Source organism: Aplysia californica, unplaced genomic scaffold (assembly GCF_000002075.1).
Source record: "Aplysia californica isolate F4 #8 unplaced genomic scaffold, AplCal3.0 scaffold00210, whole genome shotgun sequence".
Classification (NCBI taxonomy): Eukaryota; Metazoa; Mollusca; class Gastropoda; order Aplysiida; family Aplysiidae; genus Aplysia; species Aplysia californica.
The window spans coordinates 512,512-571,839 of record NW_004797480.1 but is presented as its reverse complement, the minus strand read 5'-3'; the positions used below and the strand labels follow the sequence as shown (position 1 = coordinate 571,839).

Below are 59,328 nucleotides of genomic sequence, written 5' to 3'. Positions count from 1 at the left end.
CTCTCTCTCTCTCTCTCTCTCTCTCTCTCTCTCTCTTTGTGTGTGTATGTGCGTTTGTGCGTGTGTGAGTCTTTCTGGAAAAAGAGCAGAAATATCTGTATATGTGTGTGTGTATGGGGGCGGGTGGAATAGTGGAAAGGACACGAAACGGGTGTGTCAACGAAAAAAAAAGGATTGGAGGAGTAAAACACAAATATACGTGGGAGTGTGCCTGACAAAGACGTGACGTGCCGACGTGAGAAAGAGGCGTGAGCAGAAACGGCACGTAGTCCTTTGGGCTTTTACGTAATAACGTATGGCTCTAGTGTTCGTTTTAGTTTCAGAAAGAGTTTTACGGCATTTGCAACGCAATAAGGTCATATACAAGTGCCCTTGATTAGAAGTGTTACAAGCGAGTAACAAACGCAAAACGAAGGAGGAGAGATAAGGACTATAGATGTTTGATAGGAAAGAAGGAGAAAACAACACTAGAGTACCTGCCAACCACCCAAGCTCTAGTGTTCCTTGTCTCATTGAGGGCACACTTTTGTGGTTATTCTACAACTACTACGCCTAAAGACGAACGGTTTTCAGGTACCTTATAAAAATGAAAAAGAAGTGTATTTTCAAATATGATTTCATTCCCTTAAACATAGTAAGGCAGGCAACAAAATTCATACCATGATACATGCAAAGCGCTTAACAGCTACCAATATGGGGAATACTTACACGCCAAAGGTTAGAAATGTTAAATAACAACAATAAACAGCATTTGTATAGCGCATATGCCCTCTTGGTAGCAAGCTCTATGCGCTTTACACATTACATTTTAGTACCCCAGCAGACCATAGAACACCCAGAAACATTCTCAGCTTTCCGGGAAGCATACAGCGCAAGCAGCTGTAAACGCTCAAAAACTAACAGCCTGGATACCCATTCCCATCTGAGTGAAGTGAGGAAAATTCGTGTAAACTGCCTTTCCCAAAACACAACATCGCGCCCCTGACGGGATTCGAACCCACGACCTTACGATTGTGAGTCTGAGAGCTTATTCACTAAGCCACCGACACGGTACAAGATATTAACTTTCAAAGAAAAGGGGGAGAGATAAGGATGATAGAGTGTATGATAGCATAGAAGAAGCAAACCACACGAGAGCACGCACCAATCCCCCACATCCTACTAATTGAAAAAAAAACCCGAGCTCTACAATCTATCCACCAAGCTGGGAAAGAAACGGCAGACTTCTCTTGATCAAGATTATACTATAAATAACTTGAAGGATGATAAATGACTTTGTTTTATTCAAGCCATGTAAACGCACCTCTTTTACTCTTGAGTTATAAATACATTCGAAGGAGCGTGCAAGAAAATCTTATCATAATGTCTTTTACGAATAAACATAATATATACATAATATATAAAATATATACCGTGTTGCAAAAGTTCTGTCTTACCTTTAAAGTACAATAAGTCATTTACTATTCAACATACCCAAGAGAAATTTGCTGCTCGAGATCTTTATGAATTCATTTTCTGCCAACATGACATGAAAAGTATTCTCAGATGTCATTCCTTATTCGGGGGGGGGTGGAGCGGGGGGGGGGGGGAGGAGATAATTTTATTCACATTGCAAAATCAAATTTGCTCAGTATTGCGTGTGGCCTCTTCTAGCTTGAATTACTGATACAATACATCTATTCATTGACTAAAATTATGTCCTTAAGGTTGTCTGAAGAATCCCCTTCCATCCCTTGTGAAGTGCAGTCTTCAGTTCCTGACGAGTTTATATGGATTGCTGCTTGTTTCTAATCCTCCAGTCAAGGTTATCTTAAAGATGTTCTGTAGGGCTGAGGCTTGTTGATCTTGCAGGCCAGTCCACATAAACGATTTGATGAGTTTGGAAGGAGTTTTCACTGATCGTAGCCATTTGTGGTCGGGTGTTGGCTTGTTAGCATATTCCATCATCCGTGCCATGTAGGGCAGTCGCCGTAACGAAGAATTTCGTCACAACACCGTCGTCCTTTGAGGTTTCTTTGAAAAGTAACCAAATGTGTACGGTAAAGAGCAGGAGATTCCACCCCATACCATCATATTTCAGCGACCGATTCGGGCCTCTTGGGGGACGTTGGATTTGTGAAATCTCTATCCTCTTATTTTAAACATCAATGCAACGAATTAAAAACCTTAACCATTGCTTAAAAGAACACTTTACCAACGTCTTTGATTTCATCGCCAATAAATTTATATTTTTATATTAAAAGGACAGACATGGAATTCAAAGGCCTTTTCGATTCGCCACAAGTTATGCCACAGTAAGAAAGAGGACCAAAAACACACCAAAATACAAAGACTTAGACAAAATAATCCAACTAAAATGTAAAAAGGCTAAGGAAGCTTGGATTGATAGAAAATTTCCAAAAATAAATATTAGGAAATAAGTCAGACAACCCAAGAAAGATACATGACAACATTAAGGAACTCATCGGAAGAAAGCACAACAAGAGGTCGTCAGTAGGTGTTGAAGAAAAGAAAGGAAGAATGTTATTTGAGATAAAAGAAGTCATAGGGTGATGGGCAGAATATGTAGGAGAATTATTTGAAGATAAAAGACCACCCCTAACACAACCAAACAACAACAATGGTCCCAAAACATTCTAAAATTAGAGGTAGAGCTCACAATTAAAAACACCCCAGAAGGAAAAGCCCACGGTGAAGATGGCATAAACACGGAAATGGTGAAGCAATTAGATCAGTTTGGCATTGCCACTATGACAGGACTTTTCAACGATATCTATGACTCAGGACTTATGCCAAAGGAGCTACTCCAATCGGTTTGTATTATCATCCCTAAACAAAAAGCAACAAAATGAGAGGACATCAGGACCATCAGTCCAAAGCCAAATATCATGAACATATTTTTGAAAGTCATTTTTGGGAGAATCAAGGACAAAATTAACAAAGAAAATGGAGAAAAACAGTTCGGCTTCAGGTCTGGAAGTCGCACCAGAGGAGGAATCTTCTGCAGGAACACAATAGCACAAAAACATACTCAAGTCTAAAAAGAACTGTTTGTCTGCTTTATTGACTTCTCCAAAAGCTTTTGCCAGAGTCCATCACATCAGGCTGATTGAGTCTTTGGAAAAGATAGGTATTGATGGCAAAGATAAAAGAATCGTAGGAAATCTTTACTGGCAGCAGAAGGCAGCAATTGAACTGTGAATTGAAATATCAGATTATTAAAATCCATAGAGGAGAGAGAAGGTTGTGTCCTCTCCCCTATCTTTTCAACATCTGTACAGAGCTTATTTTTAGAGAATTTCAAAACATGCAGAGAGTCACTATTGGGGGCCGCAACATCAATAATAGATACGCAGATGATACAGTTCTGCCTGCAAACACAAATGAATATCTTTTTAAAATTGTGAAAGTAGTGAAATAGAACAGCAGCAAGGCAGCCCTCAACATGAGCACGAAGGAAACAAAACAATGGTTTTATCAAAATCTTTCGGAAAAACAACAGACATAACCATAGATGGGGATAGAATCGAACAAGTGCACCAATTCAAAAATCTGGTGGCAAAAATCACAAATGATGGAAGAAGTGAACAAGAAATACACATAAGAACAGCAGCTGCAAAATCAAGATTCAGCCAAATGTACAAACTATTTAGATCGAGGCAACTATCTCTCACTTTAAGAAAGAAAATGCTGGAATGCTGCATCTTCCCCATATTCCTATTTGGCGCAGAGACCTTGACTTTGACAAGAAAAGAAGAAAACAAAATAAATGCGTTTGAGATGTGGTGCTACCGTAGAATGGCCCAAAAAAGTTGGAAAACAAAAAGGACAAACAAAGAGGTGTGTCAGATTCTACCCTCAAGACAGACCCTGGGGAGCAAAATAAGATGTAGAAAAATACAATACTGTGACCATTTAATTAAAGAGGAGCTTGAGAGAAAGATGTGAGTTAGGAGAGCCAGAGGAAGGCTAAGAATAACATGGATGGACAACATAAAAACATGGACTGGACTGGATATGGCAGAATGTGCAAAGGCAGATCGTGAAAGATGGAGGGTAATTACACGTCAACCTCTGAGTCAGAGATGACACCTCCAGGTACCTGGTACAGATTACTTGGTTACTTGGTTGGAGAATAGGCATAATTGCAGGCTGCACAATGTCATAGCAGCTCCTCTCTCCCCAGGATCCATGAAAGGGTCTGCCTGCTGATCGCGTCAGTTAACAGCTGTTTGGATATTCTTCCGGCTTTTCCACGCAGGTTACTGTCTCTCCCAGACCCTATAGAGACACTTGCTACCCTTAGTTTATCCACTGTGTGTCAAGTGGTGCCTTCATCTTCTCTGTGGTCGTTGAACCATGCTATCAATGCTGTCATGACTGTTGGTGGATCTAATTGTGTAGTGCCGTCAAATTCAGCCTGGCTGGCTAACGTATCAGCAAGTTCATTGTCTTGAACTCCTGCATGACCAGGGCTAAAGATCCATACAATAGGTACAGGTTATGCACTACATGTAGTAATCTATCACATTATGTTTTACTGTAACGTGCCGTTAGCTCAAAGTAAACAGCACAACGCGCTACCTCAGAATTACAAAGTTCTATCTGACATCTTCGGCCGTTTTGAGTTACTAAAACAGACCATGAGGTCAGAAACCAAATGTTCTAGATCTATCCGCTCTACCAAAACCGTAAGATAATTCAGGGTGGTTATCAAGATGTTCAAAAGAATTTCTTTCGGAAAAGCTTGACATGTTGTGAAACATCAAGATTTTTTAAAACTATAAATTTCTCAAAACTGGGTACTGAGCAGATAGAACTTAGTAATTCTAGGGCAGCAAACGCTTACCTTTAGCTTGGTCACTCTCCTATAACTGTTTTTAAAAAATCTAGTTTATTTCTTTATTCACCGATGCGACCGTAACTTTACTTAGTACTTCTGTGGGACAGCGACAAAAGAGTGGCATCGTGGTGAAATCAGCTTGTCAAAATAATGAAATCGAAGAAAACGACATTTTTTCGTCTGTTGAGCAGTTTTTCTTCTTTTTTTTTGGCTTAACACCGTTTGCGCCCAATCAAATACAATTTCTTCGTGGATTTGAGTGAAATACGTTGGTGAAAGGTACACGAAGTGTAAACTTGCACTCAAGCTTTGAAAGTCATCAAACTTTGGGGGCAATATTCCAGTTAGTTTTACCCCGGCCACCAAACAACCTCAACCTTCATCAATTGCAAGACAAATGAAAAACCTGTAATATGGTACTAAAAATTCTATATGCCCAAAAATTGACGAGCGCCTGATTCAAGCACGTCTTGACACAAATATAAATTTTCTTAAAATCTTGATCCAATTATAACCCTCCCCCAATTTTTAAAAAAATAAAAAAATAAAAAGATAAAAAATTATAATATAAATTAAAACATCAGTTTCTTTGTTTAGGCCCTGTTTTAAACACAGCAAAATCACCACAATAATAAATGACTTACACTAACTTTGCCTACAAATTGTTCATTTTTAGACAGCGACAACACGCTGCCCTCACTTTTCATTGTAAGCTTGTACATTCCGAACCTAGACCGTCTAGATATCTGAATCTCAACTTAAGTCTCAAATAACTGAGGTATTTGCTTAAGACCCCCACAAGAAATTAAAAGCACTTTCCGCGGCTCACGGCAACTGAAACTAAATGGTGCATGCAATTCGAAAGAGATTGAACACTGTATTTTTAGTTTAGTTTAAGTAGAGGTTTTACGGCGTTCGCAACTGCATAAGGTAATATGAGCGCCAGAAGATTAGAGGGTGTTACAAGAGAGCAAACATAAAAAAGAAGAAGGGGAGATAAGGACGATAGATGTTTGATAGGAAAGAAGAAGCAAACCACACCAGAGCACCCGCCAACCACCCAGGAGGGAGAGATAAGGACGATAGATGTTTGATAGGACAGAAGAAGCAAACCACACCAGAGCACCCGCCAACCACCCAGGAGGGAGAGATAAGGACGATAGATGTTTGATAGGAAAGAAGAAGCAAACCACACCAGAGCACCCGCCAACCACCCACTAGATATAGATTTCTATGTTCTATGTCTCCATCGACACAGTTTCGATAATTTATTTAGGAGGTTGGCAACTTTGACCCTGCCTGACCAGGGCTATTTCGGGCTGAGAGGGACACAACATCCCAGCAGAAAGACGGAGAGACATGTACAGGTGGTAGGTGTACTTAGTAACAATTGTCCCCACACGGGAATCGAGCCCGCGTCTTTTGCGCGTAACGGTGAAGCGTCTACATAACAAGTGCATGTATAAATGACGATTTAAAAACAAACAAAAAACAACAACAAAAGCAAACAAATGAAACAAAAAGAGCAGACACATGGCAAGTGCAGTAAAACGTTTACTTTTAAACAAAAACTGACATGCGCAAGAGGGTTGAGTGATCCATTCCAAGAATGGCCGCTCAAAATGTACATGTATGAAGATAATGATATATTCCGAAAGAGATAAAGATAAAAAGTATGGAAAAACTCTCCGACCCGCCACAAACACAACGTTGAGATCATCACCCAGCACTGGGCCAACCCCCCCCCCCAAAAAAAAAAAAAAACCCACCAAAAAAACCAAACAAAACAAAAACCAAAAAAAGCAGTTGGGCACGTCATGTAGACCTATTAACAGTAAGAGATATGGCACAAATTTTACGCTGCCCATGTTATATTGGCATAGGAGAAGTTCTAATTGCTCTTGGGTTGCTTGTTGTTTGAGGAGGCTTGAAGCTTCCTCTCCTACATAATATTGTCTTGTATACAAGTATTATATATCATAATATAAATCATTATCTATCTATCTCTGTATACATATTACACAATAATATAGTAGGCCTATATAATACTCCCCCCCCCCCTTGGATTTTTAAGTAATGGAATGAAGACAACTGTGTAAGAAGACCAACTGCCTAAGACGGCAACTTTTCTCCCAGACAATGAGTGTGTGTGTATTTGTGTGTGTGTGTGTGTGTGTGTGGGGGGGGGGGGGGGGGGGGGGGGGTAATAATCCTCTATTACGGAGCACACGTGTGTATTTAGTATTTAGCAATGAACACACACGTTATCAAAATGAAGGGAAATAACTTTTCCTCTAAACATTAACAGTAGCGATTACTTCCCTTGTTTACTTGTTCCCTGAGGAGGGAGTAATGAGTACATATAATGCCATCTTCGTTTCGTAAGCGTTTTACGGCACTTGCAACACAATAAGGTCATATAAGAGCCAAAGAATCGATGTATTACAAGAGAGTTACATACACAAAAAAGGAGAGATAAGGACGATAGATGTTTGATTGGAAAGATGGAGCAAACCACAGCAGAGCACACGCCAACCACCCACAATGCGATCTTCTCACATGTTCTGTGCCTAGTCCACTAGATCATATCCCTGGAATCTTCTAGTTTTAATAACAGTCTTACGGCACTTTCAATACTAATACTAATAGGTCATCTAAGTGCCGAAAATTGAGTTGTCACCTCTTGAGAGTAGTAACGTTACTTACATCGATTTCGGATGAGTTGATGTTTGTCGTCGGGGGAATGAAAAAATTATCAAACTCCTCCAAAGTTCAACTTAACTGTTGGAAACAGGGAAGATAAAGAGATGCTGGGATGCGACAAAAATATCAACCTAACCGAAGATCAACTCAAGGGAGTTCAACACAAGGGGAGTTGACTAGTTAGTTTTAGTAGTGTGTGTAGAGGTTTTACGGCGCTCGCAACTGCATAAGGTCATATGAGCCCCAGAAGATTAAAGGTGTTAGAAGAGAGTAACAAGCATAAAAAAGGACAGGAGATAAGGACGATAGGAGTTCGATAGGAAAGAAGAAGTAAAACCAGACCAGTGCACCCGCCAACCACCCACGGAGTTGACTGTACTGGTACAAATAAAGAAATGAAGGAAAAGAGATTAAGTACGGCGACAGATGCTTGACTGAAAAGAAGGAACAGACACACCACAGCATCCACCAACTACCCACTCCCAGGAACTATTTTCAAGCTTTAAAACCAGTGCACTTACATCATTTATTTCAATTTTTAATAAAGTGCAATAGTAAAAAAGAGATGCCAACTGGCTGCAAACAAATTTCTTTAACTTTTTGTTTTGGACCTGATTGCACTCGAAATTTCTGGATCATGATATTGTTTTAATAAGGGTAGATCTTGTATTTTTAGTCTACTTTTAGTTGGTAGCTGACGTCAGGTAAAAGACTGAAAATTCCCAAAATCCGGATTTCTAGATTTCTTAAAAAAAGAAGCAAAAAACACAAAAACAATGATGTCAGGTGAGATAAATTTTATTGATCCTCCAATAAAAGTAACAGAATCTTTGCACTTTCACAGGCTTCTGAAACACACTATATGATGGGTATGTGGCCTTCAGCAAACTTAATTACGCTTGAGGACACAATCAGGGATGCCACTGGAATTTTGTGAAAATAACGGAAAATTTATGAAGTTGTATATGTGAACAAAAAGACACCCAGACAGTTAACTGCCATAGCTAAATAGAAAAAAAAGACCCAAAAAAAAACTGTTTTGAAAACAAATTTCAGTGAAAAACAGAACATAACAGAAAAAAACAGCATCCCAGTCACTTTTTTCTTCTCTTTAAAACTCTTGCTCACTTTTCTGTCCCCGTGGTTTTATGCACCCGGCATAATTTAGCAAAATTTGATCATTTTTTGCATAATTTCTGATTATTTTCCTTTATCATTCTTTGTTAAAATTAACAGAATTGCATAATTTCACAGTTTTGGGCTCAGTTTGCATAATTTCAGAATTTTTCTTGCATAAAACGACGGGGACAGACTTTTATTGTCAGCCATGGCACAAAGTAAACACTGACACACACAGAGCACAGCTAAGGAAGAAAATGACCAAAGATACTTTGTACCGCCATATATGCAAAAATAATTTTTTATGAAGAAGATTCCTCCGCGTTACAACCAAAGAAAATAACATCCCCATTTTTAATTCTTTTATTTGAATTAGAGAAACACCCTTAACTAGGAAACCTGGTTAATCCGAAAAGAATCCTGCGGTCCCCCAGATTTCTGTTTCAGTGGGCTCCACTGCAGTGCTAGCTCTGATTAAAATATCTCCCAAGACAGTAAACACGACATTTCCTTTAAAATCAATTTCACATATCGGTAAGCAGGAACAGATTGTGATAACAGCAACAATAAAAAAACCCTAGAAAGACAGACCACACCAATCACTGCCGACCCACACAAATGATGTTAGCACAATTAAAAAAGCAGCCACATGTATTAATAGTATTATATCTGTGTTGTCTCCAATATCTCTGCCTTCTTGTCTTCTTGTTCCAATGTAACATATTGTCATGTGATTATGTAGCTTTTTCCTCGCAAAGTCAAACTCAAAATAACATTTGACTCACAAATAAAACAAAGACGCATTGTAAAGATGATGTTAAAGAGTGAGAAACCATTTTGTATATTAAACAATAAAGTGAACAATCGAAACTTACACCGGTAAAAATTTACAAACTTTAAGTAACATAATAATAACAAATGTGTGGTGTGCTGACAAAATGAGCTACTTCTCGGATTTGAGCCCTGTGGTTTAATAGATACATCACGGTTATGGGTGAAGTTTATACAATTTGTAAGTAGGAAATAATAAAAGGCATGTTATACTTATTAAAGAATCTGGCATCAACAGAAAATCGACAAATTTGACCCTAGTGTTGATTTTTGGCCAATAACTCCATTTGTGGATTGCGAGAAGTAACTCATTTTGTCAGCACGCCTCACAAATTGTTAGCCAGCTGTTCAGATGTACTACGCCCAAATTTGTAAAATATTACAAAAATTACAGTTTCTTAACTCTAATCTCCGGCAAGCCACTCCCAGTGGCTCGCGGTCGGAACTACTGTGCAGGTGAGTTGCTGGAGCAGCACAGAAACATTCCTTTATGATGACTTCGATATCAAATTACTTTTCGGCAATTGCCTAAAACAGCCTGTCTCTTTTATCAGGATTTCATTTGTTAGATGAAGAACAATCAAAACAGGTTTAATTACCAATTTAGGGACGTTTTCGTCATTTTTACATTTAGTACAAAAAAATATAAAGATAAAGAGTTAATCTGAAGTATCCGTAGCATGAGCTCGAGAAACATTTTGTTGAAATTCTAATTTTAAATGTTGAAAAAATTGCAAGAAAAGATACATAATGTAGGTACAATTATAAAAGAATGAAACACTTTTCTCTCTCTGTGTGAAAAAGTTGGCTTTCTTGGCTAAGAACAGTTGAACAGCTTGCCCACAAAATAAAACGAGCAGAAACGTAAGTTTCCTGTATGACAACAAAGAAATCTGTATAGGAGCAGTTCACGATAAAAAGATGTCAAAATTCTCAAACAGCCCTTACAGTAAGACAGAAACAAGGCCGTCAGAGCAGCATTTAGAAAACATTCTTTAACAACATCAACAGATGTAAGTAACTGGGTGACTAATGGCAGCAAATACAACAATGTATCTTTAAAAAGTAACAGCAACTCATAGAAAAAATTGTTTCTTTAAAAATAAACCCCAGGAAGGAACAATTTTTTTTTTTGGACCCAAAAATTCCCCCCCCCAAAATAATACATGTTCACACACTCTTACTACAAAAATAGACATCCACATTACAAAATAATTTTCATATACACATGCATTCAAGTTTTTGTTTAAAGCACTCTCAACCTCACCTTAAAGCTACATACAAGATTAAATATCAATTAAATAATATTATCTTTTAAAAGTATAAACTTCTAATGTCACAGACCGTCTGTTCTTCAAAAATCTAAAATATATTTCAGTTACTTTTAAACTGTGAGAAACAGTTCCTAGCGAGAAATAGAAAGATATGCTTTTCCTTTTGTTTCATGATGACCAACATCAGTTTTTATTTTGGACAGGGGAAATTATCAAAAGGAAAAAATAATAGAGGTACAGTCAAACCTCGTGATACCACCACCCTTGGGCCGAGCATAAAACTGACGAAACAGCGGGGCTTGCGGTTCAATGAGGCTCTTGTTATAATAAATAGATCTGACTGCCAAACGTCAAGGAACATGACTCTGCTGTGCGATCTGTGCTTGAAAAGTTTTGGTGATATAGGCCTACATGTATATATGTACATGTATTCAGAGCAGAGAGTCTTTCCCTCTCTCTAATATCTCTAGGCTATATTTTTCTCGTGGGAGGAAGATTATCAAGCAGCCAACCAATGGGTGCTGTACGCCACGTGCAGTGTGTACCTCTGGTGGTCAATTCGCTGACGGTACAGCAGGGAGAATTTACTTTGTTTTTTGTTTTCGTAGAGGTTTTACGGCGCTTTTAGTTTTAGTAAGTGTTCTACGGCACTTGCAACACAATAACGTCATTTAAGTGCCGAAGACTAGAGGTGTTACAAGAGAGTAACAAACGCAAAAAAGAAGGAGGGGATATAAAGACGATAGACGTTTGACAGGAAAGAAGAAGCAAACCCCACCAGACCACCCACCAACCACCCATTTTACGGCGCTCGCAAATGTATAAGGCCATATGAGCGTCAAGGGGTGGATGTCAACAGAGAAGTCCTTGCAGGGAATCAGACTTACTCTGCTCACCTCTCTAGCTTCAACAGCACAAAATCTGCTTCGACTATCAAGGCACCACGGAAATAGCAGGTCACAAGAGTGTGACAAACATACAAAGAAAGTAGAGGAAAAATGACGATAGTAAGCATTAGGAAAGAAAAAGCAGCAGTTCCCTGTTGCAGTTCAGGCACAGTTATGAGCATGACATTGATGAATCAGCCAATTTACAATTACAATTCTACAGTGGTTAAGAACATGGTCAATGTCCCCCCGCTGGGAATGGCCTAAAGACACTTCAGTCAGAAGAACCACCGGGGGGGGGGGGGGGGTTTGAGAATTTACTTTGGTAAGATAAGGACGGTACAACTCAGACAGTTGGCAGATGGAGGTGTAACGGCATAAATGCAGTGTTTATACAGGTGTTCCTTTTCGAACATTGGCAAAACCTGGCGGTACAATGAGGTTTGACTGTGTATTACATTCATTTGCAATCATCATAAAAATTAACACATAGCACACACACTTTTAATAGTGTAAAATAAGACAGGTTTAAGGCATCAACTAAAGATGGTGACTACTTGACTCTAGAAAGAAAAAAAATATCTTAGCTCTACCTTTCAGTCAGGGTACCGGTACTTATTATCATAATGAAAAGTAATTCGGTTTAGCGCAGACATGACAAGCATTAAAATAGTTCCAGTATCCTTTAAATGGACAGCTCCGTGTTAGATTCCATCTCACAACACGATATCATTTAAAATGGTGAATAATAATGGACATTTTGAAAAAACTTGCAATCACTGAGCCATCTAACTACAAACAAACAAATTATGCCAGTCCTGGTGTTTCAAACGACAAAGCGATTTAAACATATCATTGTAGGTGTCATAACCAAGCCACTGAAGTCCGTTTGAGTACTTTTAAAAATGTCAGAGACAAAAAAACCCCTAGGTTTTGTTGTTTTGTTTCTATCAGGAATCATGAAAAACATGAAAATTATAAGTTTTGACCTCAGCATTAAAGTATATTTTGTTGATGTTGAAAGGTGTTTCTTTGATACAGCTTTGAGAGGGTGTAAAAAATTGAAAATTCTCAAAATTTGGACAAAAGTGGACTGCTTACGACAACGACGATTTAAAGTCTAAACATCCCAAAACGGGCAGGCGTTAATGGGGAAAAATGTTCTCCATGATTCATAAACTCTCATCCTCTCTCTCTTTTCATTCAACTCATTGTCATAGAACAGAGGACACAACTTATATCAATGTGCTTTTGCCATTCATAACAGAACACTTGTAGTCAGATATCAATAAACATAGCTATTCTGGAAGTGATACTACCGGAATAAATTAAGCTGAAAAATAGTCAAAATCTTTCTGAACAGAGGGGAATATTCTGATAAGACTGGGTAAAGAAAAACTTTAGATGATTCTTGAAGAAACAACCACAAAACTATAAGACCCATTCCATGAAAAATGAAACTAGAAGCGATAGAGCCATTCTTTTTTTTTCTTCTTTCCAGGAGGGGTGAGGGTGAGGGGGGTGGTGTTGCTGTTCAAAAGCAACCTAACAAAATCAAAACAAACTCCCCTCTCAACCACAACTTAGAATTATTTTTTTTTCAGTAGGCCATCATACCCATATTACATGTGTCACTGCAGTTTCATTTTCATGGAATGGCCTATAACCTATCTTACTTGAGCTGTGTCTGCACAGCCAAATATCAAGATAAGAACTGCAAGTATCACAAGGACACGCAGGATGTCAAGGGAAATGAAACAGCAGATAGGCTAGCAGGCTCCCCAAACATAGAGGGAGTGCTTACCCTTGATCCTTCTACTGTAATAGACCTTGTCAGAGATCACACTGCCAGCAGGCGTGAAGAGGACTCCTTCACGAAGGAGATTGTGATTGAGAAAGGAGAGTACAACCTGGTGAAGGCAGGAGGAGCAGGCTGGGTGACCCCATCAGACGCTACAACAACCAGCTGATGATGGAGACAATCAGCCTGCCCACACAGAAATGGACCCTTATGAAGAGGGGCGAGGAAGCATGGAGCACCCCGTCTTCTTAAGACTCCAGTTCTACATTCGAGTATTCAAGTATCACAGGGTAAAGCCAAGCTGTTATACCTATAAACAGCTCACTAGTAGGACATTAACTCCCTAGTGGTAAACCAGAAAGTCATGCCATTGTTTCTGGCCGCATGAGACAATTTATCTACAATACAGGGTTGCCAGCAGCCTTGACAAAAATGCCTGAAAGTTTTTTGGTATAAAATTCTATGTGCGGCCCGCAGCATTTCATTAAAAACAGATAAGATTTTAACATGTGCCAAAATATTTAATGCATAGGCCTAGGCCTATTAGAAAAACCTAAATTTAATATTAAAAAAATAGAACTCACCAATAACTGCACATTGATGTGTGTAATGGATTGGGGAAAGTCTTAATGTAAAGAAATTACTTCCCGGCTCCGCTGATCTCGGCTGGAAAAGCCTCGAGATTTAAAAAACCTAGATTTTTGCCTTTAGCCGGAAAACGGGCAACCCTGAAAATATGTCACGACATGATGGAATCAGGCATTCATCAATTTTTGGGCACGTGGAGTTATCTGTATCATCTTAAAGCTTGTTCATTTGTTTCGCTTTAAAGGAAAAAGATCCATTTTGAATAGAAATAAAAATATTTGCGATTGAATGAGGTGGGGGTCGCCTGGTTTCAGAGATGAAATTAGTGAGAAAATGGCTGCCAAAGCTAGCCCGAGGCTCCTTGGTAACTGAAAACTTACAATTTTTGTGCTTTTAATTAACCTTTTTCCGTAAGATTCCTACAGAAATGTGTTTTAAAGGGACGAAAAAGGCTTCGAGCCAAAAAACCAAAAATTTGATAAAAATTTTCATACCAGCGGGAAAATGACAGTTTCTTCTATTTCATTATTTTGACGAGGGCCTGATTTCACCATGATGCCTTAAAAATGTATTCCAGCTGTTTCGCCTCGCAAAAGCTTATCATCACAGGTTTACAAACAAAAGTAACAGTACGGGTTAGGAAACGAGGAGCAGCACAGCGTGGTCTCTCTTATACACCCCCACTGTTTTTCCAAGGAAATGTTTATAATAAAACAAAACTGACCATTTTTTCCCCATAAAAATTACCGATCTTAATGGAACTATAAAATACCATGGAATAATTGACAGAACAATTGAAAGCTTAGAGCTAGGCAGAAGGTATGAGATTTGCTATTTCGCTAGTGCAGTGACAATAAATTAATGTCATATGAAGGGGGCGAGGTATTCCATTAGTGTTACGGATTTTTAACAAAAGTGGCTTGAAAGAAAATTCTTGTTCTTTTATTGCCAGTCTGTGCTTTATAGCTTGAAAAAAAAATGAGTAAAAGAAATTTATGGGAAATTCACATTTTTGATTGAGACTTTAACAAGATTAAACCATCAATCTTTACATCTTGATAAATGTGATCACATATTGAGCTTATATAATACCTAACTAATTACAATCTCGTTTTAATTTTTACTACACTTTTTTTGCAAACTTTCATCAATTTCGTCCAGCTTCTTGATCAGCTCTTGGCCTTCATCTACGCCTATACTCATCTGAGAAAAAAATCCAAAAGAAACCAGTTGATTATTTTGTACAACCAAACAGTTCAAGCGTAGACATAAATTCAAACTGATCAAACGGCAGTGACAGAAGCAATGAGAACCGATACAATCACAAAGTATTCACTTCCAAAAGAGATAGGGCATAATGCCAGTAGTGCTGTTGGCATAATTCCCACATGAACACAATTCTTTTCGTGACATTGTTAAAAAAACCCTGTATTGAACATGAGACCAAGAAAAGTTGATAATGCAAATAGTTCAAAAATCTGTAGCCTTTTGCGTCTTCAAAGATGATCTCAATGCAATTCCATGATACTGCTTTGTCTGGGCAGTAGGCATATAGAAATAGTACTGCCCAAGTACTACTTCCATCCTTTCAAATCTTCACTTCCTTGATATGCTTCTATAGAGAAACATGGTCAATATATTTGAAATCAAGGAAGGCGCAAGGGTACGTTTACTATTTCACAGGTGTGAAGCGGATATTTTTATGAGAGGGAATTTTTAAAATTCTAAATTTTGCCAGAGTGGTTGTCTAACGGCCTACTCTTCTATGATTTTCAACCACCAAGGGAACTTTAATGTGCACAACATGCACACCGGATCTCTGAGATTATTCGTCCCTATCCAAGAAGAGTAGGTGCTTATCTAATCTTACCTACCTTAAAATCAGGGAGGTGGAGGAAGAATGAGATTGAGTGCATGATTGAACGAAAGAAGGTTTTTATTTTAACCGAGAAGGAGAGAAAATTAAATGAAGAAGAGGAAGAGGAAGCAGAATCAGGAGAAGAAGAAGAAGAGAAAATTGGACATGCCGGCATGGACTGCATTAGAACACAGTACTTTTGACATGAGAGGTGAGCACCATACCTCTGTGCTACATTTTCCCAAGAAACCAGTACATCGTTTTAGTTTTAATTTTAGTAGAAGCTTTAGGGCGCTCGCAACTGCATAAGGTCATATGAGCACCAGAAGATTAGATATGTTACAAGAGAGTAACAAATACAAAAAAGAAGGAGGGGAGATAAAGACGATAGATGTTTGATTGGAAAGAAGAAGTAAACCACACTAGAGCACCCGCCAACCACCCACAGTCACATCGTTAAAACAGGAAGAACACTATGGAAAAGCAGAAGAAGTGCACCTTCCTTACTCACCTTCTCTTGGTTCACATAGGAATGACCAGTCACCCCGCAGAAGCTTTGGTATTTGACCTGTGGGTCAAGGCTTACCGGATCCTGAGTCGACAACCACACCTGAAATAGACAGACAGACAGACAGACAGGCAGCTTGAATGAGCTCGTTTGAGTACAGAGAAGTACATCAACACAACAATGTTCATTAAAAAAATTTTTTTTTTAATGATGTTTTATTGATCCCTGTAGAGAAGTTTGAGTTACAAAGGCAAAAATACATACATAAACACATAATTAGAAACACTTATATTCATAAAGACATAACTATATACATAAATACACAACATTACACCAGTACAGAAGTTTCACAAACATGCCATGGCTCGTTGCCACTGTGCAGGGCCCCATTTTTTTAGTTTAGTTTTTGTAGAGGTTTTACGGCACTCGCAACTGTATAAGGTCATATGAGCGCCAGAAGATTAGAGGTGTTACAAGAGAGTAACAAACATAACAAAGAAGAAGGGGAGATAAGGACGATAGATGTTTGATAGGAAAGAAGGAGCAAACCACACCAGAGCGCCCGCCAACCACCCACCCCTATTTTTTGTCTTTGAGGGAAAAAGAGAAACAGACAGACAAGACACTGGATGAGAGCAACACTAGAAAGACACAACAGAGGCAAGGTAAATAAGTGGTGACCCACACAGCTTGAATGAAACATTTTTTTGCGTTAGTAAATGTTTTACGGCACTTGCAACATAATAAGGTCATATAAGGGCCGAAGATTAGAGGAGTTGCAAAAGAGTAACAAACACGAAAAAGAAGGAGGAGAGATAAAAACGGTAGATGTTAGATAGGAAAGAAGAAGCAAACCACACCACAGCACCTGCCAACCACTCACTTGAATGAAACAAATCTCTCATACTCTTATTGGGCTGTCCCGCAAATTCCAGCACAAAACCATCACATTTCCCTTAGAAGAAACTAGGACGATAACAGTAAACAGAAAGAGAAGAAACAGACCACTCACAAAATATACCAACCATTGGAGTGTTCAATTATAGGAAGAGCTTTACAGCACTTGCAACACAATAAGGTCATATAAGTGCCGAAGGTTAGGGGTGTTACAAGAAAGTAACAAACACAAAAAAAGGAGAAGAGATCAGGATGACAGGTCAGATGTTTGATGGGAAAGAAGGAGCAAACCACACCAGAGTACCTGCCAACCACCCATCCACTGGAGTGTAGCAGGAACGGGACTGCGTCGTTGAATCTTGAATATGAGTGAGGTGTGTTTTCGTGTCTGTGTGCCAGTTTCATGAGTTTCTCCCACTTTCTTTGCTTAAAAAAGACTTAAAGCCTCTTATATTCACGAAAACTTGCAGCAAGTTTCTTCACACATACATGATAACTTATGACGAAGACATGCTGCTACTTTATCTTAACTCTTAGTGTAAAGCGTGCCCATCTTCGAAACCCCAGCAGATCCACCTTATCTATTTATAATCAAGCTGTAGGTTTATTGGAATGCAGCATTCATTACTACTCAGAGTTTGGTGTTTATTTTATTTTATGCACAAAAGTTTAATAGGTGTGGAGTTATAGATAGGGAAGTTTGTGATAATGAAAAATTTGATGACAAAATTTGACTGCACATTAATTTTCACTATGAGTTCGACAGCACTCACAACACAATATTATTAGGTCATACATATAAGTGCCAAAGTTTAGAGGTGTTGCTACATACTAGCATACAACTAAAAAAGGAGGAGAGGTACGTAAGATAGCTGTTTGATAGAAAAGAAGGAGAAAACCATACCAGAGGACAGGCCAAGAAGGAGATTAAGTGCAGTTAGCTGAAATGGCTTTAGTTTTGTAAGAGTTTTATTGCATTTGCAACACAATAAGGTCATATAAGTGCCAAAGATTAGAGGTGTTACAAGAGAAGAACAAAAAAACAAAACAAAATCAAAACAAAAAAACAACCAAAAAAAAAAAAAAAAAAAAGGGAAGGAAAAATAAAGATGAAAGATGTTTGATAGGAAAAAAAAAGCAAACTACATCAGAGCTCCTGTCAACCACCCACAAGATGAAAAGAAAGAGAAGAGATAAAAATGATAGATATTTGATAGAAGAGAAGAAGCAAACCACACCAATCACCCACTGAGAAGGTCTGCAGTATATTGTGTGGTAACTTGAAAGCAAGACTCAGAACTGAGAACCTCAGGCAAAACAACTTAGGGATGTCAATAGGGGATGTGCTTAGCAGCCTGAAGCCACAAGTATCAAAGTGACAAAGTGAAAGTGTTAGCACTATCAGACCGATCCAGATTGTTCTTATCGAACCAGGGCCCTATCAGAGGGATGATAAAGTTTACAGGAAATGTGTTTCATAAAGGTCAGGTCAGCAGGTCAATGGGTTTAGGTTACCGGGTTGATAAAGGCACAACAGTCTCCACGACACTCTAAAGTCATTGATATCGACACATCGAGAGGAAATATCCATGCAAAGACGGGAATAATTTTTCAAAACTCAAAAGTGAAATAAAAAGAATAAACACATTTGAAGAAGGCACGTCGTCTTAAAAGGCCATGATGACTTACACATAATTTAAATTTAAATTGACTTGGGATTCCTGTGCACTATTGTTGAAAGGTGTTTGTTGGATGGTGCACCCGTATCCCTGTAACACAGGAAGGCATTGAACAGCAAGACGAACGCCTAGGTGTTGTTGGATCCATAACAAGAACAAGAACAAGAACCACAAGAACAACAACAACAACATGTCAGTACAACATGCGTGTGCCCCAACGCTCAACTTATCAAAGCTTTTTAAAAAAAAGTTTTAGTAAGAGTTTTAGATAAAGATAAGATAAGATAAGAGTTTTATTATCCCTGAGATAAATTTTCCATGGCTGTACAGGACCATAAAAACACATGCAGGTATACAAAAGAAAATAATTATATATTACTCTCATTAAAATTCAATATGAAAAGAGAAGTAAAGCTGACAAAATGTACATTTACATCAAATGCATCATTCAACCACATGCAGGAATTTAAATACTAGACCTTTGGAGATATATATAGATACATACTCTAAGTGAAACACACATCTATGCTCATTCTGACTAAAGCCTTATGCCAGATGGTAAAAATATGTACCTGCCGCAGCGTGATCTTACAATTTGTGTGGAAAAGGCACTTGCAACACAATAAAATCATAAAAGTGCCAAAGATTAGAGGTGTTACAAGGAAAGAAGGAGGGGAGATAAAGACGATAGATGTTTGTTAGGAAGGAAAAAGCAAACCACACTAGAGCACCCGCCAACCACCCACAGAACATGCAAGTGCCCCAAAGCTCAACTTATCAAAGCTTGTTGAGACAGAGACTTATAACACCAAATTTAAAAAAAAAATATAATGTAAGTGTTTTTACGCCCCTTTCACAACAATTTCCATCACTTAGGGGACGGACTTCCCAAACTGCCTGTTAGGGCCAAACCTGGTTGAGAGGAACACGTCCCAGCAGAAAGATTGAGATACTTGAGATAAATTTTCTCCCCAATAGGAAATTGAGCTTGCAACTCATATGTGTGACAGTGAAACACTTAACACTTTGCCGCCTCATCTCGCCGATCGGCGATGAATACCACCGAGTTACTTTGGATTTTCCCCAATATGCTTTTGCCTTTGATGGCAAGGGTTTTTACTATGTGAGCCTAGTGATGGCAAAGTGTTAACCGCTACACCAAAGAAGCCAGTTTATAACACCAAATAAAAACTCACTCACCAGAGCCTCAGCGCCATTGGGGGCACTATATGTCATTCCAGGCACAAAAATACGAAGCTGGAAAAAAAAAAGCATAAATTAAAATAAATAGGACAGCATAAATTAATGACTAATATCTCTGTGACAATAATTTTAAAGGGTGAAAGTAGGCTGTCCACTTGTGGTTATTTTAGTGGACAAAGGTCAAGACGACAGTCGTCTCATTGTGTGAAGAGAGGAGGAGAGGATTAAGATAAGAGTATAAGAGTAATATTAGAGAAGAGTTGTTGTAGTTGATGTCTTGAGTTGTGTATGAAATTGATAATAGAGAGGGAAAGTTGGGTGAAATGTCAGCATCACTCTCTCATCCTGGCCCATCTGAAGAGAAGAAGACAAAGAGCTGAGCACGTGAAAGCATCCACCAAACACTCATTTCAAATGAAGTGTACTTGAATTATCTTATCTAAAACTCATACACAGGATAGCATGTTCGGCGAATGAGTGCTTCTTAGATCGAAATCTACCAAATAGACCTTCACATACTTTTACCGATAGAGAAATGTGGGTGAGAGAACCTCTTGTATTTAGTTGGAGAAACCCTTGATACTACCATTGCATCTTTTAGATACAAATTCTCAATCAATGCTGGGAAATATGCAGGAAGATTCTATGCTTTTTACTGTTTCATAAAAGAAAATGAATACTCTGAGATGTCATGACTGCTAAATTAGCAGAGTATTTATCCTTAGTAGGAGAACATATGGCCAGGGAAAGTAGAGGCATTCGGCTCAACATTCTCTTCTCTTCATTGTTTCAGGAAGAAAGATCTCTGCATTCCGGACATGTCCATTGATGCTCCGTTGCTCTCTCCAAAATGTCGAAGAGGGTCTTTCCACTGATTGTGCCAGTGCATGTCTGGTTGAACGTTCTTCTGTTCTTTCCTGCAGTGATGCTAGATTTTCCACTTCCTTATTGTATTAACAAAAGCATCATCCTCTCCACAGCAGTATTGGTCTCTGCCTACCTATCTTCCTCCTCAATCAGCTGGTGAGAGACATTTCAGGATCTCGACCCTGTCTGGTTGAACCGTGCTGTCAACTGAGGTGGCCTCACAAGCCAGTCTGTCTGATTTTTCATTTCCCTTAACGCCTGCATGGCCAGGGCAGAAAACCCATGTGAGCGATCTTATAGGTGTTGCTTCAATCAATATGTGGGAAGTGCACATAATCATATTATTATCACCAGCCAGCTATTTAATGAAGTAAGTCCGTACTTTTTTTCTTTCAGCAGTTTTTAAATCCAGTCTCAGTGGAAAATTTTCTCTGCCAGATTTGGTCTCATCAGCCACAGCAGAAGCCACACGTCACCTTAATCTTTAATTCTTCAAATTCTTCTGAAATATTCTCCTCTCTGGTCATCGTCATACACTGACGGGCTAGTCATTATTCTAAACGGTACCGGCGGCATGGGCTCAAGAAATATTTGGTCAAAATTCAGATTATAAATGTTGAAAAAAGCAAGAAAAATTACATCAAAATGAAGGCATAATTGTTAAAAGAATTAAAGTTTTTCTCTCTCTCAAGTAACATTTTACTCTCTGAACTTAGTACATTTTAACACTTTCCACCCACTCAGTGCCCAGAGCGCGCAACACTTATCCCCACTGACCAGGATACAGGTGCCATACACGCTATATCACAGCGTCGCCCATCGGCCTCCCATGAGAGGAAAAGTGTTAATGGTTTGATGACGATGTATGTTGGCAGTAGGATTATGTCAACAACAAAAATCAATCGAACAGATTTGGCCCACATGGGAGAAAATGTAACATTTCTGTATAAGAATAAAACAAAGACGGAAAAAAAAAAATTACAAGAAAGGAGTCTCATTTGTCCACAAGGGCCACCTATAGGAGAAAAGTGGTTGTCTTAGACAGGTGAACGTCTTGGACAGTGTGATTATTTATAATATAAATAATACACATGATGGGAAGCATAAAGCGATTAGTCTTAGCAAATGTTTTACGGCACTTGCATTACAATAAGGTCGTATAAGTGCCGAAGATTAGAAATATTACAAGAAAGTAACAAAAAAGGTTTGTTCTAGTAAGTGTTTTACGGCACTTGCAACACAATAAGGTCATATAAGTGCCGAAGATTAGAGGCGTTACAAGAGAGAAACAAACACAAAAAAGAAGGAGGGGAGATAAAGACAATACATGTTTGATAGGAAAGAAGGAGCAAAACCAAACCAGAGCACCCGCCAACCACCCACGCATAAAGTGAGAAGTGGTCATTTGTACAGGTGAATGTCTCGGACAAGAGCCTATAAAAAACAGGTTTGATTGTATTCTATTGACTCACCAGACAAATAAAGGGCATGATAAGGGTCCAAAACCAAGCTGGAAGTATGCCGTAGGTGAGGTTGGTCATAACAAGACCTGGACACACTACGTGGGAGTAGACATTCTGAGGAAAATTATGTTTGCTGTTCTAGTTTGTTTTTTAAAATGTGTACATCTGAGTTTTACAGCATTTGCAACATAAATAGGTCACATTAGTACCAAAGATTAGAGGTGTTACTAAAGAGTAACAAACAAAAAATAGGAGGAGAGATAAGGATATAGTTGTTTGTATGGAACAAAGGAGCACACCACACCAGAACACCCTCCAACCACTCATGATATTTTTCAGTTTGAGTAAGAGTTTTACGGCACTTGCAACACAATAAGGTCATATAAGTGCCGAAGATTAGGGATATTACAAGAGAGTAAAAAACACAAAATAAAAGGAGGAGAGATAAGGACGATAGATGTTTAATAGGACAGAAGGAGCAAACCACACCAGAGCACCCGCCAACCACCCACTCTCATGATGTTTGTTGAGATAAATCACAAGACTATGAAACAAGATAGCCCCCCCCCCCCCCCCCCTCCTGCCCAACTATTTGAGAAGTATTCCACAACATGACATAAAGAGTACGGCACTTGAGAGGCACTTTCTGGCTTATGTCAGCAGTCTCATTTACCCCTTTTCCTGATTTTCTTTTTTAGTAGAGGTTTTACGGCGCTCGCAACTGCATTAGGTCATATGAGCACCAGAAGATTAGAGGTGTTACAAGAGAGTAACAAACATTAAAAAAGAAGAAGGGGAGATAAGGACGATAGATGTTTGATAGGAAAGAAGAAGCAAACCACACCAGAGCACCCGCCAACCACCCACCCTGATTTTCTGTACCTTACTTTAGTCATAGACACCAGAAAGAGAGGTAGGGTGCAGTGTATTGTAGCCTTTTAGTTTTTTTAGTTTAGTAGAGGTTTTACGGCTCTCGCAACTGCATAAGGTCATATGAGCGCCAAGGGGTAGGTGTCAACAGAGAAGTCCTTAAAGGGAATCAGACTTACTTTGCCCCACCTCTCTAGCTTCAACAGCACAAAGTCTGTTTCGACTATCAAATCACCCCGGAAAGAGTCCGTCACAAGAGTGTGACAAACATACAAAAGAAGTAGAGGAAAAATTACAATAGTAAGGATTAGGAAAGAAAAAGCAGCAGTTCCCTGTTGTAGATCAGGCACAGGTATGAGCGTGACATTGATGAATCAGCCCATTTACAATTCTACTGTGCATGAATGAGAAATGTCCCCCCTTTGGGAAAGGTCTAAAGACACTTCAGCCAGTGGCACCACCCCGGGTATAGTAGCCTTGTGAACACAGAATATCACGATTCAGGGAGAGCCAATATTTGATAGAAGAATGAAACCATGAAACTGAATTGCTATTATTTTATTATTAATAGAAAAGCACAACAAATACAGAACACCCCGCAAAAGCTTTGGTATGTTACACATTTTATTTTATCTAAACACAAAAACAACCCACAAAACATTTTCTAACTGAAGTTCAGAAGAAAAACTCTGTTGTCCTTGAAAATAACACTCATAACATTTGACAGGAAAAAACCCCCCAAACTTCATTTCCCATACTTTCCCTATTTAAGCTGATGACACTATTATCAATACACTCCCTCTTTCTCTCTCACACACACACATACACACACTCACATAAACACACACACACACTCACAAACACACACACATACACACAATCATTCATATAACACAACAACATCTGATCTGTTGCACCATCTGTGGAGCAAAGACTTACCCTTTTATTCATTGAATCATTCAGACCAACACTCAAAATGTCCATAGCAAACTTGGAAGAGCTGTAGGGATCTTTGCTAGAGAAAAACAAACAAAAAAAACAACATTGAGCCCAGTTGATAAAAGGTGATAAAAACTTTGCATACGGTATGGGTATTCCCCAAAATAATGAATATACATGCATATATAGGACTCTTAAAATATATCATTGCTCCTTTATACATTTATTTCAGAATGAGTGATTTCTAAAAGATGGGTTTTTTTGGCTGTTTATTAAAAACTAGATTCTTGACAACTACTGCTGAAAGATCTGAGGTGAAAGTACAAAATAAAGATTAACAAGCCCTTAAACTGATGTTTCCTGTAATAGTAAATACTCTAAATAAAACAGTTAACAATGATATGGTTCAAAAGGATTTGCTTCATCCTAAGATCATGATTTCCATGCAACATAAACAAAAGAGTTGTGACCTGCACAGGTCAGAAAAGATGGATGATAAGACAAGACAAGACAAGACAAGACAAGACAAGACAAGGAATGATAAAGATGGATGATATGATAAGACAAGACAAGACAAGACAAGATAAGGAACAATAAATATTAATGACAAGATAAGACAAGACAAGGCAAGATAGATAAGACAAGACATAATAAGATAAGGAACGAGAAAGATGGATGACATGATAAGACAAGACAAGGACAAGACAAGACAAGAAAAGACAAGACAAGATAAGATAAGGAACGATAAAGATGGAAGACAAGACAAGACTATACAAGGCAAGACAAGACAGGATAGGACAAGACAAGATAAGATGCGGAACGATGAAGATGGATGACAAGACAAGACAAGACAAAACAAGACAGACAAGACAAGATAAGGAACAATAAAGATGGATGACAAGACAAGATGAGATGAGATAAGAGAGACAAGATAAGATAAGACAAGACAAGAAAAGATAAAAAATGATAAAGATGGATGACAAGACAAGACAAGATATGATATGATAAGACAAGGCAGACAAGACAAGACAAGAAAAGAAAAATACAAGACAAGATAAGATAAGAAAAAATAAAGATGGACGACAAGACAAGACGAGATAAGACAAGACAAGACAAGACAGGACAGACAGAACAAGACAAGACAAGATAGGACAGACAGGACAAGACAAGACAAGATAAGATAAGGAACGATTAAGATGGACGACAAGACAAAACAAGACAAGACAAAATAAGGAACGATAAAATAAAATAACTTTCTGCTGGTACTTAAGTAGCGAAACTAAAACCATTTTCAGGGCATCATCTCTTCCGTTCCATACCCATGTTCATGTTGCAGGTCCTCCATGCTGAAGTTTTTCCTGGTTGCGTTACTGGAGGAGGTCCAGATGAGCTGGGATCTGTTGTATCTGTCGGACGCCGACGAGCCCAATCTGTCTTCTAACTCTTTCACCTGATCAGAAAAAAAAAGACTTGTTTGTGATAGTAGAGGTTTTACGGCTCACGCAACTGAATAAGGTCATATGAGGGCCAGAAGACTAGAGGTGTTACAAGATATAAGAGAGTAACGAACATAAAAAAGAAGAAGGAAAGATAATGACGATAGCTAGATGTTTGATAGGAAAGAAGAAGGAAAAAAAATCCAACAAACATGACGGGAATCTCAAAAAAGAAAAAACAAAAGTTTGATTAAAAAAACGAATAAAAAAAAAATACAAGTCTGTAATCTCAACTAAGTACACATAAACAAATTAAAGGAACTCAAAAAAAGGAAAGCAAACCATCTGAGCGATCTTCAAAATATGCAACCTATTCGCTGTGTTTAGATATCCCAAAGTCATGGACCCTTAAGCTATTAACTCTTTAAACCGGGAGCTTTTTCCACCATTTCCCGGAGTTTTTTTCACAGTCATCTAAACCTAGTGCACTAAGTTTCATTACAACCCCAAAAGCTTGCCTCCAACTTTTAAATTGTGGAAACAAAGTCTTAGTCATTACTAAAAAACTTGGATCAGGAAAAGTTCTGAAAAACAAGCAAAAACTAGCACCAAATGAAATGAAACAGTTGTCACTAATATGATATTTTTAAAAAGTATCAGACGTTTGCGTCCGATTGAGAACAGGGTTATCACCACCGGACGCTCTCAGTGTTCGAAGGGGTTTAAAGAGCTAATGGTGCGACTAGTGAATATTGAATAGTAGTGAATTTTTTTTAAGGAATCAAGAAAGCTATACTATAAATGTGCGTCTTACTAATTCACAGGAGTGATAGGGATATTTTTTACAGTAGGAAATTTAGAATTTGGAATTTAGCCAGGGTGACAATGCCATTATTTTTTAAAGTCCAGTATATGCAGTTTTAACAATTTTACAGGAGAGCCAAAATGCTGAATGCTGTAGTCTTTCCCAAGAAATCACTCTTTGTAAACATCCCCAATCAATATTTTTAAGGAAACAATTTCGACAATAACTTCCCTATTATCTTTAAGGTATATGTTGTTTTCTTGATAACAAAATTTAGTTTTTTTTGCTTTCCTTTAAAATTGTAAAAACAGCATTTACTGTACTTTTGAAAATGACGACCTAACAGCCTTCTCTCGTACTGACCAGCACATAGTGTCCGAACAGGTTGGTCTCAAAGACGCCCTGAAGTCCGTCGTCCGTGACCTCATCCTCATGTACCAGTAGTCCTTCCCCTGTTGCAAACATGTAGAACACTCGGCTGTGGGGTGAGGGGGCAGAAAAAGAGATTGGATATTATATTTTAAAGCTGTTCTTTGTTAAGAGATTTTGTTCTCTTCTTTCAGATTTAAAAGCTGTTCTTTTTTCTTGGAGATTCAAAAGCTGTTCTTCTTCTTTGAGATTTTAAAAAGCTGTTCTTCTTCTTTGAGATTTAAAAAAAATGTTCTTTTTCTTCGAGATTTAAAAGTTATTCTCTTCTTCAAGATTTAAAAACTGTTCTTTTCCTACGTGACTTAAAAGCTGTTCTTTTTCATTGAGATTTAAAAGCTGTTCTCTTTGATACTAAAAAAACCTCTTGTCTTTCTTTGAGATTAAAAAGCTGTTCTTCTTCTTTGAGATTTAATAGCTGTTCTTTTTCTTTGAGATTTGAAATTTATTCTCTTCTTCAAAATTCAAAAACTGTTCTTTTCCTTTGAGATATTTAAAAACTTTTGTTTTTCTTTAAGATTGAAAAGCTGTTCTTCTTCTTTGAGATTTAATAGCTGTTCTTTTTCTTTGAGATTTAAAAGTTATTTTTTTTGTTTGATATTTAAAAGTTGTTCTTTTTTTAAAATTTAAAAGCTGTTCTTTTTCTTTGAGATTCAAAAGTTGCTCTTCTTCTTGGAAATTTAATGGCTGTTCTTTTTCTTTGATATTTAAATATTATTCTCTTCTTCAAGATTTAAAAACTGTTCTTTTCCTACGAGACTTAAAAGCTGTTCTTTTTCTTTGAGATTTAAAAGCTGTGCTCTTTGATTAAAAAAAACTCTAGTTTTTCTTTGAGATTTAAAAGCTGTTCCTTTTCTTTGATATCTAAAAGTTATTTTTTTCTTTTCTTCTTTGAGATTAAAAACCTGTTCTTTTCTTTTTTAAAGCTGTTTTTTTCCCCTCAGAACTATACTAAAACTCGTATTATGAGAATAAAAATATTGTTTTAGTTGTGAAACATTGCGAGTTAATCCAAAATCAATTTTATGGTAAATGGTAACTCCATAGTCATCACATGTTGAAAAAACGTTTTGAATATGCCTCTACTACATGGCTAGATCAGTGGTTTTTAACCTTGTTGGAGGTACTGAACCCCACAAATACATTTCGTGAATTCACCAAAACCTTCGAGTTGGTGAATAGAAAGGGAAGCTCACAAAAACAGCGTTTTTGTTTTGACTTCCACCAAACCCCTGGGGTCCAATAATTGATCCCCGATTAAGAACTACGGGGCTACATCGAGTTTAAATTGTGGTTGCTATTGAATTATAAGTGACAATTAGAAGCTTAATGAAGGACAGTCACATCTCAACAAGAAGTGATTCACAAAACTGTGTTACCAAAAAATAGAAACAATAGAGGTCTGCAGTGGAGTCCTCCTAAACCCAAGTTTGCTGCACCACTGGATTTTCTACAATTTAGTTGTGTTTTTGGTTTAGACAGAATGCTCAAATAGCATGGTAAAAAAAAGGGGATTCTACTTTTTCTTAGGTTTACTGACGGTCTTAGGTTTACCGATGGTCTCAGATTGACCGCTCTTGGTTTCAGCGGTATCCATTGTATATATCATTTTTTTCTTATAGTAGTAAGCATTCAACTGCACTTGCAATACAATTAAGTCATACAAGTGCCGAAGTTTAGGGGTGATGCAAGAGAGTATCAAACATAAAAATAAAGGAGGAGAGATAAGGACGATATATGTTTGATAGGAAAGAAGAAGCAAACCACAGCTGAATATCTGCCAACCACCCACGTATAATATTTGAGGAGGAAAGAGGAAAGACAAGACATTATATATATAGAGGAAGTTCAAATTTAAAAGTAGTGAATTGAAAACAAAACTATCACCTGGCATATAGAGACCATACCTTGAAAAGAGACCACGCCAGAAATATCCCCAATCCACACCTGTTACCTTCATCATCCCAGCATTCAGATACAGATAATCAATATGATCATACCTGGGGAGGTAGAGTGGTAAAAAAATCATAAATGTAAAACTGAAACTTTAAACATTTGAATTTCTATACACGTATGTAACCCAAGACTGTTCTAAAAGGCAGACTCCCACCAGTGTGATGTCAGTGGCCTAGTGGTTAGGCTCTTGAACTTTCAACTGTCAGGTCGTTGGTTCGAATCCTGTCATATGCCTCACATTATGTCTATGGGAAAGGCATTTTACACAAACTTTCCTCACTTTGCCCAGGTGGGAATCGGCACTCAGCTATGGGCAAGAGAAAGATCTTGTCAGTTTGTCGTTGTTTGAACGTGTGCAATCGGCAGCTCACATTGCATGCTGCCCAGAAGCTGGTAACATTTCTGAGTGATATAGTTACTAATTGTACCAAGCATAGGTAGGGCATGCTGTAGAGCATGGATTCATTATTATTACTGTAAACCTCTCAGGTAGGGCAGAAGCAACCCATCCCCAACTAGCTCTAAATAGGAATGATGTAAATAACAATCAAAAAAATGTTAAACTTCAATTTCACCACAAGTATTAGGCCGAAAAGCTTGCTGTCAACTGTAGACTGACCGTGGGCTGAGGAGATGCTTACTCTTTCCTATGTTGGCAATGAATGATTGGTTCCAACATTTGATTGTCACCTGAACAATTAAATTCATGAAGAAAGAGCATTGCTTTTCAAAGAGAGTGAGAGAGAGAGAGAGAGAGAGAGAAAGAGAGAGAGAGAGAGAGAGAGAGAGAGAGAGAGAGAGAGAGAGAGAGAGAAGGAAAGAGAGAGAAAGAGAGAGAGAGAGAAAGAGAGGGGGAGAGGAAGAGGGAGAGAGAGAGAGTAAAGGGGAGGGAAAGAGAGGAGAAGAGAAAGAACGGGGGAGAGGGAGAGGGTGAGGGAGGGAGAGAGAGAGAGAGAGAGAGAGAGAGAGAGAGAGAGAGAGAGAGACAGAGAGAGAGAGAGACAGAGAGAGAGAGAGACAGAGAGACAGAGAGACAGAAGTGGGGTGGGGGGGCTGAATGGTAAAATTTTTATTTTTTATTTGGAAAGTAATTATATGCTGAGGGCTCCAGGGGTAAGGCAGAGCAGATTGTATAAAATTGTAGCTTGTTTCAATCAATGCAACACACAATGTAATGATTTCACAAAGTACGCTTCAGAGATTTTAAAAAAAATGACATTATCAAAACATTACATCCATATAGTACCATTTTGACAACACAAGCAATAATTACATGCTTAGTTAGTACCCTGAAAGAGTTGTAAAGTGGTTTTTCTTTTAAATAATAAAACTGAACAAAAAGAAATAAAACATACAGTATAAAGAATAAACTCACAAATAAACCCAGAACACGAGCAGTGCTCTGTCAACAATAAAAAGACACAAAAAAACCTCACCGATTTCTCAACTCAGCTGCTGCTCGATGTACTGAAGCCACGCTAGAAGTGTCCAAAAGCACAATGTCAACGTCAGCATCGGGGAACTTCTGTTTCAGTTTGTCTGCTGCCTCCTCTGCCCGAGCTTTATTGCGGCATGCAAGACACAGATGAATTTTTGAAGATTTCTTCAAGAGTCGTTCTGCAAGGGCATACCCAATGCCTCTGTGTGGAGGAAAGGAGAAACAGCTTGGTCTCGCACTGATGTCTCACTGTTCGTTATTCTTTTTCATTGTCTGGTCTGTTTTTCGTCGCACTAAGTCGAATAAAACCTACCAAAAGGTCATGATGCGACTCCTGTTTGAAATTGTAACTTGAAAGCCTTCTTACTACAATCAATCCAACATTCAATACATAAAGGACTACAGCATGATCTATATAGTGTGTGACATCAAATAATTTCCTCCCCTACTGGCACAAGGAAAAAGTACGACTGGCTATTCAGCTTTTCAAAACAGGTTTCTTTGGCATGATGACATGATGGTTAGACTCTTTGCCATGCAGTTGAAAGACGCTAATGAATGTGGGGTGAAAAAATTGTTTCCTTGAGTTGTGTGGGCCCTGACAGACAGGAAGATAGATCTACTACCAGCTTTCTTAAGTTACTGCTAAATTTTAACGGTGACTATTCCTCCGAACGTTCGGAGAAATAGTGCCGATCTTTATTTCTCCGAACGGTTTCCGGCTTCCGGTCTCATGATTTTTTGCAAATATTTATAGCGAGAATTCGGCGCCAACTTTCATTCTGCCCCTCTGGCCTCTGATCTTGGAAGGAACACCGCATGGCAAGCCCGCCTACATACACCCTTCAGTAACACCCACCGCACACCCACCACCATCATGCACATGTACACACACAAACTTATACACACACTAACTAAACATGATCAGTGGGCAACTTTTGAACGTATGACGAGCTGAGCTGTGGATGGAGAGACAGTGTGAGTGAAAGAGCGGGTGAAAGGATGAATGTACGAGTGTACCCACAGGCGACAGCAACTACAAGAAGTGAAGACGACACCGACCCCCCCTCCTGGCCTGGTCCACAGCTCACGAACGAAAGGAATGTGGCTAAGGCAGTGTTTTGCCTATATTATTGTCCATGGTTCGCAGGGTGCAAGGGGATGAGTGAGATTTTCTTAGTGTGTGCCTGGAGGGAGGGGGGGGGGGGGGTGTGTGAGAGAACACGGGAATTGGATGGATGAGTGAAACTGAAAGAAAGGAACGACTCATGAGCCCTGGAGTGAATGGATCCTGTGTTTCTATTTTTGTATACTTTGAACTGTCATGTTACTGAATAAAGGCTGAAATAAAGCCCGAAAAACAAACACACACACACACTCCTCACTCTCCACTTACACACTTACTACCACACACAGACACACTCACACACGCACATGCATACACACACACACACACACACAGGAGCAAATTTTTGGGTCTATATCTATTTCAATTTTCAAGAGCTAATCTAGAGATTTTTTAGTGTAAAAACGTGAAAAAGAAAGGTTTCACAACAGGATGAAATCAAAATTAGAACAGTCCATATAAACAACCACAAAAATTAACAAATAAGGGCGTGTGTCCACCTGTCCGAAGAAGATTGGCTGTTTTAACCATAAATGTGCGTACATTTTTAAAAAAAGTACAGGATATTACATGTAAATTATGGAATCACAGTGTCAGTCCATGTAATCGGTTTTGGTGGAACGTACACTCTAACATAAGACATAAATCTATCTATATATATATACATATATATATATACATGTACATGTATATATATTTAGAATCTAATGAAGGTAGGAACATCAAATTAAATGACGTTACACTATGCAAGTATGTAACACCCCCCCCCCCTTTTCCCCAACAAAAAAATTGATAGAAAAACAACACATCAGAACAATAACAAGAAAAAAAATTACACACTAACAAAATAAAACACCACAAAGAGAGTCAAAGAGGGAAAAATAAAAGTAACTCAATAAATCAACGGGGTGACAACAAGTGAGAAAGAGACTTAGTGAAGCTAAGTGAACTTTCTTTTCAAAAGTAAAGAGGTTCGGTTTCTTTCGGTTAAATTTGACTTTTATTCCCCGAACAAAAAATGCCAATAAATCGAGCCACGATTGATTGGTCGCGGCTGCGACAAACGCAGAAGCTAGTTCTATGTGTCGTTATCAATAACCCTCCGTAGATCTAGATCTAGACAGCACACGAGTGAACACAATACATTAAGTTTAAGAGCAGCACCCTTCATAGGCAACACGTCATACCTGTAGCAAAAAACTGTTTGGAACTGTAGCATTTCTTTATATAAATATTTACTGCGGACATTTTTTTGGACCGATTGAACCATATTGTATACAAACAATCTTTGGTAGGCCTATACTCTATATATATAATATCCGAAATTTGCGGGAAAGGATGTGATTTTAGAGTGTTCGGAGAAATAGTGTCCAGCTTTATTTTCCCGAACGTTCGGAGAAATAGTGTCCAGCTTTATTTTCCCGAACGTTCGGAGAAATAGTGTCCAGCTTTATTTTCCCGAACGTTCGGAGAAATAGTGCCGGCCAAATTTTAATTGCAGGCTTGTAAAAAACCAAAGTTGGAATTACATATATTATGGTTCAAGAAACCAACAACCATGCAAATGGATGATTGTGTTGAAAATACTGTGTGGTCAGAGATATCCATGTGTTTAAAATTTTCAGGTGAGAAACAGTTTTAAAAAGTTTTGAGAACACATTCAGGGGTGAGAGGTCGATCGTATTACTGAATAGCCACTTCCCTAAGAGAAAGAAAGAGAGAAAGACAGAGAAAGAGAGAGAGAAAGAGAGAGAGAGAGAGTCAGAGAGAGAGAAAGAGACAGGAGGAGAGGAGAGGCCCAGGGAGTTGGGGGAAGGAGGGGGGTACTGATGGTGCATTGTCATTGTGATTTTGACTGCAATCATTACACTGCTCATGATTCACATTGTCACTGAGACTGACACTGCACTGACAGCACCCCCCCCCCCCCCCCCCCCCCCCCCCCCCCAAATCGTTAATTACTGCACTAGACCTAAATCTAGATATCAGATCTAGAATCAAGGCACTAGATCTAGATTTAGAATCTATAGATTCTATATAGATCTAGATATAGATCTAGATCTAGATCTAGATCTATATAGAATCTATATTCATTCATTTATCATCCATTTATTCATCAACAATTCAACAACAAAAAGTTTCGAAGAAGATATGGAGTAAATCAGTACATACGCATTAGCACCAGTAATTACTGCTACTGTTCGCCTGGAATTTGCCATAGCATTCATCGAAAGATTCTTTTTTTTATATCTCGAAGGACTGAAAAGTTCACTTTGCTCAGAGCAACCTGACTTTCGTCTGTCGTTTCCACACTGTTATATTGATAAAATTTGATATCTCCCTCTCTCCTCTCACAATCATCCGATCGAAAAAAATTGCGGAAGTAATGTCCCTTGAACAAGATAAAGAAAAAATCCGAATAAAAAGAGAGACGAAAAGGTTGAACCTCACAGGAAGTACCGGAAGTAGTAATGACTAATAGATCTATTTCCTTCTGAGTGACCCAAAACACTGTAGTAGACTATTAGGCTAGGTAAGTGTTTCCTCTCAAACCATAAATTTACTGTGTTGATGTAGTTGTGAGGTTTTGATTAGACTTCCATTCGAGTAAAGTAAGTCTAATCTGTGTCTGTTTTGTAGAAAAAATTATTCATCGTCTCTCCCGTCTCGGAGGACAGTCTACTCCGCAGTGGTCATTTGACGCTGATTCTTCTTGGTGAATTAAAAATAAAGATGATGGCCAAAACACTCGAGGCCTTCTCAAGACTCAAGGCGAAAGTGTAAAACTCTGCCCTGATTTATCGACTATTTAAAGCGATATCTGGTCTACTTTTGATACAATGTTCAAGCAATGGAGAGAAAGTCCAGGAGACTTCTTTACGCTAGATTCTAGATCTAAGTCTAGAACTAGATATCTAGATCTAGAATAAAAATTTGATCGACTTCTCACCCCAGGTGAGACTTGCCAGCGTTGGCTATTCTCACCGGCCACCTCTATTCTCACCCCGGGTGAGAATAGCTCAGGCGAGTCTTTTGGCTATTCTCACCCGGTGGGCGTTCACCGTTATAGTATAGCCTAGGCCAACCAGTGAAGCGTTCACCCTGAACCACAGAATTCTGCACTGTGATTATAACAGAATTATAGAATTCTATGCTGTGAACTGTGAACAAACGTTCTAGAAAGCGTACAATTTTGTCTGTGGGCAGTGGAGAGAGAGAAAGAGAGAGAGAGAGGAGTAGCGTGAGAACTTCCGGGCAAAACAAAATGGCGACCCGCGTAGTTCGGCTCGATTCGGAAAGTTAAATAGCCGTAGCCGTGCCGTAGCATCTTTGTAGACAACCAAATTAATTTAGTTTTGTTTTTTAACATCATTTTTCAACTTTGTTTTGGTCAATTTGATCGTTCTCACCGATAGACAGTATTCAGAAAGAGACAGAGAGAGAGAGAGGGGAGGAGTAGATCTTTCGAGAACTTCCGGGAAAAACAAAATGGCGACCCGCGTAGTTCGGCTCGATTCGAAATGTGAAATAGCTATAGCATCTTTGAAGACGATCAAATTAGCTTACTTTTGTGCTATAACGTAATTTTTTGTTTGCTTTTTTTATCAATTTGATCATCCACACCGATAGACAGTATTCCAAAATGAGGAAAAACAGGTGGAAGTGGCTATTCTCATCCGGGGTGAGAATAGAAAAACGATCTACCTCTCACCCCGGGTGAGAATTGCCAGCGTAGGCTATTCTCACCCGAGGCGAAACAAGACCTGCTTTGCCTCAGTTACAATACAGTCGAAATAGAGCATCAAATTGTTTAAAATCCGAGAAAAAATGGCTTAAATGAGAAGAAAAGTAAGCTAATTTGATCGTCTTCAAAGATGCTATGGCTATTTCACTTTTCGAATCGAGCCGAACTACGCGGGTCGCCATTTTGTTTTGCCCGGAACTTCTCGCAAGATCTACTCCTCCCCCCCCTCTCTCTCTCTGTCTCTTTCTGAATACTGTCTATCGGTGTGGACGATCAAATTGACCAAAACAAAGTTAAAAAATGATGTTAAAACACAAAAGTAAATTAATTTGGTTGTCTACAAAAATGCTACAGCTATTTAACTTTTCGAATCGAGCCGAACTACGCGGGTCGCCATTTTGTTTTGACCGGAAGTTCTCGCGCTACTCCTCTCTCTCTATCTTTCTCGCTCTCCACTGCCCACAGACAAAATTGTAAGCTTTTAGTAGGCTAGGCTACAGTTGTAATGGAACGTTTGTTCACGGCACAGAATTCTACAATGTTTCTGTTATCGCAGTGTAGAATTCTGTGGTTTAGGGTGAACGCAAAATTTGTTGGCCTAGATCTAGGCTATAACGGTGAACGTGCACCGGGTGAGAATAGCCAAAAGACTCGCCTGCAGTATTCTCATCCCGGGTGAGAATAGAGGTGGCCAAAACAGGTCTTGTTTCACACCGGGTGAGAATAGCCTACGCTGGCAAGTCTCACCTGGGGTGAGAGTTAGATCGTATTTTTATTCTCACCCCGGGTGAGAATAGCCACTTCCATTCTCACCCGGTGTGAAATAAGATCTGTTTTTTAAATTTCGGAATACTGTCTATTGGTGTGGATGATCAAATTCAAATCAAATAGTAAGACAAAGAAAGAAAAATGGCATAGAGATTAGATCTAGTCTGTGTTTTGCCCAGAAGTTCTGGCAAGATCTACTCCTTTTCTCTCTCTGCTCTCTTTGTCTCTTTCTGAATACTGTCTATCGGTGTGGACGATCAAATTGACAAAAACAAAGATAAAAAATGGTGTTAAAACACAAAAGTAAATTAATTTGGTCGTCTGCAAAGATGCTACGGCTATTTCACTTTTTGAATCGAGCCGAACTATGCAGGTCGCCATTTTGTTTTGCTCGGAAGTTCTCGCGCTACTCCTCTCTCTCTCTCTCTCTCTCACACTCTCTCTCTCTCTCTCTCTCTCTCTCTCTCTCTCTCTCTCTCTCTCTCTCTCTCTCTCTCCCTCTCTCTTCTGTCTCTCTCTCTCTCTCTCCTCCCCCCCTCTCTCTCTCTCCTCCCCCTCTCTCTCTTTCCTCCCCCTCTCTCTCTCTCTCTCTCTCTCTCTCTCTCTCTCTCTCTCCATTTCTCTCTCACTACCCACAGAAAAAATTGCTCGCTTTCAACACAAGAGCGCTGGAACGTCTGTTCACGGTGAACGCTACTTTGGGTGGCCTTCACATTGGTGAAGGCAATCCGGGTGAGAATAGCCAAAAGGCTTGCCTGCGCTATACTCACCCGGGTTGAGAATAGAGGTGGCCTAATCTAATAAAGACTAGATGTAGTTTTCCCCCAAATCGACAATAGTCGTCTCCCGCGTTCGAGAGCTGGCCCGCCCGTTGGCAATTTTAGTCGCCTCGCGCGCTCAGTGGAGTGAGAGAGGGAAGCGAGTTTTGTCGCCTGGAGCGCCCAGTGACGGGGGGGGGGGGGGGGTGTACTATGGTGCCCAAAACGAAATAAAAAGGGTGGAAACGAGAAAAAAAATGGGTGAGAATACTGGGCTGTCATTATTCTCACTCTGGGTGAGAATAGACTTAGTACCCATTTTATTCTCACCCCTGTTGAGAATAATATCCTTTTTGTCCTCACCCCGGGTGAGAATAATTGACAGTCTCTAAAACTATGGCAAACCAATTATTTATATTCAGAAAATTAAAAGCCTTTGCTAAACATCAAATTATGTTAGTTAAAACAGAGGGCATCACTCCCTCCCCCGCCCCCCTCGTATCCTCCCCAGAATTGTGTACTTCAGGGGGGGGGGGGTATGACGCAATTAGGCTTAGATTTAGTAAAGTATAGTTTGATTAAAAACCGTCAAATTTTAAAAAAATATTAATTTGCAATGGAATTGAAGTCGATATTCATGTTTAGCACATCTATTAATTATACTAGTATATAGACACCTAGATCTAGTAGCGAAGTGTGAGATGGGAGAGTAACTAAAAAGAATACCAAGCCCAGAAACAGGGATAAGAGTTTGTGATTTTTTATTCTAGTACCCGCTACCCGCTACCTCTATTCAAGTAGATCGCCTGTGGCAAGACCACATGCCGGGTGAAATGTTGAGTTAAGGACTATGGCTCTTCGAATGACTTGATGATTTTTTAATTTGTTTTCATCATCGTATCAGAAGTACTCAGTTCAGTTCTAGATCTAGTCAACGGACTAATATTCCTGTCCTGGTGCAGAGTTTCAAATAATTGCTTGTGTAAGATCAAAACAAATTCACAATTACTAGTGTGGCAAACTGATGTTGTACTGAAGTACATCCACCTGACCTTGGTTTTATCTTGACAGCTTGTTCAACTTGGCCTATATTTCAGCCTAACTTGCCTGAATTTTATGTTCCCCTGCTTTCCCACTTTGTTTGTTTTCAGAGGCAGTTTTATCTGCAAACTGGTAGCCGTAATTCCCACGTTTGCTCTTTACTGAGAGTAATTTACTAGTGGTGATGCATGGTATGAGGTTGCTCTGTCATTTTTTAAATATGTTTTTTGTTAATGTTTTCTTGTATTTAATGAATGATTAAAAAATAATTCAATGTCATAAATAAGCTGTTCTCTCATTTTGTAGGTTGGCCGGAACAAGTTTTTCCTTTTCTAAGATCTACACCTGCTGCTTAGAAATTCACCATGGCTAACACTGTGTGCACGAATGTAGCCAAAAGCCTTATGGTTTGGACCGGCGTTTGCTATCTGGTAAGGTCGTATTTTGATGTTTGTTACAAAGCCTGTTGTTGTTATTGATCCAGACAAAGCCTGTTAGATTGAGGAAAGGCGAGATTTTTTTACTGTTTATAAAGATATTGCGATGTACTGGCAACAGTACTCGGTCTTGCCCTTCTTAAGGTAAAACTGTTCTTAAATCTGTTTGTAGTATGAACATACTGTCAATCTTGTTTTAACGCCCATGTGTCCAAGAACAGTTTCTCCTTTTCTGCGGTGCACCGGCAGTGGAATTTTAGTTGCCGGTGCGCCGTGGAATAGTTCGAGGGATATCTTACAAAGATAAAGAAGTAGAAAAAACGGGACTGCAGGCACAGTTCAACGGATGAATGATTTCGAGTCTTCTGTGCACTGTGTTCGACCTATCCGTGTTATACTGTAGTTAGATCTGGAAGCTGATTTTGTCCAACATATCTGGGGTAGTTGGGAATTTAGCATGACCTGCGATGTTACATGTCATTGTTAGAAGCAAAATGGCAAGACCGGAATTTGACTGGTTCCTTCAAAATTGATGCTCCTTTTGGATATATTACATTGACATAATCCCTGTACTGTTACGGATGAAAGGATAATGCTGTTGACATCTAATTAAGTTTTTTTCTTTTTATTTTACTGTCTAGCATGCACATTGCGGAATCGGCATGATGCAGAAACCTTTTTGCTGCATACGGATTTTGCTTTGTATGTTTTACATTTGAATTCACAGGACACAAATATTTAAGAAAAATTCTTGCCCTAACAGTGTGCTCGCTATTGTGTTTCTCTAATTGCTTGCCACACTGTAATTGTTCAGTTATTATTGATTAGGTGTGTTTATGTTCTATGAAGTGAGAAGTGTCTATTTCTGACTGTATTGTGACAGGTCTTCGAAATAGATAAAGGTAAGTGCAATCTATTATTATTATTATTGCTACTATTAGAGAATGGTCCACCTTTTCCCCCCCAGATGTCAGCCGGAGGTTTGTCCTACATTGGAATTTGGGTCTTCAGCACATATGACCACTTCGATGAGATTGCAGATGCGACCTTAACCTTGCTGCCTGCCAGCATCATTTTGGGTGTCAGCGTATTCATGTGCATTATTGGAATCTTGGCTTGCATTGCTGCTTTCAAGAATAACAAGCTGTTGCTGTCTGTGGTGAGTCCTTTGTTTTATGAGTGTTTTGAACCATTTATTTTTTTATCTGGAGGGTCTTTCACGGACAATCTTACTTCAAATATTCCTCTGGAGGACTTTGTTTGGTGTGAGAAGATCACATATTCAATGAATAGCCTGAGGCCGCTCTATCAAAGTCATTTGTGAACAGGCCTATTTGTTTGTTTTTAGACCTGCATGTTTGCCGACAATCGTCTGAAATCCGACAATCGCGACCTGATCCGCGAACCGGCCGATGCTATCGCTAGGCCCGCCTGTATCAGTCAATGTGCGTAGTGCGAGGCCTGGCCGACTGCCAGCGACCCCTTTTTCTCCCGTCGGCTTCGTCGGCACTTTCGTTTTCGTGCCGACGTCGGCGTTTCCGACATAATTGTCGGAACCTGAGTAGAAATGCGAATTCGGAAAAGGACGTCAACGTAGAATTTCGTTTGTTGACTAATTCAATTGTTCAGATCGTGTGGATTCATTTAAGTCCGACTCTCTTGTTCTAATAGAATCTAGATCTAGATCTAGATTTATATAGATCATTATAGACCTCAATGGAGGATTCATATTCCAATTCTATTGTGTCAAACCGTATCATAGGTTGTGCTCAGTAATATTAATGTTGGTAAAAAGCATTTCATCAGGTGCGTGAATTATTTGTTTATTTAGAATCTAGATCTAGATCTTGATCTAGACTCAGCTGAGTCCCTCTGTTCGGAATCGGATGCGGATTTCTAGTTCAAGGCCTATATTCCTATTCACTTGTTCTACAAGATCTAGATCTATATCTAGATTTATTTAGATTACTAGATCTAGATAGTATTTGGAGGATTCATCAATTCTACTGTGTTATTGTATCAAACCCTATAGTATAGCAGTGTAGATGTAAGCCATATAGATCTAGATCTAGATATCTATATGCTACTTGTTTGTTTTGGAGTGTGGCTTTTTAATTTTAATTTTTTTTTTCATTTAGGACTTGTTTTGGCCTTTGTACATGAGGCCCGTTGCGGGTTCTTTTTGGGGGTAGGGTTAGGGTTAGGTCTCTTCTTTATTGTGTTTGTTGGGGTGGTCGCTCGTTACTCGGATGTCCTTCCTTATAACACCCACAAAGGGTTGTTTTTTTTGGGGGGGGGGGGGGGGGGGGGTTGCGCAAAATTTTCAGACAATCTGGTTGAGGCTCACATGCAGGTCTATAGTTTTGCAACTGCCCTTTGAGTATGAAATAACATTTAGTGCACTGTCTATTTGCTCGTCCTTCATTTATGATACACATGTGCCAATGGAGGTTTGTGGAAAGCTGTGTCAAACATATAGTTTTTGGTTTTTTTTTTTCTATTTGGCTTGATGTCATCATTGTAGCCATTTAAAAATATTCAACTTCATCATGTTAATGCTTTTTTTTTTTTCACTTCGATTATAGTTTATTTGTTTGTCAAGATTGGAAGTCATTTTCAATATATGATATATGAATTTACTTTTTTAAAATATGAAGAACTAGTTTGAAGTCTCCGCTGAAAATGTATTTCATCTCAGTTTTTTATTAGAAGTTTTCTCAGTTTTTTTATTAGAAGCTTTTATGTTGACATGAAAAAGAACAATGATTTTGTGACAGTATCACAAAGTTATTGTGTTTTGTTTTTTTGCTTTGCAGTTTTTCTGTCTGATTCTGGTGGTTTTGATTGGAGAAGTTCTGGCAGGAGTGCTGGGTTACGTGTACAGGAGTAAGGTAAGCTCTATTCCTTCTAAGTGTATAATATGGAAGACTAGTTGCATGTGTCGCAATGTGATGGAATCGGGTGCTAGTCAATTTGGGACATGTGTATGTGTCACGACGTGGTTGAATTGGGCACTCGTCAATTTTTGGGCATATGGACTTACTGATATAATTTTAAAGCATTTTTTTTTCTCGTTTCTTTTAATGAAAATGTAACAGTCTATCTTGAACAGAAATAAAGATATTTGCTACTGAAGGATGTAGGGGTTGCCTGTTCTCAGAGAAAAAAATTACAGAGAAAATGGCCGTCAAAGTTTGTTGACTTTCAAAGCTTGAGAATCATGGGAAAAGTGCTAATATATATTTTTGCTCCTTTGGTCAAAGTTTTTTGAGTAGAATTCACTCAGTAACATGTTTTTAAATGGACATAAAATGTTTCGAACTAAACCTTAGAACAATCCTGCACCCCCCCCCCCCCCACCCCAAATTTGCCCAATAGGTGAACAAATATCGATTTCTTTAATTTCATTATGTTGGCAAACTCCTGCTTCCACCGCAATGCCTCACATAATATGGGGATATGACATCACAGCCATGTTTCTGTCTTCCTTAAGATGAAAGTAGAAAACACAAAACTTCAGTCAGCACAATGGGTTGAGATATGACAGACCTCTCTCTTTCTCTCCACCTCTAGCTCCCCTTATTCATAGTCATGTAGATACATACTTCCAATGATGAAATGTCTCACTGGACGCTCGGTACTGGTCCTAGTACACTCTCAAAATATATCGATTCTCTCTCTCTCTCTCTCTCTCTCTCTCTCTCTCTCTCTCTCCCTCTCCCTCTCCCTCTCCCTCTCCCCATGTATGTGTCTGTCAGAGATTGTATTCCAGTCTGCCTATTTTGAGAGAAATCTAGATGGTTTGGGTTACAGTAGTTTCAAATTACATAAGGCATGGTCACAGTTACAATGATTAGGCTACTGGTTTAAAAAATCTCCTGACAATCAATATGGTAACTCAGATTAGCTTTGTTGGTTGATTTCACACTTCATAAATGAGCACCTGTTGTATTTTACTTACTTTTATAAGTTTGTCTTTAAGGAAGGGGGTGCTTGTATGGCTCCTAATTTTTTGTCACTAATGTGGGGGAAGTTTGATAGCAAAAGTATAGTTTCAAAGTTTCAATTGGTGGATTTAATGGTGCAAGGAGAGAATTGAAAACCTGATTTCTTGCTTCGTGTTTATTGTTTTGTTTGTTATCAAAAAAAGAAGTTATGTCTTCTTTATCATTATGCAGATTGTTGGTGGACGTCAGTGGTAAGGTCTTACTTCTTAACTATCCATCTGTTTAGACTGCAATCTTCTCTGTGTGCCTTTGTGCCTGTCATGAATTTGGAAAAGTTTCATAGAGTAATGTGTACTCTTTCAGTTCCCCCATGCCTGGTAGTCACACATAGAAATGAAACAGCCGTCACGTGTTTTCTTTTCTCTTGTCTTTAGGTGGAGGATGTCCTAGAGGATGACCTGAAGGACGCTGTGGACAATTACAACGTGACTGTGTACAAGGAGCAGATTGACTACATGCAGCAGGAGGTGGGATTTCTCACTGAGCTTCACTTTGCTATATTGAAAAGAACATGGAAATTTCCTATCCCTCCCTATGCCCCCCTCCCGTTTTTAGATTTTTGTCTCATGCAGGATGTCGCCTGAAGTGGGAACCACGGCTGTTTTTTTTGTTTGGTTTTTATTTTGTTTTGTTTAATTGGGGGAGATATGGAATAAGATACATTCAATGTGCAGCTCTTATGGCAGGCAGCATTTGAACAATGAATTTGTGAATTCTGAAGGTTGGTTTAGATATGATCACAGACTAAGTTATGTGAAAATGTCTTGAATTGTTTAAAAAAATAATAAAGAGGTTGTTTGGAGAGTGTTCAAAACTCTCTCCCTACATAGCTCAGTCCTTTCAGAGTTAAATATCTTCTCAGTGTGGAGAGGGTTGCTTAACCTGAGATTCATGTAAGTTTTTCCCCGTTCTCAGTTCAAATGCTGCGGAGTGAACAATGCGACTGACTGGCTGAACTCTGCCTACTGGAAGGTCAACCACACGGATACAGTTCCTGCTTCATGTTGCCTTCACCCACTGCCGGCCAATGTTACCACTTGCAATACCAACGTCACCGCACAGTCGCCAGACATTTATTACGAGGTTAGAAAGCTCTGTGAAAATTTGCAGAGTGTTGTTGAAGTCTGCAATTTGCCTGAGACTGGCCAGTTCTAAGTAAATAGAAAGTGTTTTAAAGAGGTCCCTTTGAGGTTTCTAATCCGTGAATCTTATTATAACTTGGTATGTTAACTCCAGAAAAATATATGTGCTGTCTGAAAAAATTACACATCCCTGCTTATATCATCTGATATAGATTTGTATAGCTAGTTTTCTTGAAGGGGGCTTTTTTTTCCCCTCACTGCGAAATTAAATAACTTGGAATAAGATTTGGTAACTAATAGACATATCTTTTCACAATAACTTAACTTTTATGACTGTATGACAGGCTGAAGTCAACTCTTATCATCTTTGCAGTTTCATCCATTTTTTAAATATATGCGTGAGAAAATCCTTTCCCTGTTATTGTGTGCAGTTGAAGTTGTCGGTCGAAGTATCTGAATGCTGCATCATTCACTGTGGGTGTTGTTGGTTGCAATTTATATGTTGAGCTTGTGCTGTTATATGATGACTGATGGTAACTTAGTTTTGTGAATTGTCTTTGAACAGGGCTGTATTGTAAAACTGAAGGATGAATTCAGACTCAACCTCATCTACATTGCTGGTGCAGTGGTCTTCCTGGCCGTTGTTCAGGTTTGTTAATTCTTTTACTTGATTTCCATGTACACAGACCTGCAACTCATCCCGATTTAATCGGGATAGACCCGATTTTTTTTGCCACAAATCTGAAGCATCGCGATTTTGATTGTATGTATCCTGATTTTTTGGGGGTTCTGTCTGTTGTGCTGGATTTTTCTAAAAACTTACTCCATCTTCAATATTTATGGACATCCCTGGAAAATTTTAAAGCCAGCCTGGCAGTCACCCCCGCACTGATTTGTCGTTGATCCTGATTTTTTTTTACCAGATCCCGATTTTTACCCCTTGAGATCCTGATTTTTAGATTTCATGGAGTGGCAGGTCTGTGTACAGTTTAGGTGATGGATTTAGATTTGATCCTTGCGTCAAAAGGAATGTTTATCTTTTGCTCTTTTGAATAGTCCAATATCTGTGCCTCGGATGTCCTAAACTACAGGGTCTCTGACAGCAACTTCTACCTCCTGACTATACTACAGACAATACCCTTTCCTGTAGCAAAGAACAACCGAGGAAGGCCTCGGTTTTTTTTAACAGAACATTGGGCCAAATGCTTACAGCCGCAGCATATGTTTTGCTGAAGTTGCCAAAAGAAATCGAAAAAAGTCCTGTGTTTTTTATACTGAATGAAAGATGAGCAGGTGACAGGGGGATTATTGTTTTGTGTGCTACAGGCAAGATAGTTTACCTGGGTGACAAGTGGATTGGTTGGAAGCTTCCAGAATGCACTTTTCCAAAGATACGAGGCATGAAAGCAGTTTTATTTGTGAAGATGGGCCTGACTGTTTTTGCAGTCTGTTGAATGTGGAGCACTGCTGCTTTTGAACAGGGCATAATTGGCTTCGCAGATGTGGATAGTGTCATGGCTTTATTTAAAATATTCTGAGATTACTATGAAAAGGATTGTTTTTTTCTATCCGTTTTGTTTTATTAAAAAAAATTCTTTCCAGTTTATACATTTTCAATTTATACTTTTTCCTTTGTACCTGTGTCTTTTAGCTTGCACTTTTGTTTTTTTTCTGGTATTACATTCTATTAGTGGCAGTGTTTTTTATCACCTGTTTTAGTCCTGAGAATTTAAAGCATACCTTTGTTATATCTTTACAGTTGTTTTCAAGTTTGTTAGGAAAAAAATCCTATGAAACATCTATCGTCCTTATCTCCCCTTCTTCTTTTTTATGTTTGTTACTCTCTTGTAACACCTCTATTTTTCTGGCGCTCTTATGACCTTATGCAGTTGCGAGCACCGTAAAACCTCTACTAAAACAAAATAATAAAAAAACCTTTATGGAAATATTGTTGTTGTTGAACAAAAGAAAAGTTTGATTCCATGTCTTCAACTTTTCAATCTTTTCCCCCCTTTTCAGCTTCTGGCTTTGATCAGCACTTGCATTTTGGTTTGCCGCACACGGGAACAAAACGCTTACCAGACACTGGGTGAGAGTATTGGAGGAGGGCTGCGTGTGTAAAGAGCGTCCAACGTGTGTGGGAGAGACAGGCGGTGGAGAGGCTTGGAGGCAGTCAGTGTCAGTGTGGCTCGCAGAGTTGTGTGGAGTTGGCTGATGAGGTTGGGACTGGATGGACGACGATTGGAATTTTTATTTATACGAGATACTTTTGGCATTTCGGTGAAATCAGGCGCTTTTCGAAATGACAAAGTCTAAGAAATAACTGCCCGTTTGGCAACATTTTTATTAATTGGGGTGGGGGAAGGGGGTACTCAACGTCTTTGTTACTTTACTATCCATATAAAAACACATTTCTGTGTGGATTTTTACTGAAAACCATCATGAAGTAAGAGCTAAAAAAAAAATGTAATTTTTAACTTTCCAAGGACACTCAAACTTTGGCGAGCCCCACCTCCTCCACCTCCTTGAACGGCAAATGTCTCAACTTGTCTTCAAGATTGGTTGGTTTGGTTTTTTTCATTAAAAACGAAGAGCAAATGAACAGGTTTTTAAGATTATAACAATAACTCTATATTCTAAAAAATAGACTAGTGCCTGATTCCACCGTGTCGTGACATATTTATTCTATGATGGTTTTGAGGGGAAGTTTTTAATGGGTAAAACTATTGTAGATTCATTAAGGTAATTTCGTTTTGTAATGTTGTTAATGCAGTCGTGTGATGAATTGATCTATTGACCTTTCGATATTATCACTGCAAGTCTTGCATTTTCAGGATGCATTCATGTATATTATATATAAAAGAGACAGTTGTTAGTGCTGTAGGCTCAAATTACTGAACTATTTTCTTTAATATTGTAGAGTTTCTTTGTCTATAGATTTGAATTAATGTTGTTCTTGTGAAGTTAAAGCTGACAATGAAAATGTGAGGCATTGTCAGGTGAAATCAGGCGCTTGTCAATATAATGAAAGTGAAGAAACTGGCATTTTTCTGCAAATTTGTAAATTTTAATCAAATTTTTGTTTTTCGGCTCTACACCTTTTATGCCCATTAAAAACGCATTTCAGTGTGGAATTTGGCTGAAAAACATTGATTAAGTGCATGAAAGATGTACATTTTCAGTTACCACGGTCTCTCAAGCTATGGAAATTACTAAACTTTGGCAGCCAGTTTCTCACTAATTTTACCTCTGAAACCAGGCGACCTCACCTCCTTCAATCGCAAATATCTTGACTTGTATCCAAGATAAGTGGGTATTGTTTTCATCCAAAGCAAGGCAAATGGACAGGTTTTAAGATGATACCAATAACTCCATAATTGACGAGCGCCTGTTTCTTCCCCATTGTGACACAAATGGTTTTGAATAATCCCCAGTTTTCTCCCTTTTCTGTAACATTGATCCCAAAACTTGACATATGACATATTTAATTTTTTGGCACAACCCCAATTTCTCCTAGAGATGACTCCTCAATGACTAATGGCTCATATCTCAGAAACATCCCCTGCAAGAAGCAGTGGGTTTTCTTGTACCACCAAACATGTGGCTAATTGCCGTCATGTTTCTCTTTGATCACACCCCCAAACATTGATAAATAGTTATTACATTGATAAATAGTTATTGTGGATTGTTGGGAGACATTTTAAAGCCGTTCACTCCACCTTTTTTTTTTTATGTACCTGATCTTGTGAAAAGCTGGTGTGGGTCAGGCAGTTTGTAAATCACGAGCGATGATTTATTTATTTTTTTTATTTTTTGTTGAAGATCGGTGGTGTCAATTAGATTATTTTATAAAACATTTCGAAAACGTTTTGCTTTAAAGTCTTATAAATGTGGCTCGTTTCAGCAGTGTTTTTTGTTTTTAATCCCAACACAGACTGACAAACATGTGGGGTTTAGATTGTTTCGCTGTAAAATTTTTCATTCAAAGTAGAAGTATTCATTGTATATTTGTCAATCACTTTGTATGACATAGTGATTGCAGATTTTTCTTCGTCACTTTTAATTTATTTCATTTTGACCTTGACCTTTTTTCTTTTATAATAACCTGGACTGTGTAGGGAACAGTTTCTTCATGCCTGGGGGAATGTGGTTTCAACATGTGTATGATGATGTTATGTCTCTTGCTGCCTATGAAACGTCAATTTTCTTTGAAGTTGATTTTGATGTGGGCCGATTTACTTTAATTTTGAGAGAAAGGTTTGAGTAAATTTGGATTAAAAATGATTCTTCTTTGCATCGTCCTTATCCATGAAATTCATGTATGTATGTCTTTTTGGTCATATGACTATTCACACACGCACTTCAATATCTTCTTGTTTTTGTGACAGTATTGACTGTTTTTTTTCTTCTTGAACAAAATGGTACTATATGCAAGTAGCACTGATGTTCTCAGATATACTTTCAACATACAAGGGTGTCACATGCTTTGAAGAACACAGGCATTCTGTCTGCTCTCTGGTGTGTGTGGGGTTTTTTTCCCCACGAATGGCAAGTCAAGTTTATGGGTGTCTTCCTTTTATTTCATTAATTTTTTTTTTTTAATTTCGAGAGAGAAGTTTAATGGCATCAGTAATCTAGCTGCTATTTAAAAAAACAAAAAACCTGACTGGTTCAGCAGGTTTGATGGTGTAATATTAGTACTATCCTAAACTGTCTTGTCTTTGTGGCTTTTCTAAATGGACTTGATATTGGTGTGGTTTATTTGAGTCCTGGCCATTCTATGCACACAATGTGATGTTAGTCCTGTCTGCTGGCATTTTAATTTTTGTAATTTCTTCATCATGTGTTTTGATTAATTAAGCAATGCAAGCAGGCTTCTCAGAGCAAATATGGATTGCACTTGTCCTTTCATGCTGCGGTTTCGGCAATATTGTTTTGTGTGTTTTCAGTGTTTGTCTGTCTTATGCAGTTGTGAGGGCTGTAAAAACTCGACACAAACTACTAAAAAGATTGTCTGTAGACTCTATGTTTATAGTTCATGCTTAATTACGAGATGACTCCTGCTTTGTTTTTTTGTTGTAAGTTGAACAGTAACCAAAAAATCTTGCAGATCAAAGTTTCATGTGTTATTTTACTTTGGGCTTTAAATTGTCGTATAAAAAAAGTGATTAAATCTTTGAGACCTTGTTTTTGCTGTAAGTAAACATGAAAAAGCCCAGGAGTATCATTTGTTCAGCCAGTTGTTCGATGGCAGATATGATATCTTTTTTGTCTTGGGTCTTCTTAATCATATCAAGCTGAGATGGTCTGTGTCTTGAGGAACATCTGGCTCGGCTGCTCCGAAAAACATTTTCAGAGCGAGAACTTGGGTATCAGTACTGTCTTGTTTTTTTGGTTTGGTATTTGCTCTCTTTTTGTGGGATTTGTATATATATATATCTCTACATATTTCTTATGAGTTTTATGGTATCTCTACTTGAGGTAGTGCGATGCTATGTTCTGTACTTTGAGTGGGTATTTTTTGTGTTGTGTTAAGTCGTAATGCTTTTGGGTATTAGATGCTTGTCAGAGGCTAAACAGACATCAGTTTCAAATGTTTCCAGTGATTTGAAAGACGTTGTCCTCGGACTCTGGAGAGGCAAATGAAAGATTTTAGCCAAATAAGCGGTTCTACTCTTATGAAGCTGGTGAATTGTATGGTTTCTCTGTCTGTGTTTTTGAATGACGGATACAGGTTTTCTGTTTCAGATGACCTTTGACTTGATGTGTGCATGCCCTGGATGGTCTGTGAAGTTGCTTTAAAAAAATTCTTTTTCTCTTTGAAAAGATTTCTGTACAGTATACCAATTTTCTGCAGCCTTTCTTGACACTTACCCTAAGGCATATGCGCATACATACAAACACCAACACACCGGCACACTCACCTCTGTAAACTGTAAACTGGCTGTAAAATGATATTATCTTGCAAATGAGTGTGTTAGTTCCTGTAGTGTTAAGTATGCTCCCTGTAAAATGTGACCCAGTTTAGGGTCATGTTTGGTTAATATTGCTGGCTTTTCCATGAGTTGGCCTACTTGGGAGGCATACATGTTTTTGCTCATATAATACCGACAGTTATATATCTCTGGCATACTTTATGTTTACTCAGTAAGATTGAAGCAAACTGAAGATTTAATTTGGAAAATAGACTACATTGCAATAATGCGACGGTGAAGGTGATCCGTTTTGGTTACCTGGCGCAGGTCTGCACCACGGCCAAGAAGTGGGTTGCAGTCACTCTCCTGGCGGGCTGACTAGATGGGGTATCTTGTACAGCTGGCTGTGTGACTGCAACGTGTTCAATAAGGAATTTTTGGAAGAGGTATACAGTACCCTATGATATAAATTGTGCTGATGAGGGCGTTAAACATTGTTAAAAAAGTATAATGATGAATAGAATACTGTCTATGACAATCGTAAATACACTGATATTTGTACTGTGTGAGTTTATAAGTCACAGCAAGGATGCCGTTTGTTCTGTTTCTTTTTCTTCTTTTTTTTGCTGTTATCTTCTCTAGAAGTGCAGTCATCATTCTTAGAATTTATTGTATGTTAAACCCCATATTTGTTGTTTCTGTTAGCTGTCTTTTTGTGTGCAAAAGTTTGTAAATGTTGAGGTATGTTCACAGCACTCCAGTGGCATCCTTATTATACTTGTCTGTTGTAGGAGGCACGGGTCATGAAGCTTTCAGAGATCTGAGAACAAAAACTAAAGTATTTTGTACAATATTATAAATGGCTGTGAAAGCTTTTTGCCGCGGGCTGAGATTATGTGCAGGCACGCCCCCCTCCACTCTCCCCACCCTGGACAAGACTAAATAAATGCTGTTCTTGTGATTATTGCTGTCTTGTGGTGGTGCGTGTTTGTGCTATTGAATTTCTTCTCCGTTTGATCATACCACTCTGTACTCATGCACGAATCACCTCAGTGGTCTGACCAGATGTGTAATAGAGTGACACTGGTTTGTCTTTACTCTTTTATCGAGTGCAATATTGAATTTGAAACTCATTGTGATTTGGTGTACTCTCTTAAGAGTTGTAGGCTTGTCATTTGATGAACACAATTTAATTGGTAGTAGTAGTAGTAGTAGTGGTAGTCATAGTGCTTTCAGTTTTCGCTTCAGAAATGTTTTGGTTCAATTTCATTAGCTTAATTTATTTAATATGTGTGAATTCTTTCCTTTTCATTTCAATATGAATATTTCTATGCCAGGTGTTTAGATTTTTAGGTTTGAGCTTTACCGTTGGTTTTCAGCGACCAAGCCAAACCCGATGGTATATATGTGACCTTTCAAGTCCTTATGTCTAACTTATTGCTAATTTTCCAAATAGACTTCTTTCTATTTTTTAAATCTACATAGTCCAATGTTTAGATGGTAAATTCTGGTGCAGATGTTTTGAAAAGACAGAGAGCATGTTGAACTCTGCTGACCCTAATGGGGGACAGTAGTAGACCTGCTGTGTGTGGACTGCAGAGCATGGACTGGTCGCTGTTGGAAGAGAACAGGCAAAATTTAGAAACTTTGTCTATCAATAAGAGACTCTGGGTAGAATATTTGCAGTACAGACTGAGACTCGCGTATGTTTCTATAATATAATAATTCCTATAAATACCGCCTTTGTCTTGAGTGATTTAGAGAAATGCTTGCCAACCTGAATGATATCGGCCACTTGAGGGTGATTTGTTGGTTTTGGTGAGCAGTTGGGATCGCCCAGGTAGTGGCAGGTATTGTTTGTATAATGCCCCTCTTGGAAATACGTGTCGGTGGGTGGTACAAAGTGGATATGCTCTAAGTCTAAGTGTCAGCAGGGTGTACGTTGAAAATAAGTAAATCCTTTGTTTTGAGAACTGATGTCAAAGTTTAGAATTTGGTCCGAACTGTACCTTTTCATGGGGAAAGAAAGTCCAATGAAGCAATATAATGCAGTCAGACTTGTTCTTCTATTCTATCTTCAAGAATAACCCTTGTCAGCTATATTTAGTTCCAGGCTGTAGCATGATAGCCATTTGGTGACTTTGGCCAATGTGGAAATAATATGTTCTCCAACGACAGAACATCTATCTGAACGAAAACATTCAATTTTTTGTTTTGTTCTTTTCCCATATATAGTTGTCCTTTTTTCCATAAAATCAGTCGCAACTGGGAAAGAGAAAGAAATATGTTCTCCCACAACAAAAATCTACCCGTGCAAAAACATTCTTTTTTCCCCTCCCCATGATTGTCCTCTTCATCTCAAAATCAATCATAATTAGAGAAAGAGGATCCATGCACAGTTACATTCCATTAACAAAGTGCACTAATTTGGACTAGGAGTGGTTTCAACCTTTACTTTTTAAAAGTTTTCTTCTTTTTTATTTTTTTACAGATTTGGGAATCATCAGCCCATATCTATTTTTGATGACCTCTGCACGTTTCAACACTTTTATTTACTTTGTTTTTATATTATTAGATGCGCACAGTTTTGTTCTTTTTGCATTGTAAAAGTATGTTCAAGCGCTGGTGATTTTTAGTTTTAGTTTAGGGATTAGCATCTAAAGCATACAAATTTTGTCGAAAGGAACTGAGGATTATCCGTCCCAAACATATTGTTGTTGCTATTTTTAAAATGTAGTTAGCTTCATTCAGCTGGCATGATCAAATTATAATCGTTCTTTTTGCTATTTCAGCAAAAGTGTCTAAAGTTATAGATAAGCCACTGACATGACTTTATATCATTGAAATTTATAGTGATTTTTAATGTGGGTCCTAGTCCTAATCTCCAACCATGAAATCATGCCTATTATGGGTTTCGCTAATGGCTAGTTTATCCGTCTTTCGCTTGTTGTACTAGGTATTTTCAAGTAGTGTAATATATATTTATCTTCCTGTCTTTGGCGAAATAAACAAGCACTATGTTCTCACTGTCTTGTGTTTGAGCCTGAATTGTCTGCACTGTTGTCTGGTCCTCTGACGTTTCTTCAAAAGTTGGGTAGGGCAGTGTTACTGACTTCAGTTGGTAGCACTGCCCTCAAGTTACTGACTTAAGTTGACCCCCGGGGCAGTGCCACTTACTGAAGTGTCTTTAGCCTAGGCCATTCCCAAAGGGGGGACATTTCTCGTTCAAGCATAGTAGAATTGTAAATGGGCTGACTCATGTCACGCTCATAACTGTGCCTGATCTACAACAGGGAACTGCTCCTTTTTCTTTCCTGATCCTTACTATTGTCATTTTCCTCTACTTCTTTTGTATGTTTGTCTCTCTCTTGTGACCTGCTATTTTGGGGTGCCTTGATAGTCGAAGCAGACCTTGTGCTGTTGAAGCTAGAGAGATGAGCAGTCTATGTCTGATTCACTCTAAAGAGTTCTCTGTTGACACCCACCCCTTGGTGCTCATATGACCTTATGCAGTTGCGAGCACCGTAAAACCCTATACTATAAAAAAAGTGTGACTGACTTAAGTTGTCTTTAGGCCATTCCCAAAGGGGGGATATCAACATGTTCTTATGTACAGTAGAATTGTAAATTGGCTGATTTAACAACGTCATGCTCCTAAATTACCGTAACAACAAAGGTGGAACTGCTGCTTTTTCTTTCCTCATCCAAACTCGTCATTTTCCCTCTATTTCTTTTGTATGTTTGTCACTCTCCTGTGAACTGCTATTTCTGGGGTGATACTCGAAGCAGATGTTGTGCTGTTGAGGCAAGAGAGGTGAGCAGAGTAAGCCTGATTCCCCGTTTGGACTTCTCTGCTGACATTCACCCCTTGGAGTTCTTATGACCTTATGCAGTTGCGAGCGCCGTAAAACCTTACTAAAACTAAAAACAAACGCAATTTTCTCCTGCTTTGGTCCACGAGGTATTCGCCATCTATTTAGGCACGCTTACGCCTACGCATGCCTGGTCTATCATGTCCTAGCTCAGGGAAAAGAGAACCCACAACATTTCTTCGGACAACACAAAACAAACCACAAGAGAACACCCCCCCCCCAAAAAAAAACAGAACAAACAACAACACCGGATCAAGACTCGCCCACGGCCGACAGACCCCCGGCAGTGGTGAAGTTGTCTTCGTTGTGGGTGGTTGGTGGGCGCTCTGGTGTAGTTTGCTTCTTCTTTCCAGTCAAACGTATTAAAAATGTATATCGTCCTTATCTTACCTTTTTCCTCTTTGCACGGCACTGCCCCCCCCCCCCCCCCCCCAAACCCCCTTTTCCCTTTTTTCTCTAACCTGTTCAATGTCTTCTCAGTCTTATCCATTAGTTTTAGGTTGGGTGGTTGGAAGGCGCTAGAGGTAGGTTCTACTTTTTTTCAGCCACTTAGTTGTTTCTGCGTCTCTGTCTTACTTCTTCCTTTCACTGAAAGACCATGGGTGGCTCGCGGGTGCTCTGGTGTGGTTTGCTCCTTCTTTCCTAACAAACATCTGTCGTCCGTATCTTCCCTCCTTTTTTGAGTATATTACTCTCTTGTAAGACGTAGTCTATTCTTTGGCACTTATATGACCTTATTGTGTTGCAAGTGCCGTAAAACTCTTACTAAAATTAAACTAAATGACCGCTACTAGACTGTGTTGTTGCGGTTCTCTTTACTGAAACCCAACTTCCCTCTTCTCTCTTGACGATACCTTTTATTCTTGACCTGCTCTGAGCCATCCACGGAACTCTCCCCCGTCTCTTCATCTTTCTATCTTTCGCTACTCCTCTTCTCTCTCTCTCTCTCTCTCTCTCTCTCTCTCTCTCTCTCTCTCTCTCTCTCTCTCTCTCTCTCTCTCTCTCTCTCTCTCTCTCTCTCTCTCTCTCTCTCTCTCTCTATATATATATATATATATATATATATATATATATTTCTCTCTCCTCTCTCAAATTTGGCAACCTTTTCCGATGTTCGCTCCATGATAAGTAAAAAAACAACAACCAAAACAGTTTGTGGTTTCTTTACTGACGCAGGGTGAAAGGTCAAGAGGATGGCTAATTTGAAAAGGGGAAAAGATAAAGAAGACACACAAAGAATGGGATCGGAGGTTTCACTCTCCTTCCTTCTCGCTCTCTCTCTCTTTCTCTCTCTCTCTCTCTCTCTCTCTCTCTCTCTCTCTCTCTCTATCTATCTATCTATCTATCTCCCTCCCCCCTCTCTCCTCCCCACCTTTGTCCCGTGGCTATTTAAAAAAAAAGAAATAAGAACCCGGGCGTATGGCGGTGTAGATCTCATTTTTATAAATATTTTTTTCACTTCTATGGGCACAGTTTAAACCATTAATTAATGGCTGGTTGGCAGGATCTCTGGTGTGGTCTGCTCCTTCTTTCCTATCAAATAAGCAAAGCTATCCTTATCTTTGCGTCTTTTACTGAAATTTTAAAAATGTTTATCTTAGTAATCTTACTCTCTAGTCTCTTGTGACTTCTCTAATCTTGGGCACTTATATGATTTATTTGTGTTGAGAGAGATGTACATATATAGAACTCTTAGCAAAACTAAACGAAACGAAACTACATACTTCAACATAAGTTAAGGACCACTTGCAAACACTCTGAAGTCTGAGTAGTCTTCTTAGGTCGACCTGCATGTGGGCGGGCGCTCTTGGATGGATCCAGTGGCTTGGCGCTGCTTCAGGCGGACAATGACAAAGTGTGACACTGCAAGCCTTCTGGCAACTTCTCGGGCTCCAACTCCATCTTGTAGCCATGCCATAGCTCTGACACCATAAAAGTCTCCCTGGTTTCGTCTTGGTGGCATGTTGATGCGATACCGGATTTTAGCGGCTTATATTGCCACCAAAGTGAGCACAGTTCGAGACCGTACGTCTGTTTATGACGTGCATTAGAAATTTTAACCGAGGAATGTCCGTGGTGTCGCACACAAGTCGATAAAAATCAGCAAATGTGGCTAAAATTCCCGGAGGATTTGCATGCAGCACATGGTGGTTTTGCCCCTTTAGGAAGCTTTGCAGTACGCTTTGGTAACCCATTATCACTTTCAGAGCAAAACAATTCGAAACATTCTTGGCCGTCTTTTTCGGTTTAAAAAAAATCAAGGCTGTCTGTCAAGGTGATCCTTAACTTTTGTTGCAGTCTGTAGATCATGTAGAAGACGGGCTACTTAATTGTTACTAGCTCTCTATCAGGGTCAAACCAGTCTAGTAGGATACAACATCCTGGCCAACAGACGTAAATACTCAATAAAAACAACCTCTCCTTTCATGTAGGAAGTTCCTACATGGGGGTGGTTGGCGGGCACTCTGGTGTGATTGGCTGATTGTTCCTTCTTTCAAATCAAACATCTATCGTCCTTATCTCTCCTTTTTTGTGCAAGTTACTCTCTTGTAACATCTCCAATCTTCGGCAGTTGTATGACCTAATTGTGTTGCAAGTGCCGTAAAATTGTTTCTAAACCTAAAACAACTCACATTTTTGCATACAGCGCAGAAAAGCCAAACTCTTGCTCATTGCTCAGTAGTCACCCACCTATGGAGCTTTAAGTTAAAATAATATAAGCAGAAAGCGCGTGACAAATCCCCCCTCCCTCCACCCTTTCGTTTTTCACTATCCCCCTTCCCTTCCCCCACTTTTAAAAAAAGTTCCCACTTACTCTTTCAAAAAATGAACAGGCCTTGTCTTAACTTGTCTGCATGTTTTGAAGACGTCTGTGGAAGCCACGTGGCCTGGTGTCAGACTGACATGAGACTGGCATATGTATGTCACCAGACAAACAAAAAGGCATCACTTAGGACTGCGGCCGGGCCAACAATGTTTCGTACATGACATTTCACTAGACGTCTAAGGTTACAATATGCCCATCACCACGACAGAAAATCCATTGACTCAACGAGGACTGCTCTGTAAGCAACTTTCCCCTGTGGGTCTGGTTTAATTTTTTTTAAATACCTCTGAGGGACAAGCTACTAAATGCAATCAATTATTGCACATGTAGATCTATGTGTATTATGGCAGGTCAAATTCGAAGCATTTCTCATCTTTGCTGGTCAAAGAATTCAAAGTCAAGTATGGGGACCTTTTTTTGGTTTTGGGCAGGTATGCATTTGTATATTCATAAGTACACCATTTTTTTTCAACCACGAGAAATACAAAGTGGATACCCCGGTGCGGTGCCACTGACTGAAGTGTGTTTAGGTCATTCCCAAGAAGGGGACATTTCTCGTTCATGCACAGTGGAATTGTAAATGGGCTGATTCATCAATGTAACGCTCATAACTGTGCCTGATTTGCTACAGGGAACTACTGCTTTTTCTTTCCTAATCCTTACTCTTGTCATTTTTCTTCTACTTCTTTTGTATGTTTGTCACACTCTTGTGGCCCATTTCTGGGGTGCTTTGATGTGAGCAGAGTAAGTCTGATTCCCTGTAAGGACTTCTCTGTTGACATCCATCCCTTGGCTCTCATATGACCGTATGCAGTTGCGAGCGCCGTAAAACCTCTACTAAAACTAATTCTAACTAAAAAGGTGGAGGGGAAGGGGGGGGGGGGTGAGGTCTACCCATTTCGATTTCCGCGAATGTTTTAAAGTAAGTCGCATTTTGAGTCGCCCAGTGTCTTGTGTCCCAGTGCATTAGCGCACCATAAAATATTTCGCAAACGACATTGAGTTCGTGATATCTAAAAATGCTGCAAGTCCTATTTGTAATCTCACATGCAAAGGCGAAAAGATCAAACAAGTTCAACAGGTCAAATATCTAGGATATATAATAACAACGGATGTCAGGTGTTCCGCAGAAATAAAACGATGAACTGCAAAGGTTAAGGACACTTTCAATAAAATGAGCCCAATCCTGAAAAATAGAAACATGCAGTTTATTTGACACCTGAATAGACATAAGGAGGTTGACCGTCCCGCTCTTACTGGCACAACTGAGGGCAAACGAGGCAGGGGTAGGCCGAGAGCAACCTACTTGGAGAACCTAAACAGATGAATAACGGGTAATATAGCTTCTTTCAAGAGCATCCGAGCAAAGAAATGAATGGAAAACCCTGATCGCCGATGTCTGCCGCAGATATGGCACTTGATAATGATGATGATGATGATGATGATGATGACGATGATGATGATGATGATATACTAATAATAATATACATAAATCTGAATACATGTACACGTGTATGTGTGCACGTTTGTGTGAGAATCGTGTCATAAAACAATAAAAGCATTCACTACAGACCAGCAAAGCGAGGTGGATGTGTACAGTAAGCACATTTAGTTGTGTGTGACCTGTGTCCGTGCGTGCTGATCTGTGCCAAGCTCCGCCCTCATGTCATTTAGAACAACTATGACCTGCTTCCCTGTCTACTGAAACTGTCTAGTTTACAATTCACTCTTGTTTGTTTAGTGCATCTCATATCATGATGTGTTTTCTTTTCTCTGACTGACGGAAGATAAATGCCAATAAAAAAGGAAAATTAAATCGGACCTTACTACATTGTAATATGTGTGTGTGTGTGTGTGTGTGTGTGTGTGTGTGTGTTTGTGTGTGTGTGTTTGTGTGTGTGTGTGTGTGAATGTGAGCAGTTGTAAATGTTTTATTACATCATCAAAGCAGACTAGATTGGGGGTGGGTGGTTTGGGGGAGGGACAATGGTAGGTCCTACTTTTTTACTTTCCATCTGTTGTTTCTGTCTCTATGTCTGTCTTCTTTTTTTCCCCCAGCACTAAATGGCCGTTATAATGTTGCTGTGCTTCTCTTTACCCAAATTAACAAAACGAACACTCTAGATTAGAAATGGTCAACCTTTTTTTTTGCCAGCATGGCCCAAAAGACCATACATTAACCCAAAGAAAAAAAAGGTTGAGTTGATGATAAGCAAGCGACAAGAGGGAGAGGGAGGGAGAAGGAAGTGGATAGGGACAGGGAGGAGGAAAGAGAGAGAGAGAGAGAGAGAGAGAGAGAGAGAGAGAGAGGGGGGGGGAAAGAGAGAGAGAGAGGGGGGGGGGGGGATATTTCAATAGCGGAAAAGCATACCCAACGTAGAAGTGTTATATAAAAGCCCGTAAAACTAAAATATCTTTTCAAATATATCATAATAATTATTATACCTTAATGAATCTTTACAGCACAGTCCTCTCTCTCACTGGACTCCACTCCACGCTTCATTTGACCTCTGCTTGCTCACTTGGTGGTTTCTGTTTAGATTGCTCATTACAACAACGGATGTTATTATTGTCACTTGTCAGAGTAAGACAGAGTGGCGCGCATCGTGAAGAGCAGTGACCTCTGACCCCTGGGTGTCCCACATGTCAAAGAGCACGTGCTCTTGTCAGAGTCATGAGTTGCACTTCGTTGCACAATGGTTGTTTAGAGCTGGGCAGGCACTCAGTTCCTTGATTAACGGATCTTTTTGTCCGAGTAATGCCAAGACCTTGTATTCGCAGTTTTTATGGTTTACTAAACTAACCTCTCTCATACGATTCATTTGGCTTTTTTGGGTAAGTTTTTACAGCTCACGCAACTGCACAAGTTCATATGAGCGTGCGGGGCACATTACACTTTTTCAGTCGGTAGGGAATTTTGAATTTTGCCCGGGTGGCGGCCAAAGCCTACTCTTATCTATTTTAAATCACCAAGGGATCTTTAACGTGATCAACGTGCACACATGTCGTGCAAGATTTTTCGCCTTTGTCCGAGAAGGTTAGGTGTATATCTTTCCTACCAGAAGATCAGGGGTGTCGCTGAAAGACGGCAGGAAGAAGGAGCCGAGGAGTAGCAGTAGAAAGGCTGCAGAAAGAGTCAGGAACCCAGAGGAGGGGGCAAAGCAGGTGAGGGGGTGGGGGCAGAAAGAAGAGACGAAAGCAGACGACATAACATTGCTTGAGAGCAGGAAAGGATGTAAAAGGAGAAACTTTTAGAGAAGAACATTTTGATGAGCTACATAGGCTATTTGCACTCTTCTCTCTCTCTCTCTCTCTCTCTCTCTCTCTCTCTCTCTCTCTCTCTCTCTCTCTCTCACTCT

The 59,328-nt window shown here is 39.1% G+C and overlaps 2 protein-coding genes across 2 annotated transcripts; one reads left to right on the top strand and one right to left on the bottom strand.

The window, feature by feature from the left end:
• Positions 1 to 13,249: 13,249 nt before the first annotated feature.
• Positions 13,250 to 33,916, bottom strand: LOC101850248 (3-keto-steroid reductase/17-beta-hydroxysteroid dehydrogenase 7). The gene is made up of 10 exons (XM_005099338.3): positions 33,690 to 33,916; positions 30,390 to 30,593; positions 28,905 to 28,997; positions 26,935 to 27,049; positions 25,650 to 25,780; positions 24,331 to 24,406; positions 22,531 to 22,635; positions 20,189 to 20,245; positions 16,416 to 16,514; positions 13,250 to 15,249 (listed from the first exon to the last, which is right to left on the bottom strand). The coding sequence occupies exons 1-10, from the start codon at positions 33,743 to 33,745 to the stop codon at positions 15,160 to 15,162; spliced, it is 1,026 nt and encodes a 341-aa protein (XP_005099395.1). The 5' UTR covers positions 33,746 to 33,916; the 3' UTR covers positions 13,250 to 15,159.
• A 29-nt stretch (positions 33,917 to 33,945) lies between these two features.
• LOC101850004 (tetraspanin-3) lies at positions 33,946 to 45,820 on the top strand. The gene is made up of 8 exons (XM_005099337.3): positions 33,946 to 34,050; positions 38,136 to 38,260; positions 39,234 to 39,425; positions 41,083 to 41,157; positions 42,648 to 42,740; positions 43,189 to 43,356; positions 43,921 to 44,004; positions 45,375 to 45,820. Exons 2-8 carry the CDS (start codon positions 38,195 to 38,197, stop codon positions 45,474 to 45,476), a joined length of 780 nt encoding a protein of 259 aa, XP_005099394.1. The 5' UTR covers positions 33,946 to 34,050; positions 38,136 to 38,194; the 3' UTR covers positions 45,477 to 45,820.
• The last annotated feature ends 13,508 nt before the right edge of the window (positions 45,821 to 59,328 follow it).

What these genes read in the sequence shown, in the direction of transcription:
- LOC101850248 (XM_005099338.3), bottom strand. Translation starts at nt 33,745, where the DNA reads ATGAATGCTATGGCAAATTCCAGGCGAACAGTAGCAGTAATTACTGGT. An exon ending in TCATGCCCTTTATTTGTCTG is followed by an intron (nt 20,246 to 22,530) that starts GTGAGTCAATAG and finishes TTTTTTTTCCAG; the next exon opens with CTTCGTATTTTTGTGCCTGG. An exon ending in CCAATGGCGCTGAGGCTCTG is followed by an intron (nt 16,515 to 20,188) that starts GTGAGTGAGTTT and finishes TGTCTATTTCAG; the next exon opens with GTGTGGTTGTCGACTCAGGA.
- LOC101850004 (XM_005099337.3), top strand. Translation starts at nt 38,195, where the DNA reads ATGGCTAACACTGTGTGCACGAATGTAGCCAAAAGCCTTATGGTTTGG. An exon ending in ACAAGCTGTTGCTGTCTGTG is followed by an intron (nt 39,426 to 41,082) that starts GTGAGTCCTTTG and finishes TTTGCTTTGCAG; the next exon opens with TTTTTCTGTCTGATTCTGGT. An exon ending in TTGACTACATGCAGCAGGAG is followed by an intron (nt 42,741 to 43,188) that starts GTGGGATTTCTC and finishes CCCCGTTCTCAG; the next exon opens with TTCAAATGCTGCGGAGTGAA.